This window comes from Antechinus flavipes, chromosome 4 (genome assembly GCF_016432865.1).
Source record: "Antechinus flavipes isolate AdamAnt ecotype Samford, QLD, Australia chromosome 4, AdamAnt_v2, whole genome shotgun sequence".
Lineage (NCBI taxonomy): Eukaryota > Metazoa > Chordata > Mammalia > Dasyuromorphia > Dasyuridae > Antechinus > Antechinus flavipes.
The window spans coordinates 114362213-114434301 of NC_067401.1; the positions used below are offsets into that span (position 1 = coordinate 114362213).

The 72089-nt window shown below is 41.8% G+C and overlaps 1 protein-coding gene and 1 long non-coding RNA gene across 3 annotated transcripts; one reads left to right on the plus strand and one right to left on the minus strand.

Annotated features, from left to right (window-relative positions):
- Nucleotides 1-374: 374 nt before the first annotated feature.
- Nucleotides 375-8231, minus strand: LHX1 (LIM homeobox 1). Of its 2 annotated transcripts, XM_051994080.1 has the most exons (5): nucleotides 8062-8231; nucleotides 4866-5092; nucleotides 4271-4548; nucleotides 2459-2624; nucleotides 375-1624 (listed from the first exon to the last, which is right to left on the minus strand). In XM_051994080.1, exons 1-5 carry the CDS (start codon nucleotides 8229-8231, stop codon nucleotides 1245-1247), a joined length of 1221 nt encoding a protein of 406 aa, XP_051850040.1. In that variant the 3' UTR covers nucleotides 375-1244. The 2 variants fall into 2 exon arrangements, with proteins under 2 accessions (XP_051850040.1, XP_051850039.1); XM_051994079.1 differs by lacking the exon at nucleotides 8062-8231 and having other exon boundaries at nucleotides 4866-5538.
- A 267-nt stretch (nucleotides 8232-8498) lies between these two features.
- On the plus strand, nucleotides 8499-22628 carry LOC127559922 (uncharacterized). The gene is made up of 5 exons (XR_007953230.1): nucleotides 8499-8748; nucleotides 9256-10074; nucleotides 10868-10995; nucleotides 21093-21227; nucleotides 22388-22628. It is a non-coding gene; the product is annotated as an uncharacterized LOC127559922 (long non-coding RNA).
- The last annotated feature ends 49461 nt before the right edge of the window (nucleotides 22629-72089 follow it).

Consider the following 72089-nt stretch of genomic DNA (forward strand, 5'->3'; position numbering starts at 1 on the left):
CTGCGAATCTGTCAGAGAACATCTACAGAAGACGAAAGGAGGAAGGGAGAAAGGGAGGGAGATTAAAGAAAGGAACGATTTTGGTTGGTTGCTCAAAACATTTTGCTTTTTGAACAAGAGGTTTCAAAACAGGATATATTAGTAAAACACTGAACTCCTGAATTTAACATCATACGTAAACAGTTGACTGTTTTTTAGTTCAATAGTCTTTATTTTGTTTTTAAACTTTTCTCATGAAGGTAGAATACTTTCTTGTATAGCTGTTGTTTCAAGTCATTTTAGTGAGAGGTCTGGCTGGAGATCATCCTAATGAGGGTGGTGTGTGGTGTGGTGTGGTGTGGTGTGGTGTGTGGTGTGTATGTGTGTGTGTGTGTGTGTGTGTGTGTGTGTGTGTGTGTGCCTGCGCGTAGCTTTTGAAGGTAGAGTTGATGATTAGGGCATTTCATATTTGTAATTTTGGCCGAAAAGAACCGGATAGACAGACAGACAAAAAAAAAATTGTCCCACCTGATGCACAGCAGATCGGTGTTTCTGAAGGTAAAAGTTTGTTGTTTGTCGCTGTTACTAAATTCTGAGAGACAAAAACTAATCGAAGGTTTCTAGAGCTAGAAGCTTCATTCATCCTAGCCCAGAACTGAATGCTTCAGGGCCGGCCTTTTCCCTCCCTGATTTGGATTCGCTTCGCTTCTCTTCCTCCTTCCTTCTTTTATTAGCTTGGTTCTCGACTTGTGCCGGCGTCCTTCGTCTCCACTCTGTGCATCCTGGGCGCCGGTTAGACCGGCCGATCGTCACCCTCATCACCTCCCAGGAGCTGCCCCGAGCTGTCCTTAGCAGGGCTAGTCCTTGCCGTTCTCCTCAACCTTCCGTGAGCTCACTGGATTGCCATCGAGGCGAGGCTCCTTGAGTTTTTACGCAGATTGGGGAACGTTTTTGAGTTTGCGCCTTAGTCTGATTTGACCCCAAAATCCTGCTTGTCGCCCCGGGGACTGGAACTCCAATCCTGTCTCAGGGTGCATTCGGATCTCAATTTGTAGTCACCCCCAAGTTTTCCCTTCCCTTCCTACCACGTCCCAAGGAGGAGAAAGGTCTCTCTGGTGGGAAGAGAGGAAGCTGCTTGGGGCCTGGTTCTGTTTTTGTGATTTTTTTTGTTTGTTTAGTTATTGTGTGTGTGTTTGTTTGTTTTTTAATAACGACTTGTTTCTGTACAACCACGCAAGTCCAACTTGGCTCCGGAGAAGCTCCGGCTACCACACTGCTGCCTCATTCATTTCGGGAGGGTGGGAAAGATGGTTACCGTAGCTCGCCCCTCCATTGACTGACAGCGAAGAGAAGGGCGGACTGGGTCCGAAGACTTCAGCCGACATGGAGTGCAGGGGTCCGGGAAGATTGGGTTCCGGGCTCGGAGAGTCTCCAGGTGGGTGAGCGAGTATATCAGTGAAGCGCTGCGCCTCGCTGGACGGGTGATGGCCGGGCAGGGGATGATCTAAACCTCCCAAGGGGGTTCCCGACGGGCCTGACGATGGCACGAAGGGCAAGTCCACGGGTGTTTGCGCCTGCGATGAAGGAGGGCCTTGCGGGAAAAAGTCGTAGTTGCCTCCGGGGCCATAGTACTCGCTCTGGTAATCTGGAGGTAACAAAAAGAAGATGGGGGAAGCGGAAAAAGAGAAGCGTCAGGAATTGGTACAGTGGACTGGAGGGTTGCAACGGGTCCTGGTGTTGGTTTTGCCCCAGATAATCCGAAATTAAATGAAAATGGATAAAAGGGAGCATTTTGTCTAGGAAGCCAAACCACCAGCTTCAAAGATTCTCCCAGCTACGGAAAGACTGTAGAGGTCGGGGAACGGATTGCACGTATAAGTAGAAACGGAGCCAGCTAGGGTTTTTTCGAGCTTCCGGGAGCGACACACTGCCCACATTCGGGGAAATTAGCCCCGCTAGGGTCAAAGAAATATTAAAAGTGTTAGTTTGTCTGCTAGCCCTGCAATACACGGAGCAGATGTCTAAGTACACCCGAAAACTGAGGGAAGAGGAGAGGTAGGCAAGAATTTTCAATTTTGTCAGCCCATGATGCCTCAGTCTCGGGTCCTAGCAACCTCCCCCGATACTCATCCCAAACAAACTAGCTAACTGGAAGCAAGGAAGCGCGCGTGCACACACTCTCATCCCGTCTTTATTCCAAAGCAGGAATTTTTGTCCTTTATAGCTCACCACCTCTTCCTTGCACCCTAGAACCAATGTACTCTCCCAAACTTCCAATTTCCTTTTGGAAAACAATCTCCTGAATATTCGTGGCGCCAGACCGACCCCTCCGGATGTGAGAATAGGGCCTCAGACTGTAACACTCTGAGCCGAGATGTTCAGTTTCTATCACCTCTATCTGCCCCTCCCTCAGACCCGCTTAAAGCGAATTGCGTTCCTTCCGTCTTCTCCCCTCTCCAGTCCGTCGCCTTTTACCTACCTCCATAGAAAGAAAAAGGTCCATTGGGGATGAGTTCCCCCGGCTCCAGGCGATCTACAAGCGGCCGCATCCTGCGTGGGCTGCGAAAGAAGGCGTGGCGCCGGGCGCCCAGAGCGCTCAACTGTTTCATTCGCCGCTCCTTGGAACGTCGGTTTTGGAACCAGACCTGACGACAACAAGGAAAAGGCAACCCAGATGTGAGGCAGAGTTGGTTCAGAAGAGCAATATGAGAAGAAGCTACGTCTCTCTGTTCCCTTTCTCTTCCTGCCATCATTCTCTCTGACCACGGCCCTGACCATTCCTTCCAAAGAAACTCCCTATGCACAGATAGCCGTGTTCACAACCCTACCCTGTTAGTCACAGACGCAAAAGCAGGGACTGATAGCCTTGATCCGTGCAATATGCAGCCCACCTGAGGCTCTCTCTATGTTGCCATGAATAAAATCGGAGTGCATGAATACAAACCAAGCAGACACAAATTCACAGACAGGGATATATGCATGGGCAAGCTTAAAATTTCAGATTGTGACCCAAGAATAAACAGCCAGATTGTATGAGCTTTTAATACTGGATTCTATATATTGGTTTCCAACAGTCTCACATTCTCATAGACAATGGACCTATGGACCAACGTCATTCTCCCCCAAAACATAGATACATGTTGTTCCAGACACAGGAAGGAATATACCCAGAAACTCGAGTGTCACAATCGCTCATACCCAAGCACACAATCACATGCTAACCAGTCTTACTCATATTCAGCCTCACGTTTTCACACTACGAATGTCCCATCTGACCTCAGATGGTTGCATCCCCACCTCCCCCTCTTACTTGCGGCCCCAGAACTTGGTACGGAAGAAAACAGCCTTCTGCCTCAACCATCTTCACTCCCCTGCCCCCCTCTCCGTTAGTTCCATTCCCTTTTCTTGCATAAGAGGGTGAGAGAGAGGAAAATCTGCCCTCCTTTTAGCTCAGCGGTCAAGAAAGGGAAGAGATAAAGAGGCGAGAGACAAAGTTGGTTCTGTGAGAGGGAAGGCGATTCTTCCTCCTTTCCTCACAAACAAAACCAAAGTCCGTCATATTCTCCCATCATTCATTAACTCTTCTGGGCTCAGAGATTCCTCCCAACTGAGAGAGTCAAAGAGGGAAAAGTCAGGAGTCCAGACCCTCGGGACTAATCTTGAACCAGTTCACTAGGAGCAATAGGCCAGGCGATCCTCTGAGGGTTTTCAGGCAACCAGACCAAGTCGGCTCACATTGCGGCAAGATTTGCTCCGCTTCCTCCCCCTCAATCCCCTGGCTACAGCCACAGCAACTGCCCAGTGACAATCTCCGCCCCTCTTCGCCCTCAGGGCCATCCCCTCTTCTCCCCCCAGGCAGAAGAACCGGCGGTAAGGAGAAGTAAAAAGCGGGATGGGTACATTTCCTGCTTCTCTCTTGAGTGCGCGGTGCTTCAAAGGCCAGGCCGAAGCAGGGGGTGTAGGGCCGGTTCCTCTGCCTCCGGCCTCTCCTCTTCTCCCCTGCCAGCAGTACACACACCTTATGCTACACCAATCTCCACTTTCTTGATTCACCCCCTCCTTTCCCTCTCCCTGCACAAATTTAGCTGGTTATAGAGGATACTGAGCTTTGTGCTACATATAACCAAGCCTTCCTTTCGAGAGAAAAGGAGAAAGGGGAAGAAGAGACACCGCAATCCGGATTGCACTCCCTGGGGCAAGCAAGGCTCGGGTCACTGTGAAGCACAATGCCCACCCCAGAAGCAAATTAAACGCTCCCCACCCTGTCCCCCTTCCTCTCTGGGTTCCTAACCTGGATGACTCGCATGTTGAGGCCGGTCTCCTGTGCCAGCTGCTCTCGAATGTGACGAGTGGGTTTAGGAGTGGCAGCGAAGGCAGCCTTGAGTGTTTCCAGCTGCTTGGCCTTGATGGTGGTGCGTGGTCCTCTCCGCTTTGCACCCAAGTTCTGATCGTCATTCTCATTGCTACCAGTCTCTTTGTCAGATACATTAGCGCTTTCCGAGTCCTTGGCGTCGTCCTGGGACGGGTCTTGGGAGTCAGGGGACAAACTGGGGTCACTTCCCGTTGTGGCTGGAAAGAGGGAAGAGACTATTTATTTCATGGGTATTTCAGAACTCACCTCTCCCATTCTCACACCTCGGGGTGGGGAAGGCGGGAGAAATCTGGTGCATGCCGGGTCTCTTCAGAACTGGTGGTCAGATTTCACTAGAAAATGTCAGTCCCCTTTTCCTCTTTCCTAATATATCTCTAGAAAAAACTTCCAGAGTAAGGGATATACTTGACAAAGGCTAAGAAGTGGGGTGTCTCAGTCTGGTTTGGTCTCTCTCTGGCCCTATAGGCAGTCCCTCAGCCACCACCCCGTTTCCCTATTCCTCCCGGACCCTCACCCGAGTGCAGGCTGTTCTCTTTGGCGGCGCTGCTATTACTTAGGTAATCTTCTTTACAGACGAATTTATTCTCGTCTATAATGTAGAGCTCCTCCCCAGTGGACAGCTGCTTGTTACACATCATACAGGTGAAACAATTCAGGTGGAACACCTTGCTTCGTGCCCTCCGCACCAGGTCACTGGGGGAGATGCCCTGCGCGCAACCGGCGCATTTGGTACCGAAACATCTGCGGGAAAGACAAAACAGGAACAAAACGTTGCACAGATTAAACGAGGTGAGCAGCAGAAAGATAGCGCTAGAGATGAGAAAAGCAAGAGTCGGGAAATGGGAAGAGAGACAAGGAGAACGAGACCGGTAGGTTGAGGGAATCCCTAGAAACGGAGACAAGAATTGAGATAAGTGAGGGCATGGCGGGAAGGGCAGAAACCCGGAAAGTGACAAATATCGAAACAAATAGAATGAAGTGAGAGGGATACTCCAAAACCACATAGAAATGTGAACTAGGGCAAGATGGAGGAAGACAGAAACAGAGAGGAGGACAGTCACCAACCGAAGGTCAGGAGAAAGAGGTAAGAGAGAAACCCTTGTGGACCAGCATCCTATCTGTGGACCAGCATCCTATCTGTGTCCGCATTTCGCGGAACTCTTTCTCTAGGAAGAAATATGGGAGAGGGAGAGAGGGAGAGAGAGAGAGAGAGAGAAAGAGAGAGAGAGAGAGAGAGAGAGAGAGAGAGAGAGAGAGAGAGAGAGAGAGAGAGAGAGAGAGAGAGAAAGAGAGAGAGAGAGAGAAAGAGAGGAAGAGGAGAAAGAAAAAGCTTCAGTGTAAGGTGAGGCCAAGGTCTTGAGAAACTTTTTCTCGGCTCATCCCTTTTTAGCATTTAAAATAATCGCTCGGCGTTAATTATAGCCCAATGCAAAATGCACCGTGCGCCACTTTACACTCCTCCCTCCCCGCCTTTTCCACTAAAAAATAATAACCTAAAGGCACAGGGGGTTGGTTGGCTCAAGTCCCAGTGCCATAACCGGTGTAAATAAATAAACTCAAAGAGTCGTGGCGCAGTCTGCCTTTTTATTTATTTACACAACGCTGGGACCGGTTCGCTTAAAGAGGAGTGGAAGCCAGCGCCCAAGCCCGGCTGCCAAGGAAGTGTAGCTTTTCGGGCAGGGGGCCTTCGCAAAGAGACTATCAGACAACCTCACTGAAGGAACTATATTTTAGATGCTCTGTGAATTTGTCAGAAACCAAGACAGAAGTGTGCGTCACCCTGGGCCCCTTGAAAAAACCTCCCGAGAGGAAAAAGCGTTCTCCCAGCGTTTCCTAACTGCTCTGGTTCTCCGCTCTGCTCCATTTTCCGATTCTCGGACTCCGTTCTCAATTTCGTTCCTGAATTGTCCTGGAGTCTATGCCTTATTTAGCCTTCCCTCGGTTCTATCCGAGGTAAGGCGGCGTGTATCGTTTTTGGTTTTGGTTTTGGTTTTTGTGTGTGTGTGTGTGTGTGTGTGTGTGTGTTTTTTTAATGAAAAAAGCTCGTTTCCTTAGTCTTCCATTCCTTACCTCATTAGGGCTGGGGAAAAGGCTTACGGTTCTTCCCTGGAAAGCCCACAAATCTCATCAGGCCTTAGGGGTCTAGACCACTTAAGTGCCATGCCCTAGGGGCAACACGAGCCACAACCAAACTTCAAGCCAAAAAACCCTAGTAAATTTGTTACACAAAATTGCTCTCAGGAGTTAAAAGTCGCTTTTACCGGTATTCAAATCTTGGCCATTAAAAAAAAAAAAAGAGGACAATTTAGGGGAGATTAAGTTAAATTAATATAAAGGGCATGACGCTAGAGGAGGTGAAAGGCAGAAGAAACCATTGAGTAGGCCACTTTGAAAGACGGGAGAATGCTGCCGCGGTCGGATGTACACAGGAGACAAATGTGAAAAAAGATCAGAAGCCTTGACAATGTCACCGCAGGCAGACCCCGAACGGGTCATAAAGAAGCCCTGGGAACGGATCTGAGACTGGGCTAAGAGCCAAGCCGCTCCACTACCCAGAACAGTCCAACTCAGAGTCAGGCCGGGAGACCAGCGGAAACCCGCGCAGGATTTCCCAGTGTCCAGGTTCTGTAGCCGGAGCTAACTCGAGTTTCCAGCACAGCCAAGATTGGGCAGTTTGATGAGAGGAGGAGGTGTGTGAAACTTGCAGGGTTGGGAGGTAAGGGCTTCTGTGAAGACTGGGTTACTTTGAGCTTTCCTCTGTTCTGACCGAAGCTCCAGTCATTCTCTTTCCCCAGAAGACCGAATGGCCTTAGTAAAATCTGCCCCATGTCCCAGGCTCTGAAGCCCAGATTTGCTCTGCGGTCTTCGGACTATCCACCCTGGTTCTGAAAACTAGAGCCTGGAGGTCCCCCAGCGCTCCTAGCAAAGCCTAGGAAGAGGTTTCTCCTCAACAGGCCCAGTGGGCTCTATTCCCGAAAGCCGGCTAGGAATTTGGAGTCTACTGGCAAGAAATAGGGCAGTGGGAGAGAAATAGGAAGAACTGGGGGTCTTGAAGCTCAGCTCCCCGTAGGTTTGCTTATTCCAACTCAGGAAGGCAAAAGGTCAAGAGGTCGTCAAAGCTGCGGCCTTATTGGGCTGAGTGAAAAAGGTAACAAGGAACTAGGGGAGGTCCACGCCAAGAGCAGGGGACTGAGATCCAGTTCTTATGATCTCTAAACTCTGGAGGCCTAAGAGACTCACAGGCTCTAGACTGAACTTTAAAAGCCCTCTGCAAGTGGGGAGAGAGAGGAGAGGCTTTGGGGGGGGTGCAAAGAGTCAAAGGGTATATATAGAATAGCGAGGAGAGACAAAAACAAAAATAAATTGAAAATATAGGCTTGTCCAAGGCTTCTGTGTCTTCACTCTTTGGAGGAGAAGGTACATTGTAGGAGAGGTAGGGCACCAAGGTCCTGGGCGATTTGAGCACCTACGGAACTTGGCAGCCAACTTTGGAGGTAGCTCTTTGGGGAGAATTTGAGCATTCTAGCCCCTGGTCAGGTACTCCCAGCTCGTCCACCCAAGTTGTCTTAGAACCCTAAAAGCCAGATCTCTGGCTGCTGACTCCCTCTTTCCAATGCTAGAGGTAGGGGTCAGCGGTAGGCAGGAGGATCAGAGGGAGGGAATGAAGAGTTGAGAGAGGGAAAGAGAGGAGAAAGGGGAGGCACACTCACCGAAAGAAGTCGTTCTTGCAGTAGAGCTTGCCCTCCCGGGAGAAGCATTTCTCGGTCAGGTTGCATTTACATTCACAGCACTGAACGCACTTCACATGCCAGGCCCTGTCCAGCACGTTCAACAGAAACCGGTCCAGGATGGGCCTTTTGCAGCCGGCACAGTGCACCATTGTCTTTGGTTTAATTGCGAGGGAGGGGGGGGAGCAGGGGGCTCAGAACAGGGCAGGCAAGTAAGTCTAAAAGAGGGGGGGCCCTCAGAAGAGGGCTAGCAGTAGCCTTCGACCCCGTCCTCTTACCCCCCCCCAAAAGGTGAGAGACCGACAAACAAACCAGCTGGGTTGTGCAGAATCGAAAACGCACACCAAAATCTTTAAAAACAAACAAACAAAACCAGAAGAGGAGAGGAGAAAAAAAGAGAAAAAGAAAAAAAAAAAAGAAATAAGTGTGGCTTAGGAGGAGGGGGGTGGGAATGATCCCTGGGTCAGAGCTGGGGCAGGTGAAGCTCCTGGGGCTGGGAGACGGAATCCCGGAGGGCAGAGCCACCCGTGGGCAAGGAGCTGGATGAAGAATGAAGGTCACTGAGAACCGCGGGAACCAAAATAAATAAATAAAGTCGGAAAGGCAAGAGCTCAGCGGAGAACCGTCTACACGGAAACCACCCAAGCGATGAGTTCTCTCAGGTCTGAGGTAGGCGCAGTCAGAAGTCAAAGTGCATTTGCTTTTGTCTTGGGGTGTCTCTGTCTGAGTGTCTCAGGGGTGCAGGTGTGTGTGTGTGCGCGCGCGCGCGTGTTTCTCCACAAAGCGATTTAAAAGGGGGGAATAAATGAAAAATTTTAAATGAGTGAAGGAGCTTTGGATCCTAAACTTCCAGCATAGCCCAGCGGGTCGAAGGGTGGGGGGTGGGGGGTGGGGAAGAGAATGGAACGCAGCTCTTGGCCTGAAGGAGGGGGGTGGAGATGGGGATGCAGCGAGGGAGGGAGGGGGGCAGCAAGACAGGAGACGCCAGCTGAGGCGACGGGGGAGGAGGGAGGGGAAAGCTCTTGTTGGCTTGTTGGTTTTGCTTGTTGTTGTTGTTGTTGCCTTTTTTAAAAAGAAATATTTGTATCAATAAAAACTGGACAGAGAGGCTTCCACTAGGGAGGTCGCCTAGAGGCGCGCTGGCTGCACCTCTTTGCCCACCGCCCTTTTGCCTAGGTCTCTTCGGAGCGGCCCAGCGGGCTCTGCGCGCTCCCCTCCGGTTCAGCTCCTGGTCCAGGGGAGGCCGGATCCTCAGTTCAGCGCGCCCGACCAATCATTTCTCTGGTCACTGCTTCCCTCCAGCTCCACGCGCAGTCCCGCATTGCTCGGCCAGCTTTGTGGCTGTGGGTGAGTGTCCCGGAGGCAATCGCTGGGGGAGGGGTTGGGGCAGAACTCAGGTTTTTTACCTCCTTTTTTCCTTCTTTCCTTTCCTTCTCCCACCTCCCGCTTTTTCTTTCTTTCTTTCTTTCTTTTTTTTTTTTTTTTTTTTTGTTGTTGTTGTTGTTGTTGTTGCGGTTGCAAATATCAGTGCCCTTTCTGGCTTCCTAATTTTTTTTTCTTCCAAGGATTAGAGAGAGGGCAGGTCCTCACAGATCGCCAAAGAAATCCCTATCGTCCTAGTGACCACGGTTCCACCAGGTCTGTACAGATTGTCTCTTCTGCTGGCTCCGCCGCGGCTCGTGGCTGTCTCTCTCCCTGAGTGCCTGTCCCCAGTCCCCCGTCCCCGTCCGTGCGTCTCTCTCAGGCTCCGGCGGCTTCGTCACTGCTCTCGGCTGTTCCCAGCCGCTCTGGAAGCCCCCTAGCCTTAATGCAGCGCTCGACTACGTCACTGCGGGCGGCGGCCAATCAGAGACTCGCGGTCCCTCTGTAAACCATTATCCATCCCGGCGGCCGGGGAGAGTGCAGCGAGACCGCTTATAGTGAATCAGCCACGGGACCCGCGGCAAAGTACGCGGCGCGGCGTGGCGCGGCGGCCCGGTGATCAGTCCTGACCCGGTAAGGCAACAGCAAGTTTGGGAGAAAGAAACGCGATGAAGGGAGGCTGGGAATAAGTGACGGGTTGGTTGCAGGACTGGAGAGGGGAGGAGTGGGTAGGGGCGGGAATTGGAGGACCGAGCATTGTCCAGGGGTCGTGACATCGCGGGCGAGCACGGGATTGGACCTGGGCACACGGTCCGGTTTAAGAATGCAATAGGTACATATTTCTCCCTTTGACTTCCTTGGGCCGGAAGCACAGAGCGCGTCTTTGGGGAAATCGACTAGAGGGCGGGGGACTGTAGAAACTTCTGCCTCCTTCCCTCTTGCTTACTCGGGCCTTCACCCTTTCCCCTTCGAATCGCCATTCCCTTCCTCCCCTCCCCTTCCCCAGCCAAGTCCTAGGGACTCCGATCTCTGGAAGACTTTACTTCCTTCCCCCCCGCTGAGCTCTCCGTGAAAGTTATTTGGACGCTTTCCTGACAAGGGCGGGGGTGTGGTAGTGAGGCGGGGGAGAAGGTGGAGGGGCTCGAGGCCGGAGGCCAAGAATAGTGTTGGGGGGAGGCGGCTAGAATGGGAACAGCGCGACGAATGGGGAGTTGCCGTCAAGGCAAGAATCAGTGAGAAAACTTGTTGAGTTGGAGAAATCTCAATTCAGTAAGAAATGACTCGGAGGGAAGTCGTAGGACTAACTCCCACGGCGGCTCTGAGGGGAGATTGAGGGAGGATCTCAGACCCCAGCAGCTGGGTGCGGGAGAGCGTGTTGAGCGCTGGGGGAAGGAGATTAATTCTCGGATCTCTCTCCCTCCCCGAGCTCTAGGAATACGGCGTCCACTCCCCAACGCTTTGGAGCATGCTTTACTGGGTTCTTGTCAACTCCCCTTCCTCAGGACCCAGGACTGACTCGGAATCTTCACCAGTCCCGGGGTCATTTCTCGCCAGGTGTGTTGGAGTCTGATTTTGCTCAGAATGGAGAGCATTGGGGGTGGGGGGGGGGGGGGGGGGGGGAGGTGAGTTATGAGCTTGGCAGGCAGTGAACCGACATCTCGCGATCCCCTACCGCAGATCTGTTCAACCCTAAATTCCATTTCAGGGACTCAGTCTCTGTTGTTAATCGGGCTTTTTCCTGAGATGGGGCCTTCAGATGGTTAGTGGTTCGAGGCAGGATCGGCTCTCCTCCCGGTATTTCTCTCCCAACCTCTGGGTCTCATTTCCTCAAAGTATGGGATCTAGAGAGGCCGGGGTTCGCGGCGGCTGCAGCTGGGGCGGCGGCAGCTACAAATCCCTTCCATGGGATTTGTCATTTCTTTGACTAAGGTGACCTGGAAGGCCAGCCCTATGTAGGAGATCCTAAGCAAAGGAGTTTCAGAACCGTAGCTCAGGGAGCCCGGAGTGAGCCTGATGTGCCGGCTCCCACCCCGGGAAAAAACTCCCCAGAAACTCGAACCACCTCTTCCTGCGAAAGCGAGAAACGGCTACAACGAATTCGGTTAAGCAACCTTCTGGGTTTCGGGTTCTCCAGGCCTCCCTTTCATTTACCCTATCACTCCTCTTCTGGGCCGGGACAGTGCAGACCTTTGAGGTCACCACCTTTTACTTAAAACCAAACCTGAGGCCTATGGCCTTTGCCTCCCGTTGCCTGCCCCAGCCTGCCTGTCTCTCCTCCTGAATCTAGACATAAGATTGCTCCGGACCTCATCCCTTCTAGAATGGAAGAAAAGGTTGAATTCTCCTCCTTTCTTCTACTCCCCAAGTGTGAATCCCGGGGGTAGCGCAGACCCCAATTAAAAAGTCTCTCAACCAGCTTACTAAGTTTTGTGAAGTTTATAAGTCTCTCCAGGAGTTGGGCCCCTAATATCGAGGTTTGGGGTGGGGGAATTGGAAAGAGACCTCAGCTCCGTAGCTTTAGTTCCTTCTGCTCTGTCTGCAGATCTAGCATCCAGTAGAAAATCGGTGGATTTGGAAGATGAGGCTCCAGTATTGCTGCAGTTTCTTCCAGTGTCTTTAAACGCTTAAGGGCTCCCCTACTGTCCCCCCCACCATTGAGGTCGAAGTTCGAATCTGGGATGAGGTGGCTGTCCCACCAAGCTAGGGGCTTCTTCTCCCCTGCAGCTGTGCGGGTTCTCGCCCGCTGGCTCCCTCGACCCAACCGCCCCTCTCTGGAATCAATAGCTACCCGAGTCCGGGGCGGCTCACCCCCCGCCCCCGGCCCAGCTGGGTTCCTTCTCATGCAAAACAGGGGGAACCCTGGGGGCTGGGGACCTATAAGGTGACAGCTGGACCCGGCTGCCGTCCCTACCGAAGTCTGAGCTTCGGAGGCGTGTAGGTGGAAAGTGGGCGGCTCAGGGACAGTAAGCTTGGACTTGCAGCTTATTTGGGGCCAAGGGACTAAAGCGGCCACCAGTTCTCGGTTCCTGCTTGTGCGCAAAGAAGGCATGAACGCTCAAATCACCCCACAGAACCCACTTCGAGAACAGACCCGAAAGTCAAAAGTAATAATTATTGCTATTTTTATAGCGCATTAAAATATGCAAAATGCTTCACATACAAGCTATTCGAATTATTATGGAGTGCAACGAAGAAGGGAGGAGGGCTTTAGGAAATGAGGGTTCTGTCTCTGGCATCGCCCAAGTCGATTTAGCAGGTTCCCAGGTGAATTGAGAACTGGGGGAGGGGGGAAAAGGGAAGCAGACTCATTTTCAGGCGATCCTATTAGAAACTTAAATTTAAATCTTTTACGACAACATTCTATCAGCTTCCCGAGTCTATTTGTGTGGAACACTGGAGCAATGACATTTTACCTATTTTATTGCTGAGAAGAGTGACTTCCAAAAAGCCCCTAAATTGGAATCGTTTTGAGTACACTGCTCATAAGGTCCTCCAGGTGCATAAGTTTCCCTTATTCAGCCACATTCACATGTGTATATAAGCACATACACAGAGCACTGACACAAGCATGTTATTAGCATTCACAAACATACAAAGACACATGAATACTCGCACAGATATGGATACAATCACTCATAGTCCAGATGCTGCCCCATGAAAGGTTATTTTCATCAAGGGCTTTCGTTCCTTCTTGTTCAGCCACTGTGGATTCATTCTAGTTTTCCTCCCATCTAAGCCCAAAAGCATGAGAAAGACAGAATCAGATTTTCCCAACGTCCTAGTTTCTCTCTACTAGGAAGCAGTAAATAAAGATCCAAGAGAACTAAGAATCTTCAGAGTTTTAGCATCGTTCGATCTCCCCTTCAGAAAGCGTTTTGAGTACAGTGTTGGGGGCTGGAGTGAAGAAGATTTTTTAACAAATAACCTAGGCATCCTGCAGATAGTAAAGCCGAATGGGTCAGAGCTGAGTCTAAAGGCAGTACACACCCTTCTCCTCTTGCCCAATCCTGCTCTCTTGTCTCTATTTCCCTCATGTTACTCAATGACTTTCCCTCATGTTACTCAGTGACTTTCAGGTCTCTTGGAGAGGGAATTCCCCTCCTTTATCAAGCAAGACCGCAGAATGTCGGTGTTGAATGGAATCTTAGACATTATCTAGTCTAACCTTTCATTTAACAGAAGAGAAAATTGAAGCCCTTTAGTTGGTGTGAAATGACTTGTTCAAGGTCACTCAGCCAAAGGGTGACAGAGTCAGAATTAAAATCCAAGTCTTCCTATTTTCAAGGTCAGTTGTTTCCTCTCCAACATTAAGCTGGTGTTCTACACAAAGTATTCTGAACCATCTTCTCTCCCTGGCTGTGCTGGTTCCCCTGTGGTGAGGTCCCGTCTGATGAGAAGACATTCAAGAGGTCCCTACCTTCTAATAAAACTTAGTTATCCAGAAAGGGTCGAAAAGTCCAAAGAAGGAAGGCTTTTAGGGGCCAGAAGCAATCAGGTCCTGGTGCCCTTCCCGTTTGGTCTTTGCCAGGAGAACCGAATATTTTCCATCCCAATGGTGTCCAACAGAAATCCAGGCAGCCTGGGAGAGAAGAGATTTCCTTGAGACACCCTGCTCAGGCAACTTGCCGCAGGAATTTCCTCCTTTTTACAGGATAGCGTAGCCTGCTCGCTGTCTGCATTTCCACCTTTTTTTTTTCTCGCCTCTCCTGCCCCCTGCCAGTTTCTCTTTCTCTCGGTCTGTCACCAGAGTTCTGTCTCTCTAGTCTCCTAGCTTTGCGTGCTAGACAAGAACACTTCCCTCTGGGACAAAAAACCCGGTTGGCTTGGGGAAGCTAGGATCGGGGAGGGAGCCCAGAGACACCCGGATGTGGCCCAGACTAGGAAAGGTGTAGGGGCACTACGCCCCTACACACTCTGCGTTTGTCCCTCTGCTTGCGGGTACAGGTGAACTGGGGCGGAAGGAAGAGAGTTCCTGTTGGGGTAGCTTTCTGGAATGAACGAAAAAAGAGAAGAAAGTTCAAGATGCAAGTTTGCGGAAGCAGAGGGAGAAAGTATAGAAACTCTCTCTCTCTCTCTCTCTCTCTCTCTCTCTCACACACACACACACACACACACACACACACACACACACCTTCTTCTCCTCTCCCCTATCTTTCCCCCCCTTTGTCTATTTCTGTCTTTTTCTGTTTCAGCCTTTGACCGTCTAAGTGCAAGCGGGCGTGTGGGTGCGTGTGTGTGTGTGTAAGAGAGAGACGGACAGATAGGCAGATGCCTAGATACAAAGGCACAGGAAGAAAGGCAAAGACACTGAGGCAGAGGGGACTCAGATACAGACAGACTATGAGGAGGAACAAGCGTGAAAGTGAGAGTGTGTGTAAGGCGTGGTGATCACATAAAGGAGAAAAGGGAACAACATTTACGATGGGAGATTCGATTTGGTTGTGGAAGAAAGTGTGAGGGGCTGTGCGCAGAAGCCCTACAAATAAATAAAGCGTGTTAAAATGGTGTGACGGAGGATATTTAGGTACATGCACGTGTTGCTATATCTGTGTACAGTGCGGACATACACTAGCAGCGCGCGCACACAAGAGCTCGGGAAAGAAAAAACAAACCGCTTTTGCAGTCTCACAGTAATTAATCCTCTGACTAATTGACTTTCTCCCCTTACCTAATGGCGGCAGTCACTGCCAATATCTGGAGCGATACCAAGTTAGAGGGAGGAAAAGAGAGAGAGAGGGAGGGAGGAAGAGGGGGAGGAGAAAGAAGAAGAAGAAGAGAAGAAGAAGAAGAAGAAGAGAAGAAGAAGAAGAAGAAGAAGAAGAAGAAGAAGAAGAAGAAGAAGAAGAAGAAGAAGAAGAAGAAGAAGAAGAAGAAGAAGAAGAAGAAGAAGAAGAAGAAAGAGGAGAAGGAGAAGGAGGAGGAAGAGGAGGAGGAAGAAGAGGAGGAGGAGGAACAGGAGAAAAGAAGATGGGGAGATAAGTGAGAAGAGGAGATAAAGCAGAAAAGAGAATGAGAAAAATAAGGGGGAAAAGAAGAGAATGGAGAAAAGAGAAAATGGAGAAGGGGGAAAAGAAAAGAGGAAACAAGATAGAGAAATAAATTAAGAAAAAAAGAGGAGGCAGAAGAGAAAGAGCAATACCAGAAAGGAGAAGATAGAAAAGAAATATAAGCAAAGAATGGGAAGAATAAAGAGAGAATAAGAAGGGAGAGGAGAGAAAAGAACAGAGAAAATAAATTGGAAAAGGAATAGATGAAAGAAGAAGAAAAAAGAAAAGGAGAAAATGGAGAAGAGGAAAGAAGAGAGAAAAGGAAACAAAAAAAGAAAATTAAGAGAAAAGAGGAAGTGGAGCAATAGCAGCAACAGAAGGAGAAGAGATGTAAGGAAATAAGGAAAGAATAAGAAGGAAAAGAGGGGGGGAAAGGAAGGATAGAAGAAAGGAAAGTAACTGAGGGGACTATTTTCAGAATGATATGAATCTGTGCTCTGGGATTTGTTTATCCCTTCTAACCTAGATCCTCCAATGTTTCCTACACCTTTGGGACTTGTTCTGTATCTTTCTGAACAGAGAGCAGATCCTGGAAATGGGTATTCTCAAGAACCCACCTTCCATTAATTCAGTTCTCTTCCCAGATTGTCTGTGGTTATTCTGCTCAATCCTAATTCATCTTTTATCACAGAATATCCATCCTTCTTCCTAGTTTCTCCAAGCACAATGCTCAAAGGCACTTTCTGTCTTTTAGTGATGAAGCTCCTCCCTTGTTTCCCCCTTATCTCCCATATAAGGTAACTCTCAGAGTAGCATCACATCACTCTTCTAGATGTAATGACTTTCTCTTTCAGATGTAACTTAATTCTGGATCATTTCTCCAGAACACCCACCGAATGTGTGGCAAAACCAGAGAAATCAGGGGTTAAATGTATCTGAAATGAGGACAGGTAACATTAAGTGATTAAGGTGGGGGGAAGGAATAGATACAAAAACAAAGGGGGAGGGGAAGGAAAGAAGTAAGGAAGGGAAAGTAGGAAAGAGAGAGGGGGGGAAGTTGAAGGGGAGAGGAGAGAAGAGGAGAAAGTCAGAAAAGTGAAAGACAGAGCAAAGGAGGAAAGGAGAGAGATAATGGAGAAAGAAGAGACAAAAGAAAGGGAGGAGAGAGTTATAGAGACAAAGAGCAAGAAACAGAGTTAAACAATATTGGGGGAAAAGGGACATATTATACATGGAATGATAGTCCCTGAGAAAGACGGACATACTGGATAACTTGGGAGAGAATGTAAATTTCTATTGCTGAGTGTAAATGCACATGTATATGATTGTACAAGAGAGTACCTGTCTGTTTATCGCTGGAAGATTCTGCGATTGCACACATACATGCATGAATCTGTTCATTTATATGGTTTAAAGGACAGCCTAAGTATTATGTATAAGTTCAAGCGGCAACCCAAGGATAAAGAGGTTCACCCTCTTCCCTCCTCCTCCTGCTTTGCTGGTGGAACACTTGTGTCTTTAGGGAGAAAATAGTGGGGAACGGGAGAGAGAGAGAGAGAGAGAGAGAGAGAGAGAGAGAGAGAGAGAGAGAGAGAGAGAGAGAGAGAGAGAGAGAGAGAGAGAGAGAGAGAGAGATGCAAATGAGGTTGGACCTGAGCCAGCACTGCCTTGACCCAGTTGGGTAGAAGGGCCTCAGTTTCAGTCTCCTTTGGATGCTGCCAGAGGCAATTCTCTGCTGAATACAGCTCTTGAGTTTGGCTTCAGTAGCTGGGGAGGCCCTCAGGGAGGAGGCTGCTTTCTCCTGCTGGCCTCCTTCTGAAGACTAAATAAATAAACATTCCTGCCCATAAACATTGAAGTCATACAGACCAAAGAGTGAGAGGATGTAGCTCCCCAGAAAAAAAAAAAAGGCAACTTTTTTTTTCTTAAATTCATTTTAAATTCCCCTTAGAAGCATTCCTCTGTTTGACCAAAGCAAATCCCTAAACAGCAAGAGCAACATTAGTAGTAGAAAGGGAGTTGGGGGGGAGTGGAGTGAGGTTGAAATGGGGGCAAAGAACTGGGAACATGGGGAGACTCTCTCTGTACTGCTTTAAGAACACGGAGAGAGATGGAATAAAGTTATAGAGATAAAAAAAGAAGGGCATATAAAAGGCAAATAAAGTCAGAAAGAAAAGAAAGTAGAGAGGAAAAGAGAAAGAGAGACTATAATAAAAGAGGGTGAAGGCAGCCCCAGGAGGTTGGGCCCTGTCCCAAGCCATCCATCTTCATTGTCTCCGTGTGTGCAAAGGCAACCCCAGCATAAGGAAAAAAGCCACTATCGAAGCTGCGGCTTTATTTTATATCCTATAGATCAGGAGGGAGGCAAAGCTTTATTTTCGCCAAGAGACAGATATTTTATTTCTCTCTTACGGTTTTATGTGTGAGAGATGTCAGGGAGCGACAATGGATGGCTAATGCATAGGCAAGAGGAAGCGGTTTTGGCATGCTGTGTGTCATGGGGTCTTGGGGGGGAGAGCGGGCCTGGGATTTAGGGCTGATGGGACACTCTGGGGGATTTCTGCTAAAACATCTCTCTTCATAAATCCAGAAGCATGGTCAGCTCAACAGGGAGAAGAAGGAGTTTTAGGGGGGAAAAAGAGTTGGGCCTAGTAATAAATGTACACACAAAGGAAATCAGTTACCTTTCAATATGTAAGGCCAATTAGAATCCTACTGTACCATACATCGAGTCATGGAGGTGGAAACATACATCCAAACAGCTACAGATCCCATCCAAATAGATACAGATCCCATTCACAATGACTGATCTTCTATCGCTCTGTTCCCGGGTTGTGCTCCTCTCCCATACCTGCTGCATACCATTTTAACTTCTGTTCTGCCAGAAAAGAAACTCTGTTTGTCTCAGTTTTCTTATCTATAAAATGGAAATAATAACAACCACCACCTCCCAAAATTGTAATGATAAAAAAGTGAGATAATATTTGTGAAGTACTTATAAAAATGCAGGCTATTATTATTTTTTAATCCTTCAGGATCCTTTGGGAGAGCTATGTATTCATCTGCAATCATCTAATCTGTGGAAAAATCAAGGTTTTTGCCTGAGTACTTTAGGAAGTCACACCAACACACACACACACACACACACACACACGCACAGAATATTAGAATCTATTGATGTCTATGTTTCAGATCTGTCCGCACTGGGAAACTCTGGTGAAAGATTCCTTAGAGACTTCGGGTCAACTTAAGACTTATGTCCTTGGAACTATACAATGTCCATACTTCTAAATATAGACTGGAACAAGGGAACAATTTCAAGATTTTACTACTTACTTCTTTAAATTTCTTCTTCATTTCACAACACCCTGCCCTCATCCTTAAGCAAGCTGTTCCTTACCTTTCTACATAATTTATTATTTGTTGAAATCCCTGCTTACAGGATCATGAGATGGTAGATTTAGAGCTAGAAAGGGCTAGGGAGGTCACTGAGCCCAAAAGCCTCATTCTATGGATGAAGAGTCCGAAACCCTGAGAGATCCAAGCTACTTGCATAGAGATGTTAAGTTTCTGAGGTACTGGGATTTGAACTGAGGTCTTCCTGACTGGCATAATCAGTAATATTATTTTTTCTTTCTTCTACCCATCACTGTCCCCATCAGCAGGAACTCAGGTGCCTTGTAATAGAAAGAAGGCTAGAATGAGAAGTGGGAGATTTGTGTTTTAGTCTCTGCCCTGCCTCACTAACAAGTTGAATAAGTGAGAAGTTTCTACTCTCTCAGCCTCAATTTTCTCTTCTTTGAAATGGGCCCAACTAAGGTCTCTTCTACTTCTAATATCCTAAATTTTATAATCCATCCTCTTTTCTGGCATAGAGCATGTGGCTTTTTTTTTTAAAATGCCAACAAGTAGGGTGAACATAGTTTTCTAGAATGCTAGAAAATGTGGCTCAAAAATCCCTGCTTCCTGGAGGTGAGTGTAAGATTAGGCAATCCCTCAAAATATTTTGGGTTTGTCCACCGAGGCTGAGGCTGATGGGGGTAAAGTCAGGGCAGGAAGGTTGTTAGAAAATAGCTTAATTTTTGATGGCTCCCCTTCCTAAGTCTAGGGGGCAGTCAGGGTATTTCTTGAAATGTGTTACTTTTCTCCAGGAAACTGAACCAAGGGTAATTTGACAGCCCCCCCTTTTTTTAAGAAGAAAGAAAAGGAAAAAAGTGGGGGTGGGGAAATCAATGTGTGGCCGATTAGCAAGTTAATTATTTCAGTACCCCAAGGGTTAGAGTTGTGTTAAGTTGTCCAGCCCAGTGTAATTTCACAGTCTGTGCACTTCCTGGTGAGGGCTGGGCATGGCTGTGTCTGCCACTCCATCCGCCCACCTGCCTTCTGTCTTGCCGACATGCCCAGAGAGACAGAGGCAAGCCTTAGGAGTGGGCAGTGTACTTGGTATCTCGCTGGCCTTGGCTCTGGGGAGAAAAGTAGGCAAAGTAGATCTATGATCCTATCATCTATTCATTCTACACCAAGATTTTAATTAAATAGCTGGCTCTTTTTATCATCTTTTTCTTTAATTTTTTTTTTATTGAAGACAGGGAAGAAGGTAATTTATCTGAAAGTGGAATAGCTTTGGTAGACACAACTTGGGAAGGATTCTTAGTTTTCTTGTATTAGGGGCCTTTTCTGCTTCTCCTTATCTCAGTCCTGAATCCATCTTAATGATCTCTTTTGGGTCTTCCACTTTTTATAGGAGCAGTTCCCACTGACTCACTTTTCCAGCGTGTTTCTATCAAATCTCAGGGATGTGATTTCCAGGGAAGGGAGTATCAGAATGAGAATATGATGAGTGTATGTGACAGAAACAGAAACGGACAGAGACAGAGAAAAGTGGAGGGGAGGGAAGGAGGGAGAAAGAGACAGAGAGACAGTCAAAAATAATAGAGACAGAGACAGAGAAGAGAGGAGAAAAAAGGAATAAAACAGATATAAAAGAGAAACAGAGACATTCAAATAGAGATAGAGACAGAGTCAGAGAAGAGAGGAGAAAAGGGGGGGAAACAGAGATAAAAAGAAATAGACAGAGACAGAGAAAAGAGAAAGAAAGGAAGGAGAGAGGGAGAGAAACAGAGACAGACAGACAGAATCAGAGAGAGAATTATAGGGGAGCGCAAACATCTTCCCCAGAGGCCAACTCGGAATTCAAGTGAATACTAGCCTTGGAATCATTGCTCTCTACTGCTCCCCAAGGACTTCTCTGTTGCCCACCCCCCTCTTCACTCAGGTCTCCCCTCTCCCCACCCCCCTGAGTCTCCCAAGGTGGATAAACGGAGCACCACACAGTTTACTTAAGTGTGGTCCCATCTGCTCGGCCTGTCCTTTCATAAGGGGAGGGATTTATGTGATGTCCTTGTCCACAGACCTGGGATTTGGCTGGAAAGCTTGGGCTGCTGAGAATATTACGGGAGTGCTAATGTGCTGAGGAAAAGAGGAGATTCATTGCACTACCCAGTGTGTGTGTGTGTGTGTGTGTGTGTGTGTGTGTGTGCATTGGGGAGGGTTTGTATGTGTGTGGAAGAGAGGGGAAAAAGACCTCACAGCTAGAGTGATGAGTGTCTTTCAAAACTCCTAGTCAAACAAAACATTTAAAAACTTTTTTTTTTTATTCTTCAGGAGACAGCTTGTACCACTAGGCTCTCAAAAAACAGTTTCCTGGCCTGATCAGAATGAAGAACACATGATAATTGTCTGGTATGAAGAACGGGAGCTATCACCCAAGGCCCATGGATGACATGTTTTGCCCACCAGGTGCATGAAATGGCCCTCCAGTGCCCCAAACAGATACAAGGAGGGTGGACCCCTTATTTGGGGTCTGGATATGTATGTTATGGAGAGGCCTGGTAGGGGATGGACTCTCTCCTCCTTATGTGACCACAGAGGTCTCTTTCTGCTCTGACATTCTATTATTTGATAAATCTCAGGCTGAACCTGATTAGCCTGGATAGCTAAAAGTGAACACAGGGAAGCAGGGGTGTATGTGTGTGCGTGTGTGTATGTTATGGGGAAGAGAAAAAACGATTGTCTGTCAAATTATTGGCATTATTGAGCCAAAATAAATTCAAAAAGATTGATGAAATCTAAAGAATAGCGAGCAAAGATGTTCAGGTTCTTTTAAGGTTCCTTGGACTTGGATCCTGGGATTGAAAGTGCCCTTGATGGATTTTAGAAGGATTTACAGTTGCCAATCACTCTGGAGGACAAGTAATATAAAGGACAACATTCCTTTATGTCTATGCTCTTTCTCTGACCCCTTTTCAGACACCTGGGAGGTGCTCATGAAGACTGGTAGACCAATAAATGGGCTGGGGTTGGAGGGGTGGAACCATGAGTAGTTTTTCCAATTAATACCCCTATTCTCAAAGGTTAGTGTTTAGTACCAGGCACTGGTCACCTAGTTCCTAAACTGCTCCATTGACCAATAGGAAGACTTAGCATTTATCTGCTAGTCACTCCTGTACATGGTTTCCAAGGACCCCTTTCCCTGTGGGCAGCCCATAAGCCAAAACCTATAATAAAGGAAGTTAATATTCCAAGTCCTATAGACCTGGCAGCTATTTTTAATGGCGCTGGTCAAGCTAGCAGGCCTAGCTTTGTGAGAATGGATAGTATATTTTTAGTTTCGGGGATAGGGACCTGGGGACTTCACCTATGGGTTCCCCAACCAAAGAAGCTTCTTATACCTCTTTTTTATACCTTTTTAACTGATTTAAAATAAACTGCCTCTAATTATGGTCTGAGGTTCATTCAGTATCTATAAGTCTCTTTCCTTCTTCTCCGCCAACATCTGTGATGGAGAGACTAGGAATAAAGAACAGAGAAGCTTTTCCAAGGCTGGAGCTAAAGCAAGATCCTCTCCCACTATCCTTCCACCCTCAATCCTTCACCTTTCAGTTCCTTTCTTCTTCTAGCAAATGAAGAGAACGAAAGGAGCAGATACCAAGTGGGATGACATTGGACTGGAGGAAGAAAGGGAAGATGACCTCCTGAAAGGCCTGAGCAGCGATAGAGCTCTCAGATGATCCTTACTGCCATGTGTTGCCCTGAATTGTCTGACAGGCTTTAATTGTGTCTGCTCTCAATAACCTGTGTACTCCCATTTGCCAAATGCTGTTCTGCCAAAGCATCCTCAAATAAACTTGCTTAAAATGATGTCAGGGCCTTGCATGGGCTATTTAATTCTATCAATGATAAACAATGTTAATGTGTAACATTCCAGACTCCACGATGTCATGTTTCATTTATATATGCCCATACATATTTAAGCAGGAAAGATAGATTACAGATGTGTATTTTCTACTAGTTACTTATGTGAAATGCAATCAAAAAGACAGAAATCTCATAACCTGGAGAATGTACCTATATGCCTCCTTTGCACACATGGATTTTTATATTCCTACCCATCATTATGCAGTTATAGATGGCTATGGGCACGCACAGTAATTAGATAGACATCCCAGGGCTCTTGGTACATTTTCTGGCACCACCAGAAATTTCCACATTTTTCTTGTAAATGCAACCATACACACTAAATAAAGCATAACACACACTATTGTAATACGATATATTAATGTAGAATAATATATTACAATATAATGTACTACATTAATATTACATCACCACCTAACTATATTATATATCAATTATGGTAATATATATTTACTGTTATATTAAGACATAGTGGGGTATCAGATAGAGTAGACACTCTTTTTTTTCCCCTGAGGCAATTGGGGTTAAGTGACTTACCCAGGGTCACATAGGAGTGGGCAAGTCCCATCTTTTTTGCTTCAGAGACCTTTGGCAACAATCTGGTGAATCCTGAGGAGCCCTTCACTGAATAATATTATTAAAGGTATGACATAAAATACATAGGACCACAAGGCAACCAATTACATTGAAATATGCAATTATCAAAATATTTTTAAATGAGTTCCAAGTCCCAGATTAAGAGCCCCTGGAATAGATTATAATATAATATTACTATATTATATAATATATTGCTATATATAGCATCATATCATATAATATAATGTAATATGATAAGCTATGATTTGATAAGTTGTGATATAATATGATGACTAGACCCATGATGTCTTTAATACAAAGAACTTCAGATGAGTAAACTCCCTCTACCAGTTCAGATCATCTTTGCAACTTATAGTCATAAAGAATTGTCCCCAAAACGGAGAGGTTAATGATTTGCCTGGGACTCTACCAGGCTTCAAGACCTATAGACCATATTGCCTCTCAAATATAAGTACTATTATCATATAATGTATAATGTAATATATACAGTATAACAGTATAACGGTATATGATAATATATACAGTATATAATGTAATATATAGTATAACAGTATAACAGTATATAATAATATATACAGTATATAATGTAATATATACAGTATAACCTCATATGGCTGTATTCTATTATTCTGTATTGCATTTTAGATGGCACATTGGATATAGTGTCAGCCCTGGAGCCAGGAGGACCCGAATTCAAATCTAGCTTCAGACACTTACTGGCTATGTCACTTAACCCCTATTTGCCGCAGATCTTCATCTGTAAAATGGAAATACACTGGAGAAAAAAATGATAAATTGCCAACAAAACCCATGGACAAAGTCCATGGGGAACACATGGTACTGGACTCAACTGATTGACTAACAATAAATTTTGTATTAATGTCACACCAACTATATTATATCTTATCATGCAAAATACTATCCTAAGTCATATCATGCATCATGCTATGACATGGCACATCACACAATGTACAGACATGTATGTACATGTCTTATATGTGGACATTGATACACACACTCCTACCTGTATTCATTGATCTACTCAGAAATGGGTATGAAATCACAAAGCTCTTGCACATGACAGATCATATTATGTACTCACTGACATTTACTCCCAAACAAATATCACTCATATATTATTCATATATATGGAGATCCCCATCCAGTCATTTACACATACAAGTTTTTGCCCCTTGTTCTTATCACTTTATACCTAAATCTATATTATTTATATCTATGTCTATATCTATGGCTACATCTACATCTACATTGCTATCTAATATATCTACATCAAAAATACATATTTATGTTTATTTATATCATTTATATCTTTATCTTTGTCTGTATATCTACATCTATAGCAATACTTATATTTATACCTATATCTCCATTTACATGTATGTCTTTGTCTACATTTACATCTATGACTATATCTAAATAATCTATATTGATATTTACATGCATTTTTGTTGTTCAGTTGTTTCAATTGTGTATGACTCTTCATGACCCCATTTAGGGTTTTCTTGGCAAAGATACTGGGGTGGTTTGCCATTTTCTTCTCCAAATTACATTTATATCTATGTTTACATCAAGATTTACATCTAAATCTTTCTTTAAGTTGATGTCTACATCCCTGTCTATACTGATATTGTCTACATGTATATTTTTTGTCTCTCTCTCTCTATATATACATTTACATCTGCATCTCCATGACATCTATATCTATATCTATGTCTATGTCTATATCTATAACTTCAATTATATTATCCAAATCTCCATATTTCTCAATATCTATAGCTACCTTTAGATCTAGATCTAGATCTACTTTGACAGTTATAATTATTTTATCTCTATCTATCCATATCCATGTTTACATTTACATTTATGTCAATAACTATACCAATATCATGAATATCTCTATCAATGATATCTATACCATCCCTACTTATATCATCTATATAAATATCTATAGATATCTATGGCTGGATATACATAACTATTTATATATACATAGGCATATAGACCTATATGTGTATCTCTCTCTCTCACACACACACATTATAGATGCACACACATTGATATTGCCTGACACTGCACTCTCATACATGTGTGCCTTTACATGCATTTATACATGTCTATATATTTGCACACACATACTTACATCCATCTCACACAAACCTATTCTGTGTTTGCCTCCTCCCACCCCTCCATACTTTGAATAACAGCTCCTCTTGATTCTTTTTCAAGGCTCCAATCTTGGCCCAGGGCTATTGAGTTAGGTGTACTGTCCATGTTTGTACCAGGTCCAGTTCAAAGCCCAATGGGATGAATTTGGAGCAGATGTCAATTCCTATTCAGGCAAGTACTGCTGTCTGGAAGCCTGGCCTCTGCTGAAAATAGTGGGAGGGGGACATGGCTGCTGCCCTTCTCATACAAAGAGTCCTCAAAACCTGGATCACTCATTCATTCGTTGATTCAATTCCAGTGTGGTACTAACTGTATTGTACTAGGTGCTCTGAATTAATCACTTTTATAAGGTCATAAAAACAAATTAAACTAGCTTTCCATTAATTTTGGGAAGAGAATATAGGCATACCCTACCTAACTCGGTTAATTGGTTCCTCAAAATCTTGATGTTAGGTGAAATGACCTTATAGGGGGCAGTTAGCGCCACAGGAACAATGTTCTAAATTCGTGATGGGCTGAGCCCCATTGCCACAGGCTTTTATGACTTTGCCATGGGGTTTGGTTCTAATGAATTAATGACACTAATGGGAAACAACATTGTTGAGGGCAGTCTTTTGTGTGGGTATGCCTATTATATTTTTTGGAAACAATTTCAGTATATGTCTGTCACAGACAATTTCCTATATTATCATGGCTCCATCTCTTTAGCACGGTTTTCCTCCCTGTTTTGCTTGTCTCTTTCTCTGCTGTCAGGATCTCTGTGTATCTGCCTTACTGTCTACATGTGCATCATACATAATCTATGATAATATCTTAAGATCCATAGCAGGTGCTAAATAAATATATATTGTCTGATATATATCTCACACACACACACACATACACAGAACCATCACACCCACATGTCTGCCACCTGGTCCAACCTGTTGGAAATGTTGTTATTTCTTAGCAGTGAGTATGATGAGTGATTCAGAGCATAGAGAAGGTTTCTTTTTCTTTTGCTTCTCTTTTCTTTTCTCCCCCCCGCCCTCTTCCAGACCCTTAGCCTGCAAACTCCGTGCCCCAGTTCTGGAGGCTGAGCTCAACCAGCAGAAGAACAGTTCAGGGACACTGTGTGTGTCCTAGAAAGCTGATCTCTGGCTTGGGCCTCTGGAAATCCCAGATTAATATTCTCTTGAGCTAACTCCCCAGGCAGAGGTAGTCCCATTTGAAAACACGAATCCGATTTGGAATGCACACACTGAAGCCCTGATCCTCTGTGTAAGACATCTTATTTAGGCAATATAAAACCCACTCTGTAAGATACAGCAAGCATGAGGAATACTGCTGGCTGCTTTTACTTTTTTTATACTGTTGAGGATGGTGGAAGAAATGCCTCAGCCTCATGAGTGGAAAGTCAGAGGTTGGGAATAGGAAGGTCGGAGAGGGTCAAGTCTCAAGTGGCAAAACTCACCGGAGCTGCTGGCCTCTTTGCTTTTCCCAATTATTCCCAACTATGAAGTTCCATGAGCCCAGGCTCCATTACTCTCCCCACACTGTACCTTAGGGAGGCAGGCAATTAATCAATATAGCATCAATTGACAAGCAATTATTAATTGCCCATTGGTTCTGGGTGCAGCCCTAGGTTTGGGGATAAATTAAATAATTTCTACTCAGAGAGCAAAATTGAGTCAGAGGCTCATAGGATCATAGAGCTAAAGTCAGAAGGCATTGCAGAAGCCATCTAGTCCCACTATCTGAGACAGGAAAACTGAGACATCCAGAGGGTAATTTACTTTTCCCAGAGCACATAAGCAGTGTCAAAAGTGGAATTTGACCCCAATCAAAATCCATATTTCTGGCTACTATGCTAAATCTCTCTTTCTTGAAGAGGGTAGATGAGCTTAATACCAACCAATCCCATTTCCTCAAGAGCTAAAGATTACTGCCTACCTTCCTGTGAGGTAGGTAGTACAGATATCATATTCCTTTTTTTTTCAGATGAGGAAAATGACTCTCCCAGACTTGTAGAGCCAGAATTTGAATTGAGGGGTGTGAGTCCAAATTCAGTGTATATCTATGGTATATCACTATACCACCTTACTTCTGAGGGTAGTAGGAATCTGTAGCTAACTCTGTTTAATTCAATTCTGCCAACACTTGTGAAATGACTACTGAATGCCAAGCAATCTAGGTGCCTGATATACACACACAAAAGACAATCTGTCTATTAAGAGCTTATATTCTACAGAGGGAGGGGAGGAGACGTGGTGCTGGATTTGGTGGGTACACAAATAAGCAGATCCAAACTAATCAAAAAGGGAAGAGAGCAATATGGGAAGTTGGGGAGTGTGGAAGACAATATGGAGAGGATGATACCTGAGTCGGCCTTGAAGGAAGAGATAGAAAGAAAATGAGGGAAGGCTCTTAGTCTTTCCTCTATTCTTTTCCAGGCAAGGGGGAAAGCATGGACACTCAATATGAAGCATGAGTTTGAGGAAATGCCAAAAAACCAGCTTGGTTTCTCTTTTACCCAAGTCTCTAGACCTATTAAGTTTTACTTTTGAAAGTCTTTTGTGGAAGCTAGATGGCAAAGCGGAGAGAGTACCAACCCTAGAGTCAAACCTAGGTTGTTTTCCAACCTAGCTTCAGACACTTTACACTTATTAGCTGAAAGACTCTGGACAAGCCACTTAACCCCGATTGCTAATAGAAGAACAAGGTCTGTCATATATACCAGGCTCTTATCACCTTATGCTTGGTTATTACAATAGTCTTCTGGTTAATCTCCTTGTTTCAGTCCCCCTCTATTCTAAACTCTTCTCAACTATTAAAGTGATTCTTAAAGCCTTGTTCTGAGCAGGTAACCTGCTCTCCTCCTCACCCCACTCCCACTCCAGTGGCTTTTTATCACCTCCAGGATCAAATATAAAAATCTTTTGTTTGGTATTCAAAGTCCTTCATTGTCTGTCTCCTCCTCCCCCAATCTTTCCAGGCTTTTCATATCTTCCCTTCCCTCCACTACCATCCTCAAAGGACCCCTACTTCCTTATATCTGAAAATCAGGGACACTGGCATTCTTGCTTTCTTAGACAAGACACTCTGTCTCCTGACTCTCAAGCATTTTTACTGGCCTTATCCCAGAATGCTCTACTTTCTCATTTTTATCTCCCAACCCCCAACTTCCCTAGCTTCCTTTTTGTTCGTTTGTATTAAAATTTCATTTATTTATTTATTTTTAATACACATTGCTTTATGAATCATGTTGGGAGAGAAAAACAAGAGCAAAAGGGAAAAACCATGGAAGAGATTAAAAAACGAAAAAAAGGAGTGAACATAGCATGTGTTGATGTACATTTAGTCTTCTTAGTTTTTTTTTTTTTTTTTTTCTGGAAACAGATGGCATTTTCTGTCCAAAGTCTATTGGGATTTCTTTGGATCACTAAACCACTGAGAAGAACCAACTCTTTCATAGTTGATCATTGTACATTCTTGCTATTGTATATAATGTATTCCTGATTCTGTTTATTTTGCTCAGCATCAATTTGTGTAAATCTTTCCAGATCTTTCTAAAATCAGCTTGTTCCTATTTTTTATAGAACAATAATATTCCATTACCTTCATATACCACAACTTGTTCAGCCATTCCCCAATTGATGGGCATCTACTTATTTTCCAATTCTTTACTACCACAAAAAAGAGGTGCTACAAACATCTCTGCACATGTGGGTGCTTTTCCCTCCTTTAAGATACAAACCCAGTAATGTTACTGTTCCCCAGCTTCCTTTAAACCCCACCTACAATCTTATTTTTTACAGAAAGCCTTTCCCGAGCTCTCTTAATGATAGTATGTTTTCTTTCTTAGTTAGTTAAAATGTATCTTGTCTATAGCTTATTTGTACATAGTTCTTTTCCTGTTGTTTTCCCCAATAGTCCTGGAGCTCCCTTTGAAGAGAGATGACTGTATTTTTCTCTGCATACCCAGCCCTCAATGAGGTACCTGGCACACAGTGAGGTGCTCAAATGTTTATTCACTATCTGCCTGCAGACAGTTCAGTTTGTAGGCATCTTATAATCGGGTCAAATTGACAGTATCCAAATGTAACTGGGGAGATATTATCACCCCTCACTGTATTCATGTCTCTTTTTCTCCTATTTTTTTCTGAATTTCCCCTGCATTTCTAATACCTTCTTTCTTATTGTTTCCTCCTCTTCTGTCTAACTTTAGCTCTAGAAGAGATTCCCAAGGCATCATTCAGCCCTCTCAGGACTGAAGTATCATAGTATACAGAGGCCAGGGCACCCCCACCCTCCCATTCTATCTGGGTAACTCTGGACAACCACCTAACCTTTTCCAGCTTTCTTTTTTCTCATCTGTTAAATGAAGTTTGTAATAGCACCTCCTTCCCAGGGTGATTATGAAGACCAAATGAAACCAGGGATGTAAAACACTTTGCCGACTTCAAGGTACCATATACATATCTGCTATTACTACTATATTGAGCAGAGTTATCATGATTAATCATAGAATTATGGATTTAGAGCTAGAAGGGACTTTTAAGAGGCCCTCTGGCTCAACCTCCCATTTTGCAAATGAAGAAGAGCCCAGAAAGTTAAGTGATTTGTTTAATGACAGATAGATAGTGAGCATAGGGATCAGAGGATCAGAGACCTAGAGGTGAAAGGGGCACCTAAAGAAATAAGGCCTTTTTTTTTTAAACAGAGGAAGAACCTGAGGTCCAGAGGGGTCAAATAACTTCATGAAAATCACACAGGTGAAATATCAGAGGTATGGAATTTGAATCCAGGTCCCCTGCTTCCTAACTCATTTGTTCACATCTTTACCATATCTTTCTCCCTTGTCCTCCTTACCCTCTGAATGCTTTGTGGTAGAGAAAGAAGACTGGGAGAGGTGTGGAAGGGAGAGGAGGGGCTTGATGGTGGGAGGATACCCAGGCTCCGGGGTGGGATCCTGGACTCTTTCTCAATTCCCATCTCCCCCACAGATCTGGGGAGCATCACACTGGGACATGATGGATTCCCTGTCTGCCTTCAAAGGGTTCTGGGTTTGTTTGCAATAGGGACCTTGAATCCTTCTCTGGATTCTGGTCATAAACATTGTTTATTTTGACGAAGCCCTCCTGAAAAGGGGTGGAGGTACAGTGGAGGTCAAAGGAGAGCCAAAAACCTTTCCTGATTAGGAACCTTTAGGTGGACCAAGAATTTGAACCTTGGTTCCAGAAGAAGCTTCTGTTGTGTTTTGGGGGAGAGTGAAGAGGGTTGGGAACTTTGGGACCTCTGCATCTCAGAATCTGGTAGAGCAGCTAAGGATGGGATGGAGAAGGTGACCTTCTTGTAACCTTTCACCAGGTGGGGATAGCTGATAGGAACTGGATGTGATGAATTTGCCCACCCAGTGGGGGTGTGAGCAGCTGCTGACTGGGGAGCCTGTTGTTGTGGAGGAGGGGCTGAGATAGGGGAGGACAGTGATCCTGAGGGAAAGGGATAAAAACAACCATCCCCTTTCTGGCCACTTCATACCATCTTTCTCCCTTGTCCTCTAGAAGAGTTGGGGATAGATTTCCTCCAAAGCCATCAGACACAGATAGCTACAGTAGAAGAACATTGGACTGAATTCAGGAAATCCTGAGTTCAAATTCTACCTTAGACACTTTCTAGCTGTGTGATCCTGGGCAATTCATTTAACCTTGCTGAACATTAGATTCTTCACCTACAAAATGAAAAGGCTGGGATTAATGACTCCTAGCTCTAAATTTCTAATGTGACCTAGGATTGGATGTAGGATGATATCTACAGTGGGATCTACCCTCTGAGGGCAAGATAATACTCCAGAACCTTAGATTCTCTGCCCAGTTGACTTAGCTTCCAAATGCATATGGGTAAGGCTGATTTTGGAGAAAGCATTCTCTTCCTAAACCCACCTCTGATCTCTGGCCTTCCAGGACTGTCTGGTCTTTGCTTCTGTATGTATGAGAGTGAGCAACTGAGTTTGTCTTGCCTTACAAGAGTAAAACATCACATATTTAGAGCTAGAAGGAAATTTAGATTTAATTCAGTCCAAACCTTTAATTTTTTTCTTACAGGTGAGAAACCTAAGGCCCAAATTTGCACATATATCTATATATAAAACAGAATCAGGATTTGCACTCAAATTCTCTGACTCTGAATTTTGTGCAGTTTCTGCTGATTTCAGTTTCCTGGTCCATTCCCAGGACAGAGGATGTTAGAGAAAGAATTAGGAGGAAGAGACTTTCTTTCTTCAATCCCAGGAGATCCTGACCCAGATCCCTGTTCTAGAAATAGAAACAGAAAAGTAGCAATTCAAGGTCTTTAACCACCTTAGAGGGCGGCATCAAGACTCCCTAAAAATTTGGGTAACTAAGAAATCAGATGCCAGTGGTCTTTTTGAAGGCTGATTAAGCAGCTAACTGTACCCTAATCCAGTTGCTTCAGTTACAGAAAATCATCTGTCTCCTCTGAACCCAGAACTTTCCAATAGATCTACCATTAGGAAGTGGGAAGTTATTTGGGTTCAAGAATTTAGGGGGATTAATCTGGGTTTAGAATTTATCTTGAAGAGAGGATGGGGTTCATATGGGGAAACTGAGTGTGTTTTGCAGAACCCTCTAACCACAGAGATAGGGAGCAGCTAGGCAGGTGTACTTGGAGGAAATATTTAGTGAAAAGACAAAGCACCAATTAGGCAACTAGGCCTCCAAAGCACTCCACTCCAGAGAATTCTACCTGAAGGAGAAGCAGTTCTTTTGGGCTTATTATGCATGTGTGGAACAAGGGATAGATAGCTATCTTGTCCTGAGTCTTGCCAATGGGGCATTCTTGATGTCCCTCTTTTGTAGTTAGGACAAGATACCAGATAAAGCCCAAAGACAGTCCATCTAATTTTCTCTACTGGGATTTCTGCTCAAGGGGCAGATTAGAAGAACAAGGTGTGGAGCTTATTTTTAAATCTTGCCTTTCTGTCATCCATTTTCCCATTTTCCCTTTCACATTGTCTTCTCTCATAAGTCCCTCATGAAGTGTTTGTCTTTGTTCTAAAAGAAATGGTCAAATGACTTTCCTTTTTTAGTAATCTGATGGCCTTGTTAATAAAGTAATTAAACTGCCCTTCCCCAAAATCATGCCTTTAGTTTATGTAAGATGTTCATTTTCACATCTATTTAAAGACCTTGTCCCTCCCTACACACTGTTCACTCATGGATCTACTCAGATGTTGGCAGCTGTCTTGTGGGTGAACTCTGGAATCTCCCTCTGGTGGACAAGATCTAAGAAGAACCCAGAATGGAGAATGTCATGCAATATTCCATCCCTCTCCTTATCCATTATTCCACTGACTCCTTCTAACAAATTTACTCCCTTTCCTTTGACTTTTCGCTCTCCTCATCCCAACTCCCTAGAAAGAGAAACAGAAGAAGAAAAAACAGAAGAAGAGAGAGGCAATAGAAGAAAGGGTGAAAAAGGAGGAAGAGAAAGAAGAAAAAATGGGGTGTGAAGAAAAGAAAGATGTTCTTTTTAAGGGGCAGGGAAAGGAGGAGGAAAGGAAAAAGATCAGAAGAGCTTGAGGAAAAGTCCATACAGGATACTATAGAACAGAAATTCTGTATTGGAAATGACCCAATGATAGGGGATAGGCAGAGATTGTGAATCTGTTGGCACAGATTAGGTTTAAGGACTCAGGTGGGGAGTGAAAACTTCTGGAGATCTGGACAGGTATTAGGAATGAGAATGGAGCTGAGCTGTGTTCCAGGCAGGACCTCACCAAAGCCTCTGATTTCCCTATCCTGGGAGTGGTTTCCTCCCTTCTGAGTGATGCTTAATCAATACAGTACCATAGATGCTGTCAATTGTCCACCACTCTGCACTCAGAGGGAATTTCTCATTCAGGGTGGTCCGGACAGGCAAAGATTCCAACATGACAGGAAACAGACTGGCAAGAAATGCCAAAGAGAGTGGGGAAAGTAAGAGGCTCTTTAAGCCCTCCCCTTTAGAAAGGTGATGGGATTTTCTTGTCTCTTCTACCTCAAGTGACCAAACATGAAACCCAGCTATATCGCTACTCCACTACTGTCCCCTAAACATATTTGCCTTTTTCTTGATTACAAGAGCTATTATATTTTCCTTTTTTTCAGTTGTTACTCACTTTCAGTTAAATTTTTTTTTTTTTTGTCGAGGCAATTGGGGTTAATTGACTTGTCCAAAGTCACTCAGTAAGTGTTAAGTGTCTCAAGCTAGATTTGAACCCAGATCTTTCTGACTTCAGGGTCAGTATTCTATCCACTCTATTCACCATCTAGCTGCTCCTCAATTATTTCTAATAACTGAAATTTTGTGGATTCTTAGATTTAGAGCTAAAAGGATTTCAGGAGTCACTGAATCCAACCCTATGCTGAAAACCTTAAACACCTAATGAATACTATTTGATTGATTTGACTGCTTAAGAAATAACCTTGGAATCTCTGGCTGAAAGAGCTCATACTTGTGCTAGTATTTCCTCACCCCTTCTTCTTCCTTCTTGTCCTCTTCTTCCTCTTTTTCCTTTTCCTCTTGCTGTTGCTCTTCGTTTATGTTCCCTTGTGCTTCCTTTTCCCTTAATTTCAAGACCCTTTTGAGGGAGGGATGAAGAAAGACGGTCATCCTGCCCTTTTTAGACTATAAGCTCCCAAAAGACAGGGGCCACTTTCAGTTCTCCTCATCTAATACTTATGCACTTAGTTTTGTTATAGATGCTGTAAGAATGGGCTTGATATATGGAGAGATAGATCAGAGGAGAGGCAAGTCAGATAAAAGATTGATGAAGGGGAGGAGAACCAGGAGGAGGCTGGGAATGGACAACGATGACAGTGATGGTCACAAATGTCCTTTCCCCTCCACCCTATCCCCAGGGATTAAATAGGAACATGTCCTATGGAGTTGAGGTTACCAGTCAGCTTGAGGCCCCAGTCTGGTGGATTTCTTATTTGCTTCCCCTTTGGGGGACCCCACAGGGGTGAGATCCAGGTCCCTGGAGCCACCATCTGATTTATCGGGTGATAATGCTCTTTTATGGGATGGGACAAAGTAGTGTCAGCTCAGGGGGTTGCCATAAATCTCAGCTCTCTGGTCCCTCTTCCTCTGTTGTTCTTGTCCTTGTGTTCTCTATTGGAATTTATGGCAGAATTGGCCTGGACCTTGGGGGCTTGGGTTCAGGTTTGGAGTGGGGAGAAGTAGCATAATATGTCTTTCTTCTCCTGTGGGGAGAGGGAGAGGGAGGAGAGAGGGAAAAAAGACAGAGACAGAGAGAGAATAGAGAAAGAAATGGAGGAATGAAAGAAGGAAGGGAGAGAGAGAGAGAGGAGAGAGAGAATGGAGAAATGGAGGGAGGAAAGAAGGGAAGGGGGATGGAGAGAGGAAGGAGAAAGAAGAGAAAGAGGAGGAGGGGAAGGAAAGAAGGGAAAAGGAGGGAGAAGAGAAAGCGGAGAAAGAGGAAGGAAGAAAAGAAGGAAGGGAGGGAGGAGAAATAGAGAAATAGAGGAAGGAAAGAAAGAAAGGAGGGAGAGGAAAAGGGGGATAAAGAGAGTCAGAGAGAGAGAGAAAGAGAAAGAGAGAGAGAGAGAGAGAGAGAGAGAGACAGACAGACAGACAGACAGACAGACTTCCTTGGGAGCATGTAGTATCCAATTCACAGCTGGTTCATTGAGTGGACAAGAGGATTCTGGGTCTGGTTCTGATGAGCCCAGCAAACCAGGCCATCCTTATTATCTTCCTCTTTGACTTTCCTGCTATGTATAACCATGGGTGGAGATGGGATGGGGGGGGGAGGGGGAGAGGAACAAGTCTGTTTTAGGTCCTTATGTGTAAATACAGTATGGTGTAGTGGAAAGAGTCCTGGTTCAGGAATTAGAGGACTGGTTTAAATCTGTCTCCTTGAATAATCACTTTGATTACCTTGAGTAATCATTTTACTTTTCTGGGTCTCAGTTTCCTCATCTGTAAGATGAGAGGATTGGTCCCTTACAGCTCTCTCTGATAATGATCTCTGAGTGGCATTCCAACTCCCTTTGTGATACTTACAGATTTAGCTTCCCACCTTTCCACACCTCTCTATTCCCATCCCCTGCTCCACCCCATCCAAGGACTGGGAATATATTTGACTTATCTTTGGGGGAATTTTTAACCTTGACTTTTGGCTTTCAATGCACTCATAAGAAACTCAACCTATTTTTTAATTTTATTTTTAAAATAAATTTTATTGATTTCATTTATTTGTACATCACCTACATAGTCCCTTGTAAAACTCTCTATTTCCCTTTCTAGAAAGCCATCCTTTATAATAAAGGATTTTTTTACATTTTATTTATTATTTTTAAAAATCCTGATCTTAACCATTCCATCCCCACCCCCTATTTCCAGATACAAAGTAGAAAATTCCAAAATTTAAAAATTTAAAAGCCTAAGGACTAAGACTAGTCCCTCACCCCCTTTCTACTTTATTCAATCCATCATATGATCATAAGTCACCTTGGCCCAAAAAATAGAAGTTGAGAATCCAGTGATATCTTCCAATCCCAGAAGGAATTCCTATCTTAGGCAATGGCAAATCCATGCCATCATCATGCTTGGAGAGTACTAGATAGAGATTTGGTCTTTACTATGACAAGGTAAATAATCCACAGACCTACCTTATAGATGGTCATGGTGTTGTGATGGAACTGCTTCACAATTGGCTTAAGAGAGAAATGATTCTCACATTTTCAGTGTGAATATTTGCACCTTGAAAACTGGAAAATACTATATATCAGGGCTTGATTTATTGTTTTGTTGATAGTCTAGATGTAAGAAAGTGATAGAGGGAATTAAATTTTGTGTCCTTTGCACAGTAGTTTCCTGCCTCCCTTACATCCCCAATCTTCAGATCAGGTTGTGAAACAGCCAGATGGGCATGAGGGGAACAGAGAACAGGTAATGGCCCTTTGGGGGTAAGAAAGGAAAAAGTTCTGCTCCCGAGACCCACAGAACATGTCGTACAGAATGTTCATATGGCTCTAGCTACTAAAGAACTAGAAGACAAAGTTCTTATTCCCAAAGGCCCTGGCACCCTTAAATGGCTCAAACAATGTGATTTTTATCAAGAAAATGACTTTATCTGACTCTTCTTATGCAGCAAAATAACTGTATGGATATGTATGCATATATTGTATTTAACATATACTTTAACATATTTAACATGTATTGGTCTACCTGCCATCTTGGGGAGAAGGTGGGGGGAAGGAGGGGAAAATTGGAACAAAAAGTTTTGCAATTGTCAATGCTGAAAAATTACCCATGCATATATCTTGTAAATAAAAAGCAATAATAAAAAAAGAAAATGACTTTAAGATCAAAGATAATTCCAAAAGACCTATGATGAAAAATGCTATCCCTATCTATCCATGTGGAGTCTGAATGCATACTATTTTCATTTTCTTTTTCTTTCTCGTATTTTTTTTCCTTTTTTTTTTTTGTTCTGATTCTTCTTTTATAACATGACTAGTGTGGGAAATAGCTTTTTTTTTAAAATAGCTTTTTTTTTACAAGTTATATGCATCAGTAATTTTACAGCATTGACAATTGCCAAACCTTTTGTTCCAATTTTTCCCCTCTTTCCTCCCACCCTCTCCCCTAGATGGCAGGATGACCAATACATGTTAAATATATTAAAGTATAAATTAAATACAAAATAAGTATACATGTTCAAACCGTTATTTTGCTGTACAAAAAGAATCGGACTCTTAAATAGTGTACAATTAGCCTGTGAAGGAAATCAAAAATGCAGGCAGGCAAAAATATAGGGATTGGGAATTCTATGTAATGTTTCTTAGTCATCTCTCAGAGTTCTTTCACTGGGTGTAGCTGGAAAATAGGTTTAATATGATTGTACATATTCAACCTATATCAGATTACTTGCTATCTTGGGGAGGGGGAGAGGAAGAAAAAATGAAAATCAAAATCTTATAAAAGTAAATGTTGAAAATTATCTTTACATGTATCTGGAAAAAGTACTATTAAGTGGAGAAAAAAAGAAAATGACATTAAGAATCAAGGACTTCCTTCCTTTTTTCCCTCCCTTCCTTTTCCTCCCTCCTTCCTTTCTTCCTTCCTTTCTGATGAGAATTACCTTTTTGGACACATCAAAAGTAGGAATTTACTTGATTTATTATAAGGATTTTGTCTTCTTTCTTTCTTTCCTTCCTTTCTTCCTCCCTCTCTCCCTCCCTTCCACTTTCCCTCCCTCCCTGTCCCTCCCTTCCTTCCTTCCTTCCTTCCTTCCTTCCTTCCTTCCTTCCTTCTTCCTTCCTTCCTTCCTTCCTTCCTTCCTTCCTTCCTTCCTTCCTTCCTTCCTTCCTTCCTTCCTTCCTTCCTTCCTTCCTTCCTTCTTTCCTTCCTTCCTTCCTTCCTTTCTTCCCTGTTCCAGCCCTCTAGGAATTTACAATAAACTCTTAACTTCCATGGAGCTTAGAGGAAAATTTCTTGCCCTTGCTTGGCTGTAAATATTCTTACCCATATCTGACTCTCTTGGAGATATTTCTTACATGTTTGATATCTCCAAGAATATGAGCCTGGAACAGATTTACAAGACATGCTCCATTGTGTGTGTGTGTGTGTGTATGTGTGTTCATGTACATTAGTAGTGTTGAGAAGACAATATCACATGGCTGAGTGAGAATGTCAAGTCAAGACAGCTCAGTGATTCAGGCAGATGCTGGGCCACAAATTCAGTTTAGTTTGTCCAGAGGAGTGTTAAACTTCTTTCCGATGAATCATGTTTTTGATTCTAATATATTGAGGTGCCTTGGGCTTGCAGTAATTTTGTCTAGGAATGAGGCAGTGAAGACCATTGCTGTTGGCTAAACTTAAGAGGGAAGACTAAGCTATTGGGGAGGAATGAAGAAGGGAAGAGAGAGGAGAAGGAAAAGGGAAGAAGAAAAGGAAAAGGAAGTGGGGAAAGGGAAAGAGAAGAAAGAAAAGAGGAAAAATGAAAAGGACGGGAATAGGAGAAAGGACAAACATGAAAGAGAGAGAAGAAAAAAGGGGAAGAGAGGGAAAAATGTAGCATTAAAGAAAAAAGAGGACATAATTTCCCTAACTGTTCTATTCTTATCAACCTTTTTCACTTTTTAATTCTCATTCATGCAACAAATTAAAAAATGTATGTAGTAGAAAGATAATTACCTTTAGAGTTAAGAGGACTTGAATTCAACCCCCCCCCTTTTTTTTCAAGCAAAAGTCTGTCTTTATTCTTGGTCTATAGGGGTAGAAGTGAAGAGGATGGAAGAGAATCTCTGCAAGGGCCTTCTCCCTCGTCTACCCCGAGAGTGTATCCCTGGCTAGTTTTACTACACCCCGGTCCCTCCTACCATCCTCTATACACCAATCATTGAGCCAATACAGATAGTGGAAAGGACCATTTTACAAGCATATGCCCATAGAGTATTATCCAATCAGAAGTTAGCCTCAAGAGCTCAGCAGTTCCGACCTCAGTGCATCCCAATAGTTTCAGCCCTCTACACTTTCTCATTTTTTTTTTTCTTCTTCTTCTTTTTTTTTTTTTTTTTTTGACTTTTAAGGTCTTTTATGAGCACTTCCAAGAAGCCTGTCTGGGCTTGAGATCAAATCATATCACTCACTGAAATTTCTTCTGTGCACATTTTTTCATCATCTGAGTTGTTGCTCTGTTACCATAGTAGTTTTCTATGGTTAAGATTCTTTTTTTGTTTCTTGATTCTTTTCTTTTGATAGTTCCTTTTTTTTCTTCTGGTTAAGCTCTGCTCCTGAAGTAAAGGGGAAGGCTGTCCCAAGCTTCCTTTGAGGGTTTGAGCACAGAAGCCCCTTGTCAAACCACATTTTTGATATCATGATTTATGATTTAGTCAAGTTTTTCACCTTCTCAGTCCTCTGGGGAATTCTCACAGATGTTCTTAAACTAGGGTCCTTAAAGCTCTAGCTAGTGATCAGGTACTCTATAAATCTTTGCTGAATGACAGAAAGGAAAGGAGAGGAAAAAAACAGGAGAAAATAGACAGAAGTAGAAAGAGAAAGGGGGAGAAGGAGGGACAGAGAGGAGGGAGAGGAGGATAGAGATGGAGCATGTGTGTGTGTGTGTGTGTGTGAGAGAGAGAGAGAGAGAGAGAGAGAGAGAGAGAAATAGAAGAAATAATGAGAAGGAAGTAGAGAGAAAATGGAGAGGGAGAGAGGGAGGAAAAGGGAAATGGAGTGGGAGAGAGGGGAGAAAAAGGAAAAAAATATATTTATTAAAGCTTTTTATTTTTCAAAACATATGTGTGGACAATTATTCAGCATTAGCCCTTGCAAAACCCTATGTTCCAATTTCCCCCTTCTTCTTTCATACCCTTCCCTAGATGGGAAGTAGTCCAATATATGTTAAACATGGTAGAAATATATGTTAAATCCAATATATGTACACATATTTATACAATTATCATGTTGCACAAGAAAAAAAGAGAAGCAAAATAAAATGCAAGCAAACAACAAAAAGAGTGAGAATGCTATGTTGTGAACCACACTCAGTTCCCACAGTCCTCTTTCTGGGTGTAGATGACTCTCTTCATCTCCAAACAATTGGAATTGGTTTGAATCATCTCATTGTTGAAGAGAGCCACATCCATCAGAATCGATCATTGCATAATCTTGTTGTTGCTATGTATAATGATCTTCTAGTTCTGCTCATTTCACTTAGCATCGGTTCATGTAAATCTCTCCAGGGCTCTGTGAAATCATATTGTTGGTCGTTTCTTACAGAATAATAATGCTCCATAACATTCATATACCATAATTTATTCAGCCATTCTCCAATTGATGGGCATCCATTCAGTTTGCAGTTTCTTGCCACTACAAAGAGGGCTGCCACAAACATTTTTGCACATGTGAGTCCCTTTATTTCCTTTAAGATCTCTTTGAGATATAAACCCAGTAGGAACACTACTGGAGATCAAAGCAGATGTACAGTTTGATAACTTTTTGAGCATAAGTCCAAATTGATCTCCAGACTGGTTGGATCCGTTCACAGTTCCACCAACAATGTATGAGTGTCTCAGTTTTCCCATATCCCCTCCAACATTCATCATTATCTTTTCCTGTCATCTTAGCCAATCTGAGAGGTGTGTAGTGGTATTTTAGAGTTGTCTTAATTTGCATTTCTCTGATTAATAATGATGGAGCATCTTTTCATATAGCTAGAAATACTTTCAATTTCTTCATCTGAAAATTGTCTATTCATATCTTTTGACCATTTATCAATTGGAGAATGGCTTGAATTCTTATAAATTTGAGTCAATTCTCTATATATTTTAGAAATAAAGCCTTTATCAGAATCTTTGAATGTAAAAATGTTTTCCCAATTTATTGCTTTCCTTCTAATCTTGTCTGCATTGGTTTTTAAATTATGGGTTTTAAAAAATATTTTGAATGATAGTTGTCTTGAATATATTTTATTCCCCTTGCAATCTTATGTAACTTATTTTATGCATTTAATATTATTATTGGATGAGATTCATGGGCTTTACCATATTGCCAAAGAGGTCCATGACATCCCCAAAAGGCTAAAAATACTTGTTCTGTAAGTTGCTGATCTCCATTGATAAAGTTTCCTATGCCAATAAAATCAAAGGCCCTTTCCTTATCCATATCCTTACCTTAGATGTAATTCATTGACATTTAGTGTCTGTTCTATTTATCTGATCCTGATCTAATAACATCTTAGTTATTGTATATTGGATGTGTGCATATTATGTTATCTCTTCTCCTGGACTGCAAGACCCTTGAGAGGAGGGGCCCTGTCTTAGTAATGTTTTTATGCTAGTGCTTTATAACAGCTCTAGCTAGTGATCAGGTATTCTATAAATCTTTGCTGAATGACAGAAAGGAAAGGAGAGGAAAAAACCAGGAGAAAATAGAAATAGAAAGAGAAAGGGGGAGAAGGAGGGACAGAGAGTAGGGAGAGGAGGATAGAGATGGAGTGTGTGTGTGTGTGTGTGTGTGTGTGTGTGTGTGTATGAGAGAGAGAGAGAGAGAAAGAGAGAGAGAGAGAGAGAGAGAGAGAGAGAGAGAGAGAGAGAGAGAGAAGAAAGAATGAGAAGGAAGTAGAGAGAAAATGGAGAGGGAGAGAGGGAGGAAAAGGGTAATGGAGTGGGAGAGAGGGGAGAAAAAGGAAAAGGGAGAAGAAGAGGGAGAGGGAAAGGAAGAGAAGAAGGGAAGAAAATGGAGAGAGAGACAGAAATAAGTGCCAGCGAGGGAGGGAGAGAGAGAGATACAGAGAGGAAGAGAAGGGAGAGACAGAGAACACAGACTCCTCCCTTTAGTCCTTGTCAGTACTCTGAACATTTTTTGCCTTCTTCCTGGCTACCCAAACATTGTACTGGGCTCTGTCCTCAGTTAAATATATGAAATTATCTATTAACAATACTTCAATATTTATTACATTGATTTCACTTTAAATGCTTTGTAAATCATAGCAAAAAAAAAAAAAAATAATGGCCTTCCAACGGAGAGTCATATACCGTAATCAACTGGAAGAAAGTCGGCATTGTAATTTAAAAGAAAAAAAAAATCCTTATGTGAGTCTCCTTTAAATTAAGAGACAGGACGTGATTCCAATAATAAGACCGAAGTGAGGCTAGTTTTTCTTGGCAAATTAGTAGAGGTTTTAACTGGAACTGAAAAGGTGTTAAGGTGGAACACTGACCTTATTAGACCTTAATTATTTTCTGTTGTTATATTACAGGAGCTGAGGATTTCTCCTCCCCTACCTCCCCCCAAGGTGGTTATGTTAAGCCTTGTCTCAGAAATTTTGGTTTTATGGAGATATCACCCTACTAGTAGCATTAGTGAGTTGGAAATCAGACACTTCGACCTTTTCATTCTCTCTGTTCTTGGCCCTCCTAGAGCTTGTCCTTACTTTTAATCAAAATGGTCCCTCCATCCTTGAAAACCTTTTGCGCTTCCACTGCCACCTCCCATCCCACCACGACTCCTTGCAAGCTTGCTCAGTCTTAGCCCTTTCCCATTTCTTTCTTTTCACCTTTCTAAGTACCATCCTCCTTATTTTTACCTTTTTAAATAGATAGACAAGACTTTCCATAGATGAGAAAGAGAGGTGACAAATAAATTGGTAATGAAAGGATTGTCGAAGGAAGTGACAGAATTAGATTAGGCTACAGAGTAGGAAGACTTCTCTCTTCCCTCCTGATTTGATCTTTCTGTTTTATGCTTAAGGCTTAATATGGTAAACTGAAAGCTGATTGTAGTGGGCATTTCTGAGTGATTAGTCCACTAGGCAGCAAATCCAAACAGTATGTACTATTCCTTCCATAAAGAAAAGAGATGAAGGGGTTAAAAATACACTCCCAGGCCCTGGAATATCTGTCTAGTTATTCTTGGGACTATAATTCTCATCATCCCCATCCCCAGCATATGCAGCATGTACATAGGAATGAATGAGAAAAGCATTTATAAAGTGTTTGTGCTGGACATAAAAAAAGCAAAAACAAGCAAGCAAAGGAGTCCCTGTCCTCAAAGACGTTCTAAGACAGTTAGGAAGGAGAAGGTGCCATGGTCTTGAATTATTATGGCCAAAAAAAAATTTATCTAGTGGCTGCTTTCTTATTGATACTACTTCACTTACTATAACTGGGCTGGCTATCAGACATACAACCCATTGTTTGGTTCTTATTCAAAGCCTTTCCAGTTTGGTAGGATTATGAAAATCTCATAGGCATTGACATAGTCTTTAATCAATCAACCAATAATCATTTATTAAACACCTGATAAATATACAGATGATACAAAGACAAAAATGAAATATTCTCTATATGAGGAACTTACATTTTATTGGGTAGGACATATAACATATACACATATATGTACGTGCAAAATAAATAGAAAATTGATTTTTTTTTCCTCTTAGGGGGAGTGATACTATCAGTTTAGGGAAAGAGGGAGATTAGAAAAAGTCTCATGGAGTAGTCATAGTGCTTGGATTTAGTTTTGAAAAACCCCAGGCATTCTAAGAGTTGAAAACTGGAGAGGGGAAAAAGGGAGTACATTCCTGACTTGGGGGACAGTTTGTGTAAATGAAGTGAAGTTAGAGGTAGATTGTGTTGTGTGAGGAATAGCAACAAGGCCTATTTGATTGAAGAATATCTGAAAGGTAGTATATAAGGCTGGAAGGGTAAGTGGAAAATAGATTAAAATCCAAAACAAAAGAGTTTGTTCTTAGTCTTAGAGGCAGTAAAGAGCAAGGTCCACTTCAAGTCACAATGAGGCACTAGACAAGGATTTTAGTAGACAAATTAGAGAAGAACAAACTTTCAATTCCATCACAAATTTGACCAAGTGCCCACTGGGTATAGATGTGACAGGTGGTACTATGGATCAGGCTGATAACCTCTTTTTGGGTGCAGGGGAAGGAAGAAAAAAGGGTATGAGCAGTTTGAACCCAAGCTTTCCCTCCTAACAAATGAAGTTTACTTCTGGATGACAATATAGGAGTGGGACTCTCCCTGGGGGCCAAGCTCCAGTGTTCTTGAATCTCAGAGTTGGAATCATCTTATCCCCAACTTATTAAACTGTGGTTCATGAACCTATATGGAGTCTTGATTCAAAGAATATGGGATTCAAGAAATTATGATTTGTTATCAATAAATGTTTGATTTGTATACCTATTTTATATGCCCTGGGTCATATAAAAATTTCTCAGGGGTGGAGGGGAGAAAAAAAGGGGAAGGAGTCTCTTTAAGAAACCCTGATCTAATCTTATTTGTAAGTGCCCAACCTCAGTCTGAAGACCTCTAGAGTGGAGGAATCTCCCATTCTCCAAGGCTGTTCATTCTTTTTTTAGACAGAGCTAATTAAGAGATTTTCCCATACTTTGTTCCTCATTCCTAAATTTGCCCTCTGGGGTTGAGCAGGACAAATCTAATCTCTCTTTCAAATATTTGAATATAGCTACAGACTTCCCTTTATGGTTCAGTGGATAGAGTGCCAAGTCTGAAGTCAGAAAAATTCATCTTCCTCTGTTCAAATCTAGCCTCAGACGCTTACCATGTGACCTTGGATAAGTCACTTAACCATGTTTGTCTCATCTGTCAAATGAGCTGGAGAGGTAATAACAGATCATTCCAGTACTTTTTTCAATAATTTCTGTATTCTTTTGTTTGATCTAATTCTGTCAGATCTTAGCTCTCATTCTCAACATGTCTTGTCCATTTTAAATGAGTTGCCAACTCTCCCAGATTGGAGCCAGCCCATGTAAGGAATGAAAGAAAATAATAGGCTCAGAAGAAAGAAGAATGTAACAAAAACCACTAGCGCGGTACCCTCTCATTCACCTGGCTTGCTCCTTGTTCTCTGCATACTCATAGGCTGCATGAAGTGGAATCAGTCCTGTGTGTGTGTGTGAGTGTGTGTGTGTGTGCGTGTGTGTGAGAGAGAGAGTTGGGTGAGTGAGAGTGTGTAGAGAGTAGAAAGACTGACACAGTGATCCCAAATCACAGGACCAAAAATGGGAAATCAGAGAGCAGAGAACACTGGAGAAAAGAACCATCAGGATTCTCTTCTGCCTGAGCAATGGTGATTATGTAGACAGGACGCCCTTGGAGCCAGAAACAACGAGATAGTTGTGAAGCTAAGTGGTTATGTGACTAGTGCTTTAGTTCGGTGTTGTCAGACTCAAATAGAAACTGATACTGGTGGCCTTCTATTGCCTTAAAAATCCACAAATGAACATTATCTATGTTACATTGTATTTTAATTTGTTTTGTTAAACATTTCCCAATTGCATTTTAATCTGATCCCGGTTACACCTGGGAGTTTTGCTGGCCATGAATTTTCCACTTCTTTTAGGGGTTAAAAGGTATTTTTCTAGGTAACCCTAAGCCTGTTTCAACAGGAATTTAATCTTTCCTCCAAACATACTAGTATGTCCCCCTGACCCATATTGGAGGAGAATTTATTATAAGATTTGATATAAGATACTTTTGAGTAAGGTCCTATATTGATGTTTTTCAAGTACTTGCCTTCTCTTTTACCCTCCCTCCCTCCCTGACTCTTGGTCTCCTTGCTTCCTTTGCCTTTTTCTCTCTAACTTGTAGACTGGGCTATTCTCTTAGCTTGGCTTGTATTTTTGGGTTCAGTCCCCAGTAAAGGAAATTTTTTCCAGAAGAGCTCTGCTACTCTAAGGTCCCTTCTAAGTTAATATGATTATGTTTTCCAATTGGAAATTTAGGATACATTGTTTAGTGATTGCAAAGTCTTGTTACAAAATATAATTCTACTTCCTTGAAAGGGAATCTGCCCTTCCCCTCCCATGTCTCTCTCTCTCTCTCTCTCTCTCTCTCTCTCTCTCTCTCTCTCTCTCTCTCTCTCTCTCTCTCTCTCTCTCTCTCTCTCTCTCTCTTTCTTTCTCTCTCTCTCTCTCCTCCTTCTGTCCCCCTCGCTTTCTCCTCCTTCTGTTTTTATGTCTTTATCTGTGTCTCCTCTCTCCTCTCTGTCTTTCTGTCTCTGTTTCTTGTGTCTGTCTATCTGTCTCTGTCTCTCTATCTCTCTCGGTCTCTCTGACTCTCTCTGTCTATCTCTCATACACACACATGCAATCGAGTTGTGATTATCAAACTTTTTAATCTCAGGATCCCTTTACAATCTTAAAAATTAAGGACACCCTCAAGAGGCTTTTGTTTGTGTTATATCTATCGATATTTACTGTATTAGAAATCAAAATGTCTTACTATTATAATAAAAATTATTTTGATCTCTCTCGAACCTTTTGAAAGGGTCTCAGGGACCCTCAGAGATCCCCAGATAACACTTTGAGAACTATTGCCCTGGAGAACCAATATGGACCCAGGATGTCTCCCAGAGGGGATCGAAAGAAAGGACACCTCTTGCTCTCAGCATTTAAGGAATCCAGATCCCTCTCAGCTTTGGGCTTGCTAGCTTTACTCTCCAGGTTGGTCTCTCACTCTCACCTCTCGTCTTGCCTCTCCCCTACCCTCACCCAAGCTGAACCATGAGGTGCCTTAGAGAGAATCCAGCAGATTCTGAGCTGTTTGTTTTGGGTTCAATGGAATCTCATTTACACGTGTTAATTGCAACTAATTGGCACTAATTGGATGAACAGGAAACCCTCTGGGAGCACTCATACCTTTAATTTGTAGTAAATATCATTAATTAACATATGCTAATTAGAGCCAATTAACATTGATTAAGGGTTGCCAGCTACTTGGAAAGTACAACTCGTTCAACTCTCCACCCGCTGTTGGGTGTGTTAAGTCAGCACAAAATATGATACATGAAGTCTTAGGGAGGGGAAGGAGAGGGTTAGGATGGCTAGGCGGCATCTGCTAGGAGCACCAGTGACTCAGTCGGCTTTCTGACTGTCTGGTCACCTCCCTAGTACCCCGAGCCCAGGATGCAGTGAGGGAGAAGAACACAGTCAGAAGGCAAGAGCCATCTTGCAGGGAAGCCAGACCATCATGACCTCCACAGGCAAAGGGGTACAGACAGGAGAATCTAGGAAACAGGGATGAGATCTTCACTGTTAGTCTTCTTGGGAGTGGAGGAAAGGGCAGCAGTGTCTACCAGCTTGGCAAAAACACCTAGATTCATTGGATCAGTGAGAACCTCCTGGGAAAAGAGGATTGTGTACTCTGACACAGACCTTCCACCTTCCACAGGTTGTTGGGAACAGATGGTGATAGTTCCTCTCCCACCTGACATGGAGGCTTTTGGGTGAAGTCTCTCAACCTTCCCCTCTCCCCATTCCCTAATCCCTGATTCCCTGAATCCATAGTATTAGAATCCACCAGACATAGAGTATTTGAAGGAAACTTCCTCTGTGTTTCGGGTAGTTGGGTTGCTGCCCAAATTATCAAAAGAATTTGGGATAGTGGAGGAAAATCCTCTGGACTAAGAACAAAATTTAAATTTCAGTTCTGTAACTCTCTATGAATGCAATCTTGGCAAATCATTTATCCTCTTCTAGCCAGAATTCCTCATCTGTAAAATGGGAATAATAAGTATTTGATTTTTAAAAAAATTTTTTTGGGGAAAGACTACTTGATTTTTTTTTTTTTTGTGAGGATCAAATCAAATAATACCTACAGTAGCATGTAGAAGAGTATCACACACTAGATACAAGGAGATGGCTTACATTTTGTTGAGGTAGCCAGGGCCTAAGAAAGTATTCTAAACTTTTTTTTTTATCTTGGGCCCCTTTGGCAATCAAGGGAAATCCATGGAACCCTTCTCAGAAGGTTTTTTTTTTTAAACATGTAACATAAAATACATAGGATTACAAAGGAAGTCAATTATTGAAATGGTTATCAAAATTGGTTTTGATTAAAATAAAAAGTTTACAAACCCTAGGCTAAGAATCTCTAGTCTAAATACTGAGGAAGGATGGAATTGAAGAGCTGCTTTCCTTCTATCCTCTCATAGCTCAGATGCCAAGGTACAACTTTCCTAAAACAAAAAGACAGTTTTATATATTCACCCCCCCCAATTCCACCCCCAACCAAGTCACTTTTACCACAACCGAGTAGACAAAATTGTAGAGATCCTATTTAATAACTTTGGGGCCAGGGCAAATTGTCTCTCCCTTTTGCCAATAGGTCCCTCTTGGTCAAAAATTATTCAGAATTTCCCTTATTAAAGGTATTGGTCATTTTTGAACATGATTCTACTTCACTCCTCTATCCCAAAGCTGCTAACACTATACTGATGCTTAAACCTTCATTATCCACTCACTCCCTATTCTGTCCTCTCCTGGGCCCAAGCTAGGTTTGTGGAGGAGAAAAGTTAAGCTACAAGCAGTACAAATGGGTATAAGTTTCTGTACTTCAGAGAAGTGTTCTGACCTTTACAAAAAAGATCTCTGTTTACTGAATCTACTAAGTTAGCTATTTCTCCAAATCTTGGTTAGGGTGTGAGTCTTGGCTTTGCGGCAATCAATCACATTGTAATGATAAATTTAGAAGTGATATGGATTATGGAGGTCTAATTCCTCATTTTACAGATAGCAAAACTTAAGAGTTAAAAAGACTGGACCATGATCAAGTGAGTGGCAGAGCCCAGACTTTCTGCCAGCAAGTCCAGTGATCTTTTTACTATATTCCATGATATATTCTCATCAGATTTCAAGAGCTCCTATTCTTATAGGTCTCCCTGGAGTCTTCAGGATTCTTCTTTCTAGCCTCTCCCTGCACTTTTCTCTGTTTCCTTGATCTTTTCTCATGTGTGATATTTTTCAAACATATATTCTCACTGCCAAGCAATTGAGAAGTCTTTGGAGACCATCCTGGTATTATGGTCCCTATCACAGACTTCCAAATATCAAACCATAGTCACTGACCAGTATATAAATAGAGTGGGTTCCTTCTAATATTATCAACTCCCCAACCCTGATCCTTATAGAAAACAATCCAAATTTCTACTTCAAAATTTCTCCAAGAAAATTTTTTTTTCGTCACAGAGAAATTTCCTTTCTTGTCCCACTTCACATCCTGTACTTTGCACTGTGATCTTAGGGAAAAGGAAGTCAAAGTGATAGGGAAAGTAGGTAGTCATACTTAGGTCATGCCTAAAGTCCTTAGTTTCACTCCTCTGTAGCTCTTAGCATGATTCTGTATTGGGTTGTTAAGCTACAAAAGATGGTGCTGAAGTTATGGTTTCTGGGGACATTGTCATTTTTGTTCGGTCATCGAATCAGATCCTCCCACATATACACAAACATACTATTAATCCTTCTAAATGGATCCATCCCTCTATCTACCCATCTACCTACCTCCCTACTTATCCATTCATCCATTCTTCCTTGTTTCCCTCTTTCTTTCTCATCCATCCATCTATCCCTCTTTTGATTGTCGCCCTTCCTGCTGAAGCTAAAGAGTGCTACAACATTCTGGTTGTCCACCTGAGGGGCTGAGGGAAGGCTGCCAGTGAAGTTAGCAGCAGCTTAATTACCAAAGTGATTTTAATTTATTTTTGTTAATTATAATCTTATTAACCAATTAATTCAATCGAGCATACCCCCTCCACACAACTTGCTCAATAAACAAGTCAGATGGTTGCTGGGATTGGTGGGAGTGAAGAGGAGGGAGCTTGTTTGTCTCTGCACTGACTGAGTGAGATGATGAATGTAAAAATTCTTTGTAAATTGTAACGACTTCTAAAAAACACTATGTAGTTTTCCTCATTCATAATGGGATCATTGTTATTTTTGGATTAGACTTGTGATGTCACTGATTTCTCAGTGAGGAAGCCCCCTCTACAAATGGATATTAACATCTGCTCTATACTTTAAAGTCTCTGGGCTTATGGCATAGGTTAAATTACTGGCCCATTGTGTGCTGGGTCTTCTCTATCTGCTCTTCCATGTTGCTTTTCCATTATTATTACTATTATTTTAATCTTAGAAGGAGAGCTCTTCTATTCTCTGAAGAATATGAGTGTGGTGGTACATGGCTTTAGTTTGTACTACTGAGGAAACTGAGGTTGGTAGATTCCTTGAGTTTGGGAATTATGGGTTTTAATGGAGCTAAAGCCCATAGGATGAAGGTATCCTGTATTAAGTTTGACATCATATGGAGATTCTAGAAGAGAGGGCCACCAAACTAACTAAAAAGGCATAAACCCATTTAAGTCAGAAATAGGAAGAGAACAAAGCTTTTGTGCTGATCAGCTGTAGTGGCTGCTGAACCGAATCTGAATAAGATGGAGACCCAGTCTCAAAAAAAAAGGGTGTCAATATTGGTGTGGTGTGGGGTGTGTGTGTGTGTGTGTGTGTGTGTGTGTGTGTGCTCAAAGACTCCAAAGAGTAGTATCTATTTTGATACTGGGACATTTGTAACCAATGGTGTATGTGGTTAGGATACTGGACAAGAGCTGGTGGTTTTTGAGGTTTACAAAGCTTTAAATATATTACCTCATTTTATCCTTACAACAATCCTAAAACATTATTAGCTCTATTTTACAGATAAGGAAACTGAGGCAGACTGAGATTAAAGTGACTTGATTAGGATCATACATCTAGCATCTAAGGTTGTATTTGAATTCAGGTCTTCCTGATTTCAGGTCCAGGTCTAATGCATTGGATCATTTAGCCATCAATCTACTTTTCATTTCCTTGAATTTAATACTTTTATGTACTGCTTTTGCACGTATTGATATGCTTGCCTATATACTGGTGTTTTTTTTTTTCAGGAATCTTTGGTCTAGATTAAAGGGGTCCTCTTCTTTCCTTCTTGTGCCTCTGGAATTTCTCTTGCCTCAGCCCACCGTCCCCTCTCTCCATCTCACTCTACCCCCACCTTGCTCAGTTCCCACCTTCTGGGCTTATTCTTTCCTCTGTCCCTGATGCTAGCTTCTCAATAGCTTCCTAGACCTGACATTTGGAACATGGGATGCCATATGTACTGCCACTTCCAGGTAATTATCACGTAAAATTAAGCTAGTCTTGTACATGAAACTAGCAATTAGCCAGGGATTGAAGGTCAGGGAGAGCTCGTTTATAGAGTCTCTAGCAAAATGTTAAGTGTAAGTGTGTGTCAGATGGGCCAGAAGGCTGGATTAGCCAGGGTCGCTGCAGTGAGACTCGAGTGCCATTGAGAGCCTGGGCTCCGGTTTGCTGGGCACAGCAGTTGAAATGGGGGATTTATGGCTGGAAGGTTCCTCCTTCTGCTCTCAATCTAGGACGTGTCCTTAAAGGGGAGGTTGCCTCAATTGCAGAGCTCATATCATACAAGTGCCATGGTCTCTCTATTTGTACAGAAGACTAGGTACAGGTACAGGATACTCAGGTACCTGACCTGACCTCAGGGCGTACACTTCAGTGTTTGTATGTATTTGTGATTGGGGTGAGGAAGAGGTGTCTGAATGCTGGAGTTAAAAGTCCTGGGTTATAGTCACAGGAATATACTTAGATGTCAGCTGATCCAACCCTCTTGCTTGACAGATGAGAAAACTGAGTCACAAAGGGATCAGGTCAAAAAATTCTTAGATCTAGAACTGAAAGGAACCTCAAAAATTATACTCTCATTTGTAAAATAAGGGAACTGAGGGATGATACATGCTCAAGATCATAAAGTTAGGAAACAAATCATAGCACTAGAGATCTTGTTGTCATTGAATTGTTTCAGTCATGTCTAACTCTTCATGATTCCATGTGGGGTTTTCTTGGCAAAGGTATTGGACTGGTTTGTCATTTCCTTCTCCAGCTCATTTTACTATGAGGAAACTGAGGCAAAAAGGATTAAGTAAGTTGCCCAGATTATCCAGTTATTAAGTGTCTGAGGCTGGATTTAAATTTAGGGCTTCTCGACTCCAGGTCATTGATTAAAAACTGTAAGGGATTTTAGAGGCCTTCTAGTTCAGTCCCCTCTTTTTACAGATGAAGAACTAAGGTCAAAAGAGGGAGAATGTTAAATCCAAGGTTACATATACTTGTGTGACCATCCAAGGTTTCCTCAGCACTTAAAAAAAAAACCTAAGTTATCATGAATTTCTCATGTACTTGGATCCTCTACCTTCCAATTGACTTTTGGGAGGGGGCCTGGGCAGGATTTGAATGTAGAATCTCTGATTCCAAAACCAGACTATGCCCTGTCACCTTTGCCCCTTCCCCCCCCCCCCAATCATCTAGTTATATGGCTACCAGCCTTTCTTCTGAAAGATCTTACTGCTCCTCATATCTTTTTATTGTCTCTCTGGTTTTCATGTCTTTGCACTGGTTGTCCCCTTTGCCTAGAATGAGCCTCTCTCCTTACCCCCCCTTATTATTTTTTGTTTCTTCAAAGCTAAGATCAAAAGCCATCTTCTTCATGAAGTTTTTCTTTCCCCCTAATTGCTAGAGGTGCCTTCCTATTTATTTTTGTTTTGTCACATATTTATTTTGTTTATAATTAATTTGTATGTGTTATCTTCCTCCTAAAGAATCTAAGTTCCTTGAGAGTAGGAATTGTTGCATTTGTTTCTTCATATCTTCAGTACCTTTTATGGAACATAAATAAATGTGGATTGATTGATTGATTGTGTCTCGTTTTCTCCCCTCCTTCTTTCTACCTTTCTGCATTTCGATGTCATCTTTGCATAGACACAGTTCTTACTCATACCCCTCCCCACTCTAGCTTTCATAGGGTTCAGAGACAAGTGAAAAGAGGCCTCCTCTCCATCTCTAGCAAGATTGGTTGTAGGAGAGATGCACCAGCCAACCCTCTGTGAAAATTATTGTGGGGATCAGGAATTCAAGCTAGGGACCTTAGCCTCTTTGTTCAGATTTGCCAATCTTGGTTTGCAGGGGTGCAGATATTAGAGTATCTGAGGGGATTTGAACCATAAACATGAAAAAAGGTCTTTCTTAAACACCTAATAGCCCGAAGGCACTGACCTAGACATTGTGCAACAAGTTGAAAATGCAAGCTGTACCTTAGAAGGGCTTAGGTCTGAGACCATTGCCAAGTCACACAATACACAGACAGCAGACTTAGACAATTATGCTGGGGTATAAAAAGACTGTAAAGAAATCACATGGAGGGCAGCATTTTAGCAGGAAGTTAGGGAGGACTGAACTTGAAGCAGAGTATAGGTACATATGTATACATATGGGAATGTATGTGTACATATACATGCATCTATATGTGAGACGATGTATATATATGCATATATACATTGTGCATGTGTACATTTATAGATGGCAAGAGACCCAGCAGATAGAGCACTAGATCTGGAGTCAGGGAGACTAGAATTCAAATCTAGTCTCAGACATTTACCTTTTATATGATCCTCAGCAAGCCACTTAACCTCTGTTTGCCTCAGTTTCCTCAATTATAAAATGGGGATAATAATAGTATCTCCCTATCAATGGTGTCATCAGGTGCAAAAGTGATAATAATTGTAAAGCTCTTGGCACAATATCTGGCATACAGCAGGCATCATATAAACATTCCCTATTATTATTATGTCTATGTACATGTATATAAACATATACGTACACACACATATATAATTTAATTTAATAGCTTTTTATTTTTCCACATGCACGCAGAGGTAGTTTTCAGCATTTATCTTTGTAAAACCTGGTGTCCAAATTTTTCTCCCTACTCCCATAGACAGCAAGCAATCCAACATAGGTTGAATGTGCAATTCTTCTAAACATATTTCCATATTTGTCATGCTGCATAAGAAAAATCAGATCAAAAATGTTAAAGAAACAATGAGAAAAACCCAGAGCAAAAAAACAAAAATAACAAAAAGGTAAAAATATTATACTTTGATTCACATTCAGTATCTACAATTGTCTCTTTAATTGCAGATGGCTTTTTTCCACCACAAGTCTATTGGAATTGCTCTGAATCATCTTATTGTTGAAAAGAGCCAAGTCCATCACAGTGGATTATCACAAGATTATGTGATGCTCTTGTTATCGCTATGTACGATGTTCTCTTAGTTCTACTCACTTCACTTAGCATCAGATCATGTAGGTCTTTCCACCAGGCTTTTATGAAATCAATTTGCTTGTCATTTCTTATAGAACAATAATATTCCATTAAATCCATATATCATTACTTATTCAGTCATTCCCCAACTGATGACATCCATTCAATTTCTAATTCCTTGCCACTACAAAAAGGGCTGCTACAAACATTTGCATTACAAACACACATACACAAACACTTATATACCATTAATTCACTATGTAATCTCAAACCATTCAATTCTTTTTTCTTAATTAATTTTTTTTATTGGATAGAAATCTATTTCTTTCTCCCTTTCACCTATCCACTCCCAGTAGAAAAAAGGAGAAACAATACACATAGTCAAACAAAAGTGCATTGGCCATGTCTAAAAACTATATCTCATTCAACATCCTGAGTTCATACCCTCTTTGTCAAGAGGATAAGAGTCCTCTGGAGTGGTTAGTTATTGCATTGATCACAGTTCATGTCAGTCATTTCAACTGATCAATCAACAAGCATTTATATAATATTTGTACCAGACACTGTGCTAGGGATTGTGAATATACAGACCAAAAAACATTTAACATAAGGCCATTTAAGCCTCCCTGAGGCTTCAGTTTCTATATCCATTAAGTAAATGGGTTGAACTAGATAATCTTTAAGGTCTTTTTTAGCTTTAAAAATTTATATTCAACAAGATTTGACTATCAGGGATGTGGCTGGTTCCTTGTGCCCCACCCCCATTTCCATCCCCAAATAAATCATGACTTACATATCCAAATGAGTGAAGTTTCCCTCAAAGTAGTCCCCTTAGGAAGCTACACACTTCTTTTAATAATGCTCCCACTGAGACAATCTGATGGAGTTGTAAGAGCAGTGCTCTGGGGGTCAGAAATCTTGTGTTTCTTTCTTTTTTTTTATTTAAATTTTCTTTTTTTTAATTAACCAAATTCTGCCTTTTCTCTCTCCCCTCAATTTTAATTGAAAAAGAAAGACAGGGCTCTTGTAACAAATATGAGGTAACTCATGCAAAGCCAATCTGGGCTATGAGGCTGGTACTTGTTTTAAACATTTTGCTTTTTTTTAAAGGAGGATTCTAAACAAGTGCTGAGCAAAGAACACACCTTTAGAATAAGTGTTTAGTGCCCCAAAGTGAGGATTAGGACAACTCTTATTTGAATGTTTTAAGTTCTGGTGTGTTTGTTTAAAAGGGAAGAATTACAGGCCTCATTACTTTATAGTCACACCTTCTAATTCATTCATTGATTCAACATTCAATAAACATTTGTTCAGTGTCCAATAGAAACCCTTTATTTTCCAGGAGCCTATTAGCTATGGCAAAGATGCAATCCTAGATAGGCTCATTTTATTGCTCCAATTCTGAGGTACCTCTCTCCCCCACCAAAGCCACTTTCTGCTCTTGAAAGTTGATGTGCACTTAGCAAAGGCTCAGTTCAACTCAGTTCAACATTAATCAAATTCGAATTTACTTAAATACTTAGTGAGATGCAGGATCTCATTGTAATGGCTACTCTTTCACTGGCAGAGATCACAACTCCTATTTGCCTTCTATACTGTATAATCCTTAACCATGGTCTTTTGTAGATGTTCCAAAGATGATCTACTCTAAATGCTGAAGGTTGTCTTCTAGTTCATTCATTCAATCAATCGATGAAATCAATCAACAATCATTAATTAATTCCCAACTCTGTTCCAGGAACTGTGCTAGACACTGATAGTATTCAAAGTAAAATGAAATAATTCTTGACCTCAAGGAGCTTACATTCTATAATGAGAGACAGCATATACAGATATAAGCAAATACAAAATAATCAAACAAATTTCAAATTGCTTTCAAAATTATTGTATTATTAGCAGTTCCACCAACCATGCATTAGCTTGCCCATCTTTCCAAAATGCAAAATACATGCAAAAATCTCAGAGTAATCAATGTTGTACTTGTACTGTCAATATAACATCTTTCATTGTTTCTCTATGTGATCAGTTTACTTCCTTTCCAATCATACATGTACTTATGTTATTCTTTTAATCTACTTCTCACACAGGCACTACATTATGTAGATATATAGCAAGAGGTTCCACAATATGTTTGCAGTCGGAGCATCTGGATTCAGATTTTGACAGTGGTATTTATGGGAACATGATCAATCAACTTCAATGGACCTAAGTTTCTTTATATGTTAAAAAAAAGGTCTACCTAGTGTCTAAAGTCTCTTCAGCCCCTAAATCTGTGATCCTATATTTCTTTTTCTTTGAGTCCAGGAGCTGCTGATTCTGCCTCTTTTCCTTCCCTTTTGGAGATCTTAGAAGAAGTAGCCCAGAGAAATTTAGATAACACAGTCCAGCTGCCCTGGAAGAAGATGAGAGTTAATATTAACAAAGAGAAAGAGAATAGGAATATCTTGCAAAATCCCAAAAGACTCTGTGAGAGGGGTATCTACTATAAATAGTAGATACATAGTCTGGGCTCTGGGACAAAAGAAAAATAAATGTTAATGGTCTTACCATTGGCAAGTCAGAAGTAGAAAACATCAGCCTATTCAATGACAACAAAAAAGAGGTGCTTCTATAGATACCCTAATAAACCCTTTGTTTGAAAGTATAAAATAGCAGAAGGTTTAAATAGATTTTGAATCTCCTCTAGGTTTTGCATCTCCTCTAGGCACTTGATGCCTGGGAGGTAGGAAAGAGCTGTAACAATGTCATCTGCAGTTCCAACACAATCTTTCCATAGGTCGGTCAGCTGTGGAGGAGCTGACACACATCCTGGAGGACAGCCAAACATTAGGGGTCAATGAAGCAGAGCTTAAGACAGCAACAGTGAGAAGAAGGTGGGAGAGGAACACAGTAGCAGGGAAGGACCAATAGCAGGGAAAGATGCAACAAGATGCAAAGAATTAATATCATGGAGCAAAACCTTAGCATCCCCCTCACTGGAGCCCCATCCAGGATAGTACTAAGTCACAGGGGCTGTACAGTGCCCTGGGGAAGAGGATGTCCGACTGAGGCAGGGTATCTTTTGATTCTCTGTGGACTGTGAGTCTTTTCTGTGAGAAAAAACTCATATCTGAAAGTGTCCTTTCTGTTAAAAGAGAAAACTCATATCTTGAAACTTTGTAAACATAAATGTTTGTAAGAATAACTGGAGTCTACCTTTAGGGACAGAAACTCATGTGTTCAGGTTCCACCTCAGTGGCAGCAACAAGTGATAAGTGAGATAGATAAGTGAGAAGATTTTTCAGGGTCTTTTTGCATCCATAGAAATCCTCACACAAGCTATTTAAAATTGTAAATCCAAATACAAGACAAATAAATATGTTGTCCCCAGATGCTTAGAAATTTTCTAAAAATCAACTATTGTTTTGGATTAGTTATGCTCTACCCCACCCCATTGCTAACTTTATATATTTGTCATTTCTCTTTTAGTGTGAACAATCAAAAACCAATGCTCTTTATGTACAGGTTTTATGTTCATAGGGATATATGTATGTATGTATGTATGTATATATATATATATATATATATATACACATATTCTATGTGTTATCTAAACTTTGTATCTCTTTTCGTGCCTAGCACAGTGCTCTGCACTTATTTAAAAGTTTGCTATTATAGTGTATATTTTCTTTTTTTTTGATTTAATATTTTATTTTATTTTATAATAATTTTATATTGACAGAATCCATGCCAGGGTAATTTTTTTACAACATTATCCCTTGCACTTGCTTCTGTTCCGATTTTTCCTCTCCCTCCCTCCACCCCCTCCCCTAGATGGCAAGCAGTCCTATATATGTTAAATATGTTGCAGTATATCCTAGATACAATATATGTTTGCAGAACCGAACAGTTCTCTTGTTGCACAGGGAGAATTGGATTCAGAAGGTAAAAACAACTCGGAAAGAAAAACAAAAATGCAAATAGTTCACATTCGTTTCCCAGTGTTCTTTCTTTGGGTGTAGCTGTTTCTGTCCATCATTTATCAATTGAAACTGAGTCTTTGTCAAAGAAATCCACTTCCATCAGAATACATCCTCATACAATATCGTTGTCGAAGTGTAAAGTGATCTCCTGATTCTGCTCATTTCACTTAGCATCAGTTCATGTAAGTCTTTCCAGTCCTCTCTGTATTCATCCTGCTGGTCATTCCTTACAGAACAATAATATTCCATAACATTCATATACCACAATTTACCCAGCCATTCTCCAATTGATGGACATCCTTTCATTTTCCCGCTTCTAGCCACTACAAACAGGGCTGCCACCAACATTTTAGCACATACAGGTCCCTTTCCCTTCTTTAGTATTTCTTTGGGATATAAGCCCAATAGAAACATATAGTGTATATATTTTTTAGCTTGTATTGAACACATATTTCCAGGTACAGGATGCATATCATATGTATTTGCATATATATATATATGTATATATATCTGTATTGTGTGCATAGATCATTCAGTTATTAGCTTTCTGCTATGTGCCAGACATTAAGCTAGTCTCTGAGGACACAGAGACAAAAAGGAAACAATTCCTACCCTCAAGGAGCTTATATCCTGCCAGAGAGAAACACATATCCAAGACCACAAAAAATAGAATCTGTTTATCACACCAGCATAAGGAGACTGAAGCAGGCTCCAATATCTGACTGAATAAATGAAGTTTTGAGAAACAATGAAAGAGCAGGGAAAGAAATTAAGTTGGTTGAGAGTGGTGAGATGAGAGCAAGGGGAAGGATATCTTTTAATTTCAGTTCAAGACTGAGATGCCCTCTCCCTTCTTATCTTCCTGCCAATTCCCAGGGAGAAAGGTCTTCTCTCTTCCTTTCTTCTCCCCTAAGTCTCCCTTACTTTCTTTCCCTTATTCTTCTTCATTTCCCCAGTTGGAGCTATTTAGCCATGGGAACCCATATTCCTGCCTTTACCAGGGACTGATCTGGGTGACTGGGAGGGAGATTGTATTACTTGGTTGGCAGAACATGACAGCTGGCCAAGGGGTAGGAGACTCTCTAACATTTTCCTATTCTTTTCCTTCTCCCCCACCCCCATCCCCAGCAAAACCCTCAGAAGAGAAGAGGTTTAGGAACTGAGGGCTATGTGGAGCTAAACAAGGACTAGAGGAGGAAGAAAAGTTCCAGAAATTCCCCAGTGTAGCTGGGAGACAGAGCTCCATCTGCCTCTGCCCATCTCTGTGCCATTTCCATGCCAGCCCGCCCCACTGGGCCAAAATCCCAGTCTATGGCAACCCCCTCCCCTGCCCTTGTAGGAAGAACCCTGGGGAGGGGGAGATAGGAAGAAGCAAGCAAACTGGGGGGCTCCAGAAAGACACCTCCTTTTCTGCATGTTGTGTAATCCTTTGTTACTTTCCCCTTCCGTCTGTTTCTGTCTGTCTCGGTCTCTGGTCTGTCTCCATACCTATCTCTTTCTCTTTTCTGTCTCTGTGCCACCACCTGTCCAATCTCTCCTGCCAGCTCCGGGCTCTGCTCTGATCAGGTCTTGTCAACTCAAGTTCCCTCCCACACACCCTTTGCCCTCATTCCCCAGGGGGGTGAGGCAAAGCGGTTGGGACCCAGACACAAACAGGCTGCCTCAGCATCTGGAAGGGCTGGCTCTGTGCTCAGAGCCCCCTCCCCTCCCCCCGGGGCCGGAGACACCATTCACTGGGCCCTGGGGTCCTCGTCCATTCTCCATTTCCCCACCCCTAACACAACCAGGATTTTGTCTCTCTCTATTTTTTTTCTTTTCTTTTTCTTTCTTTTTTCTGTTTTTTTTTCTCACAACAGTGACTCCCAGCTCTTCCTGCCCCTTGGCCGATTTCCTTCCTTGGGACAGCTTGTTTCCCTCCAGGCCTTGGCTGGAGACTGTGATGAAGCTGGATGCTTCTCCCACCCCCCTGGACTCATGAATATGCTGGAGGGAGGGGTCACCATGGCAACCAGGAAAGCTTTCCCCGCCTATCCAAACAGCTCCTGGCAGAGTGTCTAAAAGTGTGATGGGGAACCTCAATCCACCCAGGTTCAGATGGAGACAGAAAGGCCCCCAGACTCACAACTGAGGTGTCATCCTCTATTCCTCACTCTGTCTCACCTCCCATATCCAATCCGTCGCCAAGTCCTGTTGATTTTGCCTTCATTTATTACCATTTCTCTCCTCTGATCCTGCTGCTACCCTGGTGCAGTTTCTCATCACCTAACACCTGGATTACAGCAATACGATTCTCTTTGGTCTCCCTGCCTCAAGGCTTAATAAATGCTTATTGACAGGCAAAAGACAGAGGGACAATTGGGTCAGGCACAGTGTATTGAGAGAGAAAAAATAGAATGAGTTTAGGTGCCCTGCTTATGGGTGGAACCACTGTTATATTATCGAAAGGGATTGTTATTGTTGGATTAAGTGGTATAAAATGGGCATCAGGGATGGCATTAGATGGAAAGGAGTTAATACTGATGTAACAGTAAAAGCTTGTTTCAAGCTCAGGACTCCTGAGATACCTTCCCTCTAAAAGGATGGGGATGAGAAGGCTGATGGAGGCAGATTGCTCCAGTAGTTCCTTGAGAGTTAAAATCCCAGGGCAGAAAGAGTTGTTTTCCTGGTGCCTCTGATGCTCCCTGTGCATGGCAGGGCTGGGAGCATCTCTGCCATTATGGGTTACAAGACACTTCGAATTCTCCACACCAGAGTAACACGAAATCATTAAGGCAAAACAATAAATAAAGGCCTGGAAGTTATTACAGAGCTGACAACGCACAACGTTGTCTTGCAAAGCAAATATGAATTATTTCAGAACATTTTAAAATGAAAAATCCTCTGTTCTTCCTGCCTGGCCCTGTAATCCATTAACTCTTCGTTCTGCCCTCATAGTTCTTGGTGGAAACTGGTATCAATCCCCTCCCTACCCTCAAAAATCCAGGCATGGGCACTCCCTGGCATCTTGGCACTTAACCTGACTCTCCTGGCAGAAGCCTCTGACTCTCAGTCATGCTGGTGGGATTGGATGTGGCTAGGGCTGGAAGGGTATATATTTAGAAGCAAGTATAAATCTTGGGCTCATCTTATGGGTGTCTTGTGCATACATGTCTATGTGTATGTATGTATGTCTTTGTATAACACCACTTGTAATGCTCAAGATGGAATAAGGCAGATTTCTTTCCTGTCTTTTTTTTGAAGAGCCTAAATTCTTTCTGCTATTTGTGAACACACTGTCTTAGAAGACCTGTACTTTCAAAGAAACATTCCAATATCTTCTTTCCTCACATCAATTCTAACATTCAATCCATTAACACATTTTAATTTTCTGTATCAATATATATCACATATATAACACTGGTTGCTACCTCTAGATTTGGTGTGAAATGTTTTGAGTAATCCCAGTTAAAAAGGACAGTTTGAGCCCCTATCAGTGCATTCTCTAACAAACAGACCAAGAACCATAAATCAAACAGCAACTGCTTTTAATTAAAACAGAATGGCAAAGTGGATAACAAGGGAAAATGCCCCATACACAAAATGTATCATCTTCTTCTGATCTCCATGCTGTATACTCTTGTATGTTCATAGGCCTGCTTCACAGCTTGAAGCTATAGCATCTTTCTAGGCTATGACTCTGGCAGCTAGAAATGGTCTGTCTCATGCTCTGTAGCTACCAGTCTACCCTGCTCCTGAAACAGCCACTTGCTCCTTCTCTAAAGGAATGCTGTTTGCTGTCTTTTGCTGATGGGTTCCCTACTTTCTGAGTAGTTCCTAACATCTGTTTCTAGATGCTTGTGTAGAGTCCTAGGGTGGGGTTTGGGAACCAAAGATATATAAGACACAATCCCTGACTTCAAGAAGCTCATAATCTAATTGGGGACACAAGACTAATATCCATGATATACTAAGTGGAAAACAATATGGTATATAAATACACATTGTTATTGTTCAGTTGTGTTTTTTTTTCAATCATGTTTGACTCTTTATGACTTCATTTGTGGCTTTCTTGGCAAAGATACTGAAGTCATTTGCCATTTCCTTTTTCAGGTTATTTGACAAATGAGGAAACTGAGGCAAACAGGGTTAAATGACTTGCCTGGGGTCACCCACCTAATAAGTATCTGAGGCCAGATTAAAACTCAGGAATTTGAGGCTTCCTGACCCAGTCCTGATCCACTGTGACACTTAGCAGCCCACAAACACACACAAACCATTCAAATTTTTCCATTTTCTCCTTGTAAACTCAGGATATTTATGATCATATATTTGTGTCTGTAACTATTTATAATGCATGTATATCTAGGATGAGTAAGACCACAAATTTTGGGCACCGATGATAAAGGAAACATTTATAGTGAGATTTACAACCATAAAAATGAGCCATTAGCTGCTCACAATAACTCTGTGAAGTAGATTATCGAACCCATTTTTCAGAAAAGGAAACTGAGATTGAGAATCTAAATCTCTTAAGACCATAGGATTTCAAGCTAGAAAGTAAACAGAGATCAAACACTCTAGTCCTTTCATTTTGCTTGTTTATTATTTCATTTTACAGTTGAGGAAACTGAGGATGGGAGAGAGGCAACATGTACCATGTCCTGTCTTATGCTTCCAGAGGGTGTTCTTTGTCTTCCCTCATGTAACTAACTAGTCAGTGGCAGATCCTGGCTTCTTATTTAGGTCTCCTCATTCTAAATCTAGTCCAACAGACAAGGCACTGAGTTTTAGGCCTAACATCAGAATACGTCTGCATAAATGTCTGTCTGAGTTCCCCAAAATGTCTTCTGAAGAACCCATTCTTCAACATTCAATTGGTAATTTCATGAGAAAAATTCAGTGCTAATAAATTATGTTCAAGAAGTCTTCATCCTCACCTCTCAATTTAGCTTAGAAACCTTTTAATGGGAGGATGGGGATGGAGTGGGGAGATAACTGACCTAGGTTTTAACTATTATTCCTCCATTAGAAAAACATGGGGCAAGCAGAAAACATCCCCAGTTGTCAAGAGGCATATAATTTCCACTCTATAACAGACCTTGCTCTTCCTCTTCATACAAAACATTCTTCCTTAAAAAAAAAAAGGTAGTCTTTGAAACCCTGATCTCCACTTTTGGGGGTATTTTTACAACCCCCTGTCCTCTTTCTGCATAACAACTTTGGGCCTGGCAAATGCCAAACACTGGGACTTTAAGGGAAGCTTGTGTATTTATACATCCCATCAATATATTTCAAGTCTCAGAATGTTCCTCTGCCAAATTAGTTTGGGAAACGCTGACATATAAGATAGTGTCTATCTATGAAGTATGCCTAGGATTCTGTAGCCTGATGTGTGTGTATGGTTATGTGTACATGTAGGTATGATGACTTGTCCTCACGAATGGCAGAAAAGATATCACCTAGAAAATGTATGATCAGGAAAGAATTGGTCATGTATCAAGAAGGAGAGGTAACAAATGGACAGCTCCAGCAGAGCACTAGTACTCAGGATTGTTAAAAGACCTCAAAGGAACCAAAGAATCCCAGTTTCTAGAGCTGGCAGGGATATCTAGTCCAACCCTCTCATTTTATAGAGGGAAAACTAAAAAGCCAGGGAAATTACATGATTTGGCCCACGGTCACACAGGTAGTAAGCAATAAAATGGAAATTAGATACTGTTCTCTGGCTCTTAAAACCCAGAGTTCACTCCCACGCCACCTCAAGAATCTCCACTGTCCTAACTAGATGAGAGAGAGAGAGAGAGAGAGAGAGAGAGAGAGAGGATTGAAAGAGTGTTGAGTCAGAGGACCCAGATTCAAAGGCCAGCTTTAAAACCTTGGGCAAGGTCTCCTCAATTCCCTCATATTTAAATACGTCATTATGAGTGCCTGTAAAATGAAGGGGGTGGATTAGAAGATTTCTAAGATCTCTTACTCCCTCCAGATCTATTATCAGGAAAGCGAGGATGAAGTCGCTATCTGCACAATTGAAGGGCGTGAATGAGATTTCTTAATATATCGATTGTAGAATAAGGACTCTTGCAAGATGACTATGCAGGCCTCTACCTGATGTGTGCATCCAGGCGATGCAGGGGTCAGAGATTTCCCTGATTTCCCTATTTAAATCCAAAAAGGGGTCATTTACTGGCTATGAATGGGTTAGAAGTATAGGGATAATCTTCCCAGCCCCGAGAAAAGCTCCCACCGCTACCCCGTAGACACTGAGCAGTGAGGGGCTGGTCCCGCCCTAGAAGCCCTAGCTGCCCTTTTCTTCCTCCCCTCCCTCGATTTCCCCCTTCTTCCCTGCTAACCCCGCCCACCTTCCTTCTCCAAAGGTCCTGTCCGCCCTTGGCTCTCCCCGGGCTCCGGGGCTGCTGCTAATATATTTGGCCGGCCCCCCAGCTCCCGCTGTTCCCCCTGTCCCAGCCCAAGTCATCCTTCTATTCCCCCACTGTCGTTGTTGGCCTGGCCCGCGTTCCCCACGCTGTAGGCTAGCGGATCAATTCGGGCACTGGGCCGGGGGCGAGGGGAGAGACTTAATTCTAATCCATATCGACTGCTCCCTTCTTTGTCTGCCAATTTGCATCAGGCGCTTGTCTCCCGCGCGCAGCCTCCACTCCCATTCATTGGCGGCGGGGGGCGGAGAAGGGAAGAGACTCGGGGAGGGGGGTGGGGCCGCCCGCACACACGCGGGGAATACGCGTTTAGCCGTCTGAAAGCTGCTGGGAAGTGTCTGTCTTAATATTATTTATCTGCCGTCATCTCTAATCTGCTTAAACTCCTGCTTCCAGTGGCATGCGGAGGGGCAAAAGGGAAAGAAGGCCAAAATCGGGAGTGAGGGTGGGGGGATCCCGCTGTTTCCTCTGTGGTGTGCAGCCAAACTAGGAGCCCACCCACGCCTACTCCCCATCCCCCTCCCTAGCCTTTCCCGGATACACACCCACTGGGGACCCCCAGCCATCTGACTCCTCTAATCTCTTTGACTTCCAATCACAGAGACAGAAAGTGTCAGGCCTGGAGGGCACCTTCTCTTAGAGACCCTTTAGTCCACCCCCTTCATTTTATAACGGGAAATAGCTGCTTGTTATTTCTTCCCAAACTTATCTTGCATAACTTATTACTGTATGTGTTGTCTCTAAATACAACGTAAGCCCCCTGAGGGCAGGGACTGTTTTATATTTCATATTCATATAAGGTCTGGTATATATCGTCAATAAAATAATAAATAAATTTTATGTTCTATCCTCTGTGTTAAGGTCTAGGGATATAAAAACAAATATGAAATAGTCCCTGACCCCAGGGAACTTACATTCTTGCTGAGATAACATATCCCCATATCAGATGAGATTTTTGTAAGGCCCTTACTACAATGTCTGGGATATAGGAAGTGCTTAATAAATATTTATTCTGTTTTCTATTCAACAGTGTCTAGTACACAGTAGGCAATTAATAAGTGCTTGATTCCTTTTGTTATATGAATATGGATAAAAAAGGGAAAAAATCATTAAGAATAGGGGTCAGGAAGTTCTAAATGCTTGTTTATTGATTGGTTAGGGACTGCAGATTGTGTGTGATAAGAAATGCCTGTTGTGTCCACTGCACGAAACTTAATTTCTGCCCATCCAGGATTGCAGAGATCATAGAAGCTTAGATTTAGAATTAGAAGAAAATGTAGGGACCAGTCCAATCCACTTGGGTTCATAGTATCATAGATTTAGAGACAGGAGGAATGTAGACCATCCAGTCTAGCCCTGTCATTTTTTTACAGATAAGAAATTGAGGTCTGGAGAAGTTTAGTGAGTCCACATAGTAAGTAATAAAGCCCTATGTCACATTACCTCCCATATATGTAAGGGTGCAAATCACAGTCCCTTTCCTTCAATCAGTAAACATTTATTAAGCTTCTACTGTGTACCAGACATTACGCTAAGTGAAGCATCTGTTTAGTAAGTTGCTGAGACCAAAAGCTCATCATCTTCTGGCAATGAGTCTCTTGTGAATACAGCTGGACTGATCCATCATCCCTAGCCATCCACTCCACAACTAGGCCATATTCAAAGCTTTTACAGTGTGGTTAGGACCCATCTCCATTGGAACCTTGTTCAGTCATGTCCAATTCTTTATGACCGCATTTGGAATTTTCTTGGCCAATGGTCCATCTTCATTTTATAGATAAGGAAATTGAGGCAACTAGAGTTAAGTGACTTGCCTGGGATCACACAGCTAGAAGTGTCTGAGATTGGATTTGAACTCAGGAAGATGAATCCTCCTGACTCCAGGCCCAGCACTCTATCCACTCTACCACCTCAGCTGTCCTTCAGTTGAGGCAGAAATTTTTCAATTGTTAGTGCCCTGGCTCCTTCCAGTCTTCTAGAAATTAGGGATAGAAATTGAACCGATGAGGCAGCATCTTCTCTATAGAGAATTACTTTGGGACAGAGATTAAGCAATGTGCCCAGGGTCACCCAACTGATGTAACATTTGAACCCAAGTTTTCTTGACTTCAGGGCTATCTCTCTGTCTACAGCTGAACACATTCCTCCTCCAGACATTACTTTGTACTGATTTTACAAGTGATGCTATGGATAGAATCTGCTGGGTCTGGAGTTAGGAAGATATATATCTTCTTGAGTTCAAATCTAGCTTCTGACATTTACTAGTTGTACGACCCCTGGCAAGTCACTTAATTCTATTTATCTCAGTTTCCTCCTCTGTAAAATGAACTGGAGAAGGAAATGGCAAAGCACTCTAGTATCTTTGCCAAGAAAACCTTAAAAATGGGTTCACAGAGAGTGGAACATGATTGAAATGACTGAACAATAAAAAATTTATTTGGCATATAATTATGATGTATCAGTTGCATTTCCAGAGTAGTATTTCAAAGAAATATGTTTATAGGATCATAGCTTCAGAGCTGGAAGCAACTTCAGAAGTCATTCAGTCCCACTCTGTCATTTTACAGATGAAAGACTGAGGCCCAGAAAGGTTAATTGATTTATTGAAGATCCTAGAGGGAACGTGGTGTCGATCCAGTTCTAGATCTATGATTGAATGGTCTTTATCATTCTTGTGCTGTATTTAGGTTAATCCAGTTGAACTATATTATGGGTTAAATGGATTTTAATGCAATAATCTTCATGCCTATCCATTTATTATAACATTATTTTTGTTTGTTTTTGAGAAAAAAAACACCATATTTTGAGTTACAAATAAATTACTTAGAAATAGAGTTTTTGCAATACTATTTATCTAGCCCGGCAGATCTGAGAAGGCCTCATGTTGGCATTACTTATACTGATTCTTGAAGGCCAAGTAGGATTTGTAAAGATGGAGAGAGGGACAAAGAGAGAACACGAGGTGAGGAAAATAGCCTGATCAAAGACATGAGGGTGAGAATGGGCATAATTTGTTCTGGGGGCAATGAACAGATCACTCTGACTGACTGAGAGGTTTGTGTAAGGGAATGGGTAATAGGAGATAAGGTAGGCTGTGCCCAGATTGTCGAGTGCCTTTAGTGTCAGACTAAAGAGTTTGTACTTTATTTCATAGGCAATGAATCAAAATATTCCTGGTTGAGTTCTCACTCTAGTCACTGAGAGAAGGGCTCTGGGGAAAATAATCTGAGGCTTCTAACTCAATAAATTACATATTTCTTTGTATCTCCAATGCTTAGCATGATACCTGGCACATGGTAGGCAGTTAATAAATGCTTGTTGACTGATGGACTAAACACCACCTAGCCAGAACTTGGCAGAATAGATACCCAATAAATATTTGGTAAATGTCTGAATTAATCAATGAATAAAACCAGTCTTTCCCTCATTCTCATGCTGTCTTCATCTCTGATCCAATTTGCTAATTAGGGGAACTATTATCAGAGTGAGGCCCATAAGTTTTGCTTCCTATGCATTCTCAGTAGCTTAGTATTTAAAAACAAAAACAAAAATACTCAACAAATAAGCAAACAAACAAAAAACCAACTTTGTTCTGTGACCAAGGATTATAGCTTGTACAATTATTCATAAGAGGAATCAGAAAAAAGAGCAAAATTAACCTTTCTCCACTGCAATAAGATTGACTCAAAGCAGAAATCCTGTTGAGAGTCTTGTCTTTGTATATGGATGCATTCAATTTAATTTTTTTTAAAAAAGCATTTTATTAAGTGCCTTTTACACGCAAGATATGGTGGCACTTAACAAAACTAAACCAACAATTGTAAGTTCCCTTAAAGAGCTGACATTCTACTGGGTTTGGGGATAGGAGAATAAATCAGGTATACAACTAAATACAATGTATATTTAAAGTAATTTCAAAAGTGGGAATTGATAATTCTAGGAAGCAGGAATGAGGGATATATATTCCAAGTTGGGTAGGGTGGGGAAGTTTGTGCAAAGACACAGATAAGTAATAGCCAGTGGCCAGGTTGACTTGAATGGATATTGTGTGATGAGAAATAATAATGGTAAGGAAGTTAGGAACTGGATTGTGAAGGATTTTAAACTCCAGGCTAGGAAACTTGTAATTTAAGCTAGAGCAATAGGGAGCTATTGACTATCTTGTTCTCTGTTGTCTGAATAGATTGGAATCAATAATAATAATGTGCATTTAAATAGTACTTTAAGATCTATAAAGTGCTTGCCTCAGAATTTTATGAAGTAGGTAGTGTAAATATTCTCATGCTTGTTAAGTGAATTTAAACCTTACATTATAGATGATGATGAAAATGAAGGTTCAGAGGTCAAGGAAACTACTAGTAACAGCCAGAATCAATATTCAGAACCATATTTCTTCTGACTCCAAATCCACCATCCTTTTTGCTGCAGAATAACACCTTTCCTCTAGATAATTTCTGAGGTCCCTTTCAGCAATAACATCCCATGATTCTATATGTATACACATATATACATACATACATACAATATATATATTCATGTGCCATGGCTCAGTGGATAGATTATCAAGTTTGGGATCAGGAAGCATTCAAAACCAGCTTCCTTTACTATCTGTGTGACTCTGGCAAGTAATTTAATAGTTTGCCTCAGTTTACTCATCTATAGAATGAGTTAAAGAAGAAAATGGCAAACCACTCCTGTATCTTTGCCAAGAAAACCCCAAATGGAGTCATGGAGAGATGTCTATGAGTGAAATGATTAACAACTGCAATATGAATTCATATATACTCTTCCTGTTTGTTTGGTTTTTTTTTAATCTGCACAGGTACCCCTGCTCCCTGGACTTTGCATGTTCTCACTAACCTTCTTTACACTTCAGGGGTAAGGAGAAAGGATTCCTAAGGCAGCACTAAATCCTATCACTTACACCTCTTTTCAAGACACCTCAGTGGCTCCCTATTGCTTTAAGTATTGCTCTTGACCCTGGCATTTAAGATCTTTTAAAATATTACTCTATTGATTTATAATTAGAGAAGCTTGTGTAGGTAGCCTGGTTAAAAGAAAATTTGAGTTTTATTCAATTTGAAAATCTTTAAAAATAAAATATTCCTTCACATCACATAATAAAAAGGCCAGCTGGACAGCTCTCGTTTCTTTTCTTTTCTATCCTCCCCAAGAAACTTTCATCTCAATAGTTAGATGAAGAGAGCCAGATCTGGAGTCAAGATCTGAAGAAGAAGACCTGAGCTTGGGGAAGCGAGATGGCACAGAGAATGGAGCCCTGGTCTTGAAATCGAGAAGATGAATCTTCCTGAGTTCAAATGTGACCTCAGATACTTAGTACTTGTGTGACTCTGGGCAAGTCAACTCTGGGCAAGTCACTTAATCCTGTCTACCTCAGTTTCCTTATATGTTAAATGGAGATTTTAATAGAATCTATCTCCAAAAGTTGTTGTGAGAAACAAGTGAGATAATACTTATAAAGTGCTTAATATGGACCCTACCACAGTAAGTGCTTATTTAATAAATGTTTATTACCTTCCCTTTTCTCTACCATCCCAAGCATTTATTTGTTGTTCTGTCATGTTTTACTCTTTGTAGTCCTATTTGAGGTTTTCTTGGGAAAGATACTATATTTTTGCCATTTCTTCTTTAGTTTATTTTAAAAATTAGGAAATTGAGGTAAACAGGATTAAGCGACTTATGTAGGGTCACATAGCTAGTATTTTCTGAGCCACATTTGAACTCAGGAAGATGAGTGTTCCTGATTTCAAGAACAGTGCTCCATTCTCTGTGCCACCTAGCTTCCCAAATAATTTATTAGGCACTTTTTAATGTTTCAAGAACTAGGAATACATTTCAGAAATGAAATATTTCTTTCTTCCTTGAGGACCCCACATTTTATTGGGATAGATCTAGGGACTAGACTTATGTTTCATGGATATAGTGAATTCCCAGATGAGAGGATTCCCTCTACCAATTCCCTTCTCTATAATTGTCCCAGAGAGTTGCCTAGAAACTAAGTCATTAAGTGATTTGATCAGGATCACAAAGAGTACATATACAAAGGCAGAATTTGAATCCAAGTCTTCCTGGCTTTGAGGTCAGCTCTCTAGCTACTATGCCATAGAAGGAGAGAGGGATGGGAAGAAATGAGCATTTAAGTGCCTAGTATGTCCAAAATACTGTGCTAAGCATTTTACAAATCTTATTTTTGTATCTAAAACTATCAGCAAGCAGATTTTGTAATGGGGATGAGCTAGAAGCTTTCCCAATAAGATAAGGAATGAAACAAGAATACAATATTATTTAATATTGTATTAGAAATGTAACAATAACAATAAGAGAAGAAAAAGAAATTGAAGCAATCAGAAAGGCAATGAAGTAATAAAACTTTCTCTTTTTTGTAAACAATATGATGATATATGAGATTTAGTAAAAAGTTCCTTGAAAAAATTAATAATTTTAACAAAGTAATAATATAAAATAAGCCCACATAAATCATTAGTGTTTCTATATGTCACAACAGAATCATGCAAAAAGAGATAGAGATACTCCATTTAAAAACATTGTAGACAGCATAAAATACCTGCCAAGATAAGCCAGGAACTATATGAACATAATTATAAAGCATTTTTATACAAATAAAGTCAGATTTAAATCATTGGAGAAATTTAATTGTTCATGGGGAGGGGCAGAGCCAATATAATTCAAATGACAATTATATCAAAACTAATTTACTTATTCAATGCCATCCCAATTAAATTGCCAAAAAATGCTTTATTGGGTTAGAAAAATAATAACAAAATGTCAAGAATATCAAAAGAATTTTTAAAAAGTAAAGAAAGGAGGTTTATCAGTATCAGAGACTAAAGTATATTATAAAGTAATAATTATCAAAACTATAGGTAACTGAGAAACAGAAGGGTAAATCAATAAAACAAAGTACATACATGAGTAAATGATCACATTAACTTTATGTTTGATAAATGTAAAGATTTAAGCTGTGGGGATAAGAATTCACTGTTTGGTAAAAATTGTTGAGAAACTGGAAAACAGTCTGCCAGAAACTGGGTATAGATTAATATTATTTACTAAGATAAAGTCAAAATAGATAAGTTAATCTAGATGTAAGGGGAAACATCAAGAGAAACCTTAGAAAAATATGGAAAACATTACCTATCAGACTTATGGACAGGAGAAGAATTAATGAACAAAAGATAGAGAACATTGTAAGAACAAAGTAAGAGTACATTGTAAGAAGTATAATGAATAATTTTGACTATGTTACATTAAAAAGTTTTTGTACAAAACCCCACTATATCTAAGATTAGAATGAAAGCAGAGAATTGAAAATATATAGAGAATTTTGTCAAATTGATAGGATTGATCCCCATAGATAAATGGTCAATGGATATGAACAGGCATTTTTGATGAAGAAATCAAAACTATGCATAATCATGTGAAAAAATGCTCTAAGTCCTTATTGATTAAAGAAATGCAAATCACAACTTTGAGATATCATCTCATACCTCTCAGACTAACATCTTAGAAGGGGTAAAGATAAATATTAGAAAGAACATATAAAAATTGGGACTCAAATATAATGTTGGTGGAATTGTAACTGAATCAACAACCATTTTGGAGAGCAATTTGGAATTATGCCCAAAGAATTATAAAACCATAGATACTCTTTGGCCTAGCAATATCACTTTTCCCCCAAGGTGATTTGGGGGGAAAAGAAAAAGAATTTACATGTTCTTAAATATT

Excerpts from the sequence above, each read along its gene's own strand:
- LHX1 (XM_051994079.1), bottom strand. The coding sequence starts at position 5,355 with ATGTGGTTTTGGAGTATCCCTCTCACTTCATTCTATTTGTTTCGATAT. Across the intron at positions 4,549-4,865 it reads AGAGAACAGCCTGCACTCGG|CCACAACGGGAAGTGACCCC; the intron begins GTGAGGGTCCGG and ends CCCTCTTTCCAG. Across the intron at positions 2,625-4,270 it reads TCAACATGCGAGTCATCCAG|GTCTGGTTCCAAAACCGACG; the intron begins GTTAGGAACCCA and ends TGTTGTCGTCAG.